The sequence below is a fragment of the Salmo trutta genome, chromosome 33 (assembly GCF_901001165.1).
Source record: "Salmo trutta chromosome 33, fSalTru1.1, whole genome shotgun sequence".
In the NCBI taxonomy this organism is placed as follows: Eukaryota; Metazoa; Chordata; class Actinopteri; order Salmoniformes; family Salmonidae; genus Salmo; species Salmo trutta.
In genome coordinates, this window is record NC_042989.1 from 16957409 (window position 1) to 17029497 (window position 72089).

General features: G+C 45.4%; 1 protein-coding gene and 1 long non-coding RNA gene across 3 annotated transcripts in view; both read left to right on the forward strand.

The window, feature by feature from the left end:
• Window positions 1–819, forward strand: part of LOC115172123 (uncharacterized) — an 833-nt gene extending 14 nt beyond the window's left edge. The window contains exons 1-3 of the long non-coding RNA XR_003871383.1: window positions 1–406; window positions 513–616; window positions 719–819. The exon at window positions 1–406 is cut by the window's left edge and continues 14 nt beyond it. This is a non-coding gene — a long non-coding RNA (uncharacterized LOC115172123). The remainder of the gene's footprint in view (window positions 407–512; window positions 617–718) is intronic.
• Window positions 820–26669: 25850 nt separating this feature from the next.
• On the forward strand, window positions 26670–55161 carry LOC115172513 (protein jagged-2). Of its 2 annotated transcripts, XM_029730037.1 has the most exons (25): window positions 26670–26992; window positions 27571–27891; window positions 34072–34132; window positions 40396–40650; window positions 40764–40824; window positions 43329–43459; window positions 43954–44073; window positions 44246–44359; window positions 44452–44565; window positions 45820–45933; window positions 46331–46377; window positions 46508–46681; window positions 46804–46954; window positions 47177–47341; window positions 47524–47637; window positions 47744–47971; window positions 48122–48238; window positions 48327–48354; window positions 49140–49225; window positions 49598–49711; window positions 50498–50613; window positions 50733–50990; window positions 51223–51354; window positions 52511–52670; window positions 52788–55161. In XM_029730037.1, exons 1-25 carry the CDS (start codon window positions 26924–26926, stop codon window positions 53291–53293), a joined length of 3756 nt encoding a protein of 1251 aa, XP_029585897.1. In that variant the 5' UTR covers window positions 26670–26923; the 3' UTR covers window positions 53294–55161. The 2 variants fall into 2 exon arrangements, with proteins under 2 accessions (XP_029585897.1, XP_029585898.1); XM_029730038.1 differs by lacking the exon at window positions 45820–45933 and having other exon boundaries at window positions 26671–26992.
• The last annotated feature ends 16928 nt before the right edge of the window (window positions 55162–72089 follow it).

The following is a 72089-nucleotide window of genomic DNA, read 5'->3' on the forward strand; positions in this document are numbered from 1 at the left end:
GTAACTACCCATTGGATACCACGAAATTGGGGAGAAAAAAAGGGGTAACATTTTAAGTTGTCGAACCAGATCAGATCGCCTTCGTGGACCACCTTCAGGCACTGACTAAGAAGGATGTGGAGGATGTGGAGGTAAAAATGATTGTCCGCTATTAATTTATTTTCTGTCTCTCCAAGAGATATGTAAGAAAAGTATTGGAATATGAAATATAATTGCATTAATTCCTGATATCAATTAAGGTGAGACTGAACATCATCAAGGCGAAGGAAAAACAGAAGGAGAGCTAGGGGACCAAGTGCTACTACATCTGGGAAAATTACTTGGTTTGGAAGAAGGACGAAAGGAAGCCGAGACCTGGGAAACCTCGCTGCTCTTTCACTCCTAGCTGGGGTCACCATCTGTTAAGGTAATATAAAAAATCTCAGATAATAACTATTTGCATTTGCACAGAAAATAAACTGAAGCTAGTTTTAGTTTCCCTAACACTGATATTTTGATCTTTGTCTTCCTAGGGTTACCTCGGTGGAAGCCAACAATCTTCTACAGTTGGAGCAGTTGGACAGTCAACCACTGAAAGCCCTGACGCCCTACACTTCAGTGAAGCCCAATAGACAAAGTATGTTAAAGCTTTGGTTGACATTTGAGAAAGCAAGAAATGATAGTTATGCTGAGGTTATAAAAATGTACCTCTTCAATTTATCTCTTCAAATGACTTTAGGACAATCGGCTGTCCAAACCCCCAAGGGGGAATCCCATCCACCAGAACCAGTGAGTTCAGATCAGTCTGATTCTCTGTGCTCTGAGTCGGAGGGGACCAGCTTGAGGTAGGCTATACCTTCCAAAAGTGTTGAAAAGTACATACCATTTATAACACTGCACTAATCCATCAACGTTTCATACAGAAAAGTGTAACCTGTGTGTTTGCTGGTTTAAGTCTCCGTCTCCTACCCTGTTCCCTTTAACTCTGCTCCTGTTCTCCAGGAGCTAGAGGTTCTGCCCAACACCTACACGTGGATCCACCTGATGTCCTCCATTACCAACCACCCTCCAACTTTTCATTACATCAGCTACAGCTACTGTTATTGTCAAGTTGTCATTATCTGCTAAGTATTCTTGTCCTATCATACAGTGCAATATTTGAGATACACAGATTAACTAAAAACACTAGCACTGCAAACACAGCAGTGCCTGGACTTTTCAGTCTCCCACTTCAAGTCACCCTATCCGAGACTGGCTGCCTGTTGAGAACAAGTGACAGGCAGAACCTCCCATCCACAGAGCAACCGCGTCCTCAATATTCCACACACCAGAACTCAGTATTTTAGTCTATGATTGCCATGTGAGTGTACAAAAAAATCTGTGAAAATAAATTAATGACACAACTGTAGCAAGAAATATCAAAGTTTATGTATTAAAATCTTAAATATTGCCAGATTGGTTTTCACAGCTGTTTCACAAGCTGTTCATTATTGTAAGTTGTAAGGTATCCTTTGATGGTATTTATTTGTTCCACATTATTCATTGTTGTTTCCTAGGACCTGCGATAGATACATATATATTCAACCACAAGGCTGTACTAACGAGCTACGCGAGATCTATTTTTTAATCATAATAGAGGACAACTGAAATGATATTATATCAGTGTAAATAAGGGAAGAGCAGGTTAAAATAAAAACATGACAGCCAGACAAGCCAGTGTAAGAATGAAACGGATTTGCATATGAATGGAGTGGAAATTTGCTGACTTCATGATCTGTAAGCAACCTTAATGTGCTTACGTTTTATTTGCCATTTCTGAAACGTAACAACGTTAGCTGGCTAGGCTAATTTACCAATCTAAAAATGTGTAGTTGACATGGGCTAATTGAGTGACTGTCAGTGACTGACAACAACTGAAAAACTGCTGATGCCCATCCAAATGTCGAAATTGCACTTTGTATATTCTACTATTCTAACTCTCCACAGTAGGTTCAGACCCTGACTAAGTTCCCCCTCAAAAACATTGACATTTTTATTTTTGAGGGGTTGAGGGCGCCCTACCGGCCGGGGGCCCTAAGCGACCGCATATGTCGCTTATGCCTGGAACCGGCCCTTGCCAAAGGGCTGTATTTTCATGTCATCTGACCATAACACCGGATACAATCCAAGTGCCAATGCAGTTAATCAAACTCCATGCATTTACATTTGTTGGATGACATGAACATAGGATATCAAGGATCTGGAAAGATTCTGTAATGAGGAAAGGTCTAATGCTCAGTGCCGTTATCCTCGCAAGGGGAAGGTGTTGGAGTATTGAAAACAGGGGTGCCAATCATTTTGACCCCTATCTTTTTGAGAAAAATAATAATTACTTGTTAAACAAAATCAAATTGAATTAGTGTAAAATAATATAATTTCCCAATTTGTTTAGCATACAATATAGCTCAGTATTTGTATTATTTATTTTTCACAGTCTTTTTATACAGGGATCCTGCTGTCTCAAAGGCTATTCTCCCCCTGGTCACGTGATCCTCTGGCCTGTACCTCTGGCCCTGCCTCCTGTGCCACAGATTGAGTTACAGGCCTGCTAAAGCGTCTGATCTATAATTCATCTACTCATGTCAGATATAACAGAGAAACAGGATTGGGTGGGGGGACCATATGCACGACTGCACTGGGGTCAATAAGTGTTCACTCAAGACACACACGCACACGTGGACAAACACGCAAACAGGCACGTACACACACACACACACACACACACACACACACACACACACACACACACACACACACACACACACACACACACACACACACACACACACACACACACACACACAAGAAAGGGCTACATAAGATGTGACTTTATCCATTGTGGTGCAGTCATCACAGCTTTTTCACCCTCTTGATCAAGAATATAGTCTAACCTGCCTTCAATGCAACAACATCGTAAAATACTTTTTTAACATAACATAATATCTGTCTGTGCCTCCCTGTTGCATCTCACAGGCATCTCAAGAGCTACCATGGTCATTCCATTGGATTAAGAACATGTCGTGGATGTTAAGAATTCATCTGAAGTAAAGGGGGCCCAGGCAGTGGTCAGAACCTGTCCCTCCTGTGAGACCTGAATTTAGCCATGAGTCTGTGTGTGATACATCACTCTATACCACAGCATGTGGAGGAGGGGGACAGGAGGTTTCAGAATGGCCCTGTCCACACACACAAAGCCTAGGGGTATGTGAGGGGTATGAGAGCAATAATAGCCCTGCTTAAAAATAAAAGGGGCAAAATGACAGTGGAGTATTCCATTACAAAGAGCTCCTTTGGACAAATACGAGGGCCAGAGCTTTGAAGAGCGCTCACAAAAGACGGCCACGCCCCCCCCTCTCCGATCGGGTTCCCATTATTCGCAGGCCACACGGTAGAGAGAGCAGGAGGGGTTTGAAGTGCCAGTCAGAAGCCACTCATGTGTGTGTCCTGGCTGTTTGACCCATACCTGCAGTATGCTGCATGAAACAAACACACTCACTCACCTATTCTTTAGGCAAATATGCAGTACAAGAACAAAATAGTTTTCTCCTTGTTTTCTTTCAAGCAACAAAATTGGGTTTAAAATTGGTGTGAGTGTGTGTGTGAGTGTGTGTGAAGGACAATGGAGGAGGGGGGATAATCTCCCCTGTCTCATACTAGTGCCCTTTCCAGTCATGTTGCTGTCCCATCTCTGTCTGTGTGTGGTGTACCACAGATAGCCTCTGTAATGTGTATCTGTAGGGTTAATGGCCATGGTGCTGGACCCCTATATAGGTCATTGGTAGCAACTCCCCTCTGCCCCTGAGCCCCAACCTCCCCACCTCTCATATCTGCATCCTAGGTGGGTACTGTAGCCAGGTCTTAGAGTGACCTTTAGGAGAGTGGTCCACCGCCCAGGGTGACTCATAATCTGTTTTAGATGATTCCAATTAATGTTTCAGCACCTTCAGTAAAACCCCGACTCCCTGGAGTATATAGGCTTCACTGACATCATGTAGGGTAGGTGGTTGGGTGTTACCCAGAACAATGGTTCTGTGGCAGTCCCTCATGCTCTGCAGCATGGCAGGTGCTTATCAGAGCCTCCAGCCCTCTGGACCACTCTTTTATTCAGAACCAGCCCCGGGAGGAGAACCAACCCTGCCCCGGCATCGGCCCCGGTCTGTTTAAACACCACATTGTTATGTCCGGCAGTGTTCTGTTAGATTGAGATCTGCAGTAGAAAGTGGAATTTCCTTAACCCACTTCAGCCTCTACCGCCACCTCCTAGTCCACCGAGTACATTTCTACCCCATCACTCAATGCAACACAAATGTCCCTGTATTAACAATGCTATTGATAGCACATGATAACGTTGGGCCTTGCCTTTTTGACCTTGTGGTTTCAGAACATGTTCCCATATGTTTTTAAGAATGAATGATGTACTGTACGTGCACATTTGTTGGGGTTACAGGGTCGAAGTGGGTTCATATGTTATCAGTAGAATTGACCTGAATCTAGAAACCCTCTCCCAGTGTAGAGAAACTCCTGGTTCATGTGACTAACGGATGTAATTTAGTCTAATTTAAACGCCTGAGGGGTATCAAATCCCCCCACACAAAGACATTAAAGACATGCTGTAGGAGAGCAGGAGTTTCTGATCCCCACTGCCCCCCTTGGGAGTTCCAGTTATTATACCCTCTATACCAAACTGCTGCTCTTGAACCTGACTGACTGGCGTGTGGAAGCTGGTGTGTTGTGTCATGTCGTCTAAACTGATATTAACATTGTCCTCTGTTGTTCATCTCTTAGGTCCTCTGGATTCAGCTATGCAGATAAGGATCAGAACATCTCCAATAATGCAGGTTAGAGGGAAAGGGAAACCAAAAACTCGAGTGGAAGAGAAAGTATGCTATTAGTGCTCTGTAGTCCTAAAAATAGAGTTATTCATTCTAGTTCTGTGGATGTAGTTCACCTGGCTCTTACAGTTTATCATCAGGCCTAGTCATGAAATGCTAACAATCATTAAACTTCATTTCACAGATCAATCAAGTTCAACGTCTGACACATTTTACAATGTAACTGTACAGTAGACTTTTTCATTGGATTACAGATGCCCACTATTCTGTATACTGTAGTTTGTGTCGTTATTCTTTTATTGCTTTATTACTCTGACTGCTACTGTTTTGCGCAACCCTGCTGTCAACGACAACACACCCACCTCTTCCCCCGCTGCATGTGCACTAGGATATTTTCTCAGGAGGTGGGCACCTGCTTTAGTTTCCGTAGCGATTGTTTCCAGGGCCTGTGCCTATGGTCTTGACATTTTTGTGCTGAGGTAACGTTTCCTTGCATTGATAGGGTGAATAGCTGCCTGTCCATTGTGCTCCATGTTAGCTCCACACGGAATTATAAGAGAGAGGCCTGGATCTCGACAGAAGGAGGGGGATTCTGGGGAATTCCTGTGGCATTCCGATTGTCTTCCCAGTTGAACCATTAGCAATCAGTGTAGGAACAGCTCAGTGCCATGGAGTCAAGGGCATATCACATCTCCAGTGATTGTACTCCACACTGCCATGTTTACATTACCAGTCGTAAGGCTTTCAATGCCTCTACAGTTGAAGTCGGAAGTTTACATACACCTTAGCCAAATACATTTAAACTCAGTTTTTCACAATTCCTGACATTTAATCCGAGTAAAAATTCCCTGTCTTAGGTCAGTTAGGATCCCCACATTATTTTAAGAATGTGAAATGTCAGAATAATAGTAGAGAGAATGATTTACTTCAGCTTTTATTTCTTTCATCACATTCCCAGTGGGTCAGAAGTTGACATACACTCAATTAGTATTTGGTAGCATTGCCTTTAAATTGTTTAACTTGGGTCAAACGTTTTGGGTAGCCTTCCACAAGCTTCCCACAATAAGTTGGGTGAATTTTGGCCCATTCCTCCTGACAGAGCTGGTGTAACTGAATCAGGTTTGTAGGCATCTTTGCTCGCACACGCTTTCTCAGTTCTGCCCACAAATTTTCTATGGGATTGAGGTCAGTGCTTTGGGATGACCACTCAAATGCCTTGACTTTGTTGTCCTTAAGCCATTTTGACACAACTTTGGAAGTATGCTTGGGGTCATTGTCCATTTGGAAGACCCATTTGCTACCAATCTTTAACTTCCTGACTGATGTCTTGAGATGTTGCTTCAATATATCCACATAATTTTCCTGCCTCATGATGCCATCTATTTTGTGAAGTGCACCAGTTCCTCCTGCAGCAAAGCACCCCCACAACATGATGCTGCCACCCCCGTGCTTCACGGTTGGGATGGTGTTCTTTGACTTGCAAGCCTCCCCCTTTTTCCTCCAAACATAATGATGGTCATTATGGCCAAACTGTTCTATTTTTGTTTCATCAGACCAGAGGACATTTCTCCAAAAAGTACCATCTTTGTCCCCATGTGCAGTTCCTTCCTGAGCGGCCGTGGTACCTTCAGGCGTTTGGAAATTGCTCCCAAGGATGAACCAGACTTGTGGAGGTCTACAATTTTTTTCTGAGGTCTTGGCTGATTTCTTTTTAGTTTCCAATGACGTCGAGCAAAGAGGCACTGAGTTTGAAGGTAGGCCGTGAAATACATCCACAGGTACACCTCCAATTGACTCAAATGATGTCAATTAGCCTATCAGAAGCTTCTCAAGCCATGACATCATTTTCTGGAATTTTACAAGTTGTTTAAAGGCACAGTCAACTTTAGTGTATATAAACTTCTGACCCACTGGAATTATGATACAGTGAATTATAAGTGAAATAATCTGTCTGTAAACAATTGTTCGAAAAATTACTTGTGTCATGCACAAAGTAGATGTCCTAACCGACTTGCCAAAACTATAGTTTGTTCACAAGAAATTTGTGGGGTGGTTGAAAAACGAGTTTTAATGACTCCAACCTAAGTGTATGTAAACTTCCGACTTCAACTGTATATGTTCACTGTTCAGAGGAAAAACTGATGTTCTATAGGAAGAGTCCCCAGAGAAACATTCTCAGAGCCTAGGACCCTATTTTGTGAGCCTCCAATAATGAGGCAACTTGTAAAAATAGTCCTGCACTTAATTTTCACATTCTTTCACTCTTAACAATTAACCCTTTCCCTTCTTCCCTCTCCTGAAAAAAAGTCAGGATGACGAGCGAGTGGACCTGCTTGATTGGGTTTCAGCACGTTTGAGGAAAATCTGAGACAAAGTGCCAAAAAGTGCTCCTCCAGATCTTATCGACAAAGGAAGAAAATACCAAAAAAGACAAATAAACAAATGTGGGCTCGGTGTTTCTAGTTACAGAGAACTGAGAGAGAGCAGAAGGGAACAGGGAGCTCCAGCCTAAGTGGTGTTAGAATGAGTTGAGTCTTGATGATGGAATGATGCTTCAGTGGGTGTCTCTGTTTACCTTGGTGCTGCTTGATTTGGCCTAGATGCTTTAGATCCTTCAGGTGCCTGGTTTTACCCATTGTCTGTGGAGCATGAGATCATCTTCCCTTTAAGTAATGTCATCAGATGGTGGTTATGGGTTTTTACATCTCTAATTTGGCCTGTGTTACTTGTCAGCACCAGTAGCTATTTCTACCACAGTAATGGTAGTAGTAGTAGTGAGTGTGTGTGTGTGTGTGTGCATGGGTGAGGTGTGTGTGTGTGTGTGGTCATGGGGATGGCGGTGGGAGGAGGCTGGGTGTTTCAGAGCACATAGGAACATTTTCCCACTGCTTTTGGAGCCACAATTCTGTTGTCTGGGTTAGGCAGCCTCGTTGCGCATTGTATTTGTGTCCTGTGTATCACTTCCTTAGTGAGATTGTGGATTGTATAGGGGAACAATGGTGTGTTTTGCCTTGAAAGGACACATATCACTCACTATGCTGTAAACCAGAAGTATACAGTCACTCAAAGACAAAAGTACTTTTCCCACTGTTATCATTTGAATACAACAATCATAATCATGAATCATAATTTATATGGTATGTAATAGATGTTTATATAGATTTTGATGGAACCAAACAAACTTACAGTCATCATTTGCAATAACTTACATTGAGATATAATCGATTAAGACGTGTTCAAGTCTTTGATTGCAGCCATCTTAGCTCACTCTGCCAGGTGTTTCATCTCCAAAAAATATGTGTGGAAAAAATATCAAGTTTCGGCAGATATAATTCCCCAACATCAGATTGTCATCCTGCCAATTAGTACTTCAAAAGGCTGTTTTTATCTCTTCTGTTCTCTGATAACAGTGTCATAGTCATAAATGATGTTGTCTGTAGAAAACCCAACCCTCTGAAGCAGCACCTACCTACACTAGGCTACACTACCTGCTCCCTCCTGCCAACACAAACATCTCTGCAAACAATAATGAGTTGTTAGGACGTTACAAAATGGTTGCCTAAGTCATCAGGACATTGTGTCGTGGTCCCCTGGAGGTTTTGTCTAGTTCTCAGTTGGTCCCGGGGACATCCCTGATGACATTTATAGGATGTTTTTGGGACATTGCATCGTGGTCCCCTGGAGGTTTTGTCTAGTTCTCAGTTGGTCCCGGGGACATCCCTGATGACATTTATAGGATGTTTTTGGGACATTGCATCGTGGTCCCCTGGAGGTTTTGTCTAGTTCTCAGTTGGTCCCGGGGACATCCCTGATGACATTTATAGGATGTTTTTGGGACATTGCATCGTGGTCCCCTGGAGGTTTTCTCTAGTTCCCAGTTTGTCCCAGGACACACACAGCCTAGTTTTATTAGACAGCTCCTTTTGTCAAGCCCACCACTGATAGCTCTTTATCCTTTGGCAATGCTAGGGTCACACAGAAACAAAGCTTTTAACATAGTGTTTTCAACTTCCATTTTTGACACATTTGATTGCATATGTTTATTCATACAGTAATTATTATTTAACATGTTCTCACCTGGGATTTGAACACACAACCTCTTGGGTCGCAGCATGCATATTTTCCTGCTACGCCACCATGTCTGTATCAATGACTCATTTCACATGTAGGCTCATTCCTAAATTTTGCACTTCAAAGTATATCTCAGCTCTGTTGAAAATACACTGTAGAAAAAATCTGATATTTATCGTAGTGATTCAGGAGAACATTCCCTTGAGACCATCACGCCATGTCCTAAGGACTAGTAAAATTAAAGTCCTGAGAATATCCTAAAAAGGTCCTGAGTGATGTCCTGGGAACATACAAGGAACTACACAAAGGTCCCCCAGAGAATGTTCCCTTGGGATCTTCACACAACGTCCTAAAGACTAGTGAAATTAAAGTCTTTAGAACGTCCTAAAAAAGGTCCTGACATGGTCATCAGTGATGTCCTGAGAACGTCCTAAGGAGGTCCTGACATAGTCTGCAGTGACGTCCTGGGTATGTACAGGGTACTAGACAAAGGTCCCCAGAGAACGTTCCCTTGGAACCGTCACGCAACGTTCTTATAACCTTCTCAGGACGCAGTGAGATAATGTTGCGCTGAAACCCTTAAGGAAACGAATGGAAACATCACTGAATGTCCTCAGGATGTCCCCTGTTTGCTGGGATGCCCACCTCCACAACTATGCAATCAAGCACACACTTGTTGCTCTTGCAGTGCCCCCCACCACCCCCAGCCCCAGCCCCAGCCCCCCTCTTAAACAGAATGTTATGTATTTCCCACCCACACTAAAAAACATTGGAATGGGCAAAACAGAGAGATAGTGATGGCAGTCCTCCCACCATCTCTTAACACATGGAAAATAATCAGATGTTTATCTCAAAAGCCCCTATGTAAGTAACAAGGGGAGCGGTAAAATGGTAATGATTCTTTTACGGTCTCAATTAAATGTAATTGAGATCATAAAATTGATTGATTCATTGTTTTGACGATTGATTTATCATTTAGAGTAGAATGAAATCATTAACCTCCACATCCACATTAAAGTGTGAATAGCGTTGCAATACTTATAGAGTGGGTATGACACCAAACCACCATCCAAATCCTTGGGAATGGATTATGCAATTAGGGACAAATATCAGGCCAGTGCCTACTCTGTCTCCCAGTATGTGAAAGAGTTCAGCTGGAAAGCTCGGCTCTGAGTGACATAAAGGAAGTGTCTGATAAACGAATATAAAACAAGGGATGGATAGAGGGGGCATCTGAACATTAAACAGTTTAATAGGTTCATTGTGGTGCATTCTTTGACTGTAGATACATCATACAGTTGGCTGCTGGCAACCTAATTGGGTAGGACTGTTCATAGTAATGGCTGGAACGGAATTAATGGAATGGTATCGAGCACATCAAACTAGTGGTTTCCATGTGTTTGATACCATTCCATTCACTCCATTCCAGCCATTATTATGAGTCGTCATTACCCAGACCAGGGCTGTGTCCTACTGATCCGGTTATCTGCCACCCCCTCATCTCCATGTTAACACAATACACCAGGAGGCTCCTGGATCCTTTAGACCTTAATCTGTCTGGATCACATGGTTGCATCTCTTTGTGGCTCCAGACCTTTGGATCCTCCCAACACCGTTTGGGGTGTTCCCTTTAAATTGAAGTGTCCATGTGCAGGGCAGTGTAGGGCTGAGGGCAGCAGGCCAGTAAAGCAGCTGGCCAGTAAAGCAGCAGGCCAGTAAAGCAGCAGGCCAGTAAAGCAGCAGTCCAGTGAAGTAGCAGGCCAGTAAAGCAGCTGGCCAGTAAAGCAGCAGGCCAGTGAAGCAGCAGTCCAGTGAAGTAGCAGTCCAGTGAAGTAGCAGTCCAGTGAAGTAGCAGGCCAGTGAAGCAGCAGGCCAGTGAAGCAGCAGGCCAGTGAATCAGCCGGCCAGTGAATCAGCCGGCCAGTGAATCAGCAGGCCAGTGAAGCAGCCGGCCAGTGAAGCAGCCGGACAGTGAAGCTGGGGTCTTATAGGTAGGGTCCTGCATTAATTTGTGGTGGTGGTGCTGGGGATATAGTTTAGGAGTGCTGTGTTTTCAAGGGAATGAACCAGGTGGAAGGGGTTATTAGCTGAGTGACCATCACCTCCAATACCTTGGAACAACTTAATAGTTTTTTAGCATAATGCTAGGAAGCGCTTAAAGCAGCTCTAACCTCATGCATCTTTCACTACCCTCTTGGTCTTTGTGCCCAGTATTGTCCTCTCCCCACTGAAATCCCATCATAGTGAGACTCTTTGGAGCACAGTCACAAAGGCTGGAGAAGCTAATCTGGTAACCCCTTCTTTTGCCCCGTGACCCCTCCCAACCACCAATTATCAATAGTGCTGCACCGCAAACCTGTCTTTCAAAGGGTCGAGGTTGTGTATGGGGATGTGTGTTTGCCAGTGTGTGTGTGTGCGCCCACGTATGTACTGGAGACGTAGCAAGAACTTCAGTCGTATCTTTAAAACCTTTTCACAGAGTACAGGAAAGCCCCTGAGCCTGTGTGCTGCGTGGGTTTTAATTTGAGGGGATCATTACCTTACCTTTACCTTCAGAGGGCCTCTGTAGTGGAGCAGCAGCTCCTGGGTAATCAAAGACTGGGGCCTAATTGACACTGTCTGTCTGTGGGGGGATGCTGCTGTATTGTTCCTGGCTGTGTTTTATGGCCACGTAGCCTCTGCTCAGTGCTTAATGAGATGTTTACATGGAGTAGGGTGTGGGAACAGGGCCCATATGCTCCAGTGTTAGATGACAGGGCCTGGCTTTGTGTTAAGGGGTTTGAGGAGTGAAATCAAAGCCCTCGATCCATACTGGTGACTCTCTTTAGAGCTGGTCAGGAAGTCACCTTTTCTTTACTCATCTAACTTTCATCATAACCCTGGAGCTTCCGTATACTCTTATTCTCCCCATCTTATAATTCACCTTGCTAAAGTACTGTACATCATGGGACGAAGGGCTTCTATTCAGTGTAATTGTTTTCTAGACAACAATACATTTTGAAAAGCCATTTTTATTTCATATTAAACAATGGTATTGAACTTTGTTGGGGGTTTCATTTATTTTGGGTTTAGCTGAGCCTAATTTAGGTCATTGTTTCATGTAGACTTATTGTGGTCTAAAAATGCTTTTAGTTCTCATTGTATGTCTCCGCAAGTTAAACTGGGATTTTGTAGCTTGTGGAACTGTCCCCTTTTGCTTGCCTTTGATTTCTTTGTATTTTTCCCCCCCCAATTCACTCAATCTTTTCCATCCTAAGCTGGTGGAACTCTGTTTCACTACAGTTCCCAAAATATCACCCCTGCTCCCGAGTGGCGCAGCAGTCTAAGGCACTGCATCTCAGTGCTAGAGGCATCACTACAGACCCTGGTTTGATTCCAGGCTGTATCACAACTGACCGTGATGGGGAATCCCGTAGGGTGGCGCACAATTGTCCCTGCGTTGTTAGGGTTTGGCCGAGGTTGGCCGTCATTGTAAATAAGAATTTGTTCTTAACTGACTTGCCTAGTTAAATAAAAATATATATAAAAAATGTATTACATGATGAAAGCTCCAAAAGAGGAAGCAAGTTTGATTGAGAGCAGTGCATATTGGAGTCCTGGAACTCTTTGTACTGTAAACGTCACACCACGTTTACAGTACATACCAGTCTAGACAAACATTAATACAGCAATCTCCATGTCAATAATCATCCTCAGTATACCCACTAGGCTTAGCCCAGATTCAAGTAGACTAGAGAAGGCAGATGGAGCCAGAGAGACAGGTGTATACACTGCTCTTATCAGTCTCAAACTATGTTGCAGGGCAATAAATGCTATAAAGCCATAATGGGCTATCTCACACACCTTTGTGCAGGTGCACCTGCTGCTGTTTACATACTGACCCTGTGAGACTGCTGGTGGTCTGCCCGCCACTGAACACCTGCTCTGTTTGTGTGGGTGTGTGTGTGCAGGGTTGTGATAGCCTCCTACTTATCAGACGTGTGGGGTGGAGTTGAGGTCAGGTAGTTTAGTTGGCGTGGATTAGGAGACGTTCTAGCACAGAGATGCAAACTGCATTAACTGTATGACTGTATTTACTTCACTTCCTCTGTTTAAGGAGTGTGTGATTCACAGTCTAGTCTCTTGTTGAAGTGGTGTGGTTGTTGGTGTGCGGATGGGGTGGTGTGGGGTGCTGTAGGTGTGTGCAGTATTGGGGTGGGCTCAGCTCTGTCAGTGGGCTGTCAGGTGATCAAACACTCAGGTCTTCCAAAGGCATTAGCACTCTTTAGCATAGGTGAGATAAAGGTCCCAGGGAGAGAAATAGAGACATGCTCCCTCTCTCCTCTCTTCTCCTTCTCCTCTCCTCTCTCTGACCTGTGGGGGGAATGGTCTGTCACTGTCAGGCTTCACTGTTTTTATGGATGGCTATTTTAGATTATCTGTCCACCACCTTATAGGAGAGACAAGGTTGGCAAGCCACAACAAGACTGACTAAAGTTTACTATTTTTTGAAGATAAGAGACCTCTGTTTGTATTCTTCAGGATCGGACTTGTAAATGTTCCTGTTGCACCAAGAAAGGTAGATCATAAGAGAATAGGTGTGACACAGGCAAGTTAACTTGTTAAGGATCAGATGCATGAACAAATCAACATGGCAATGAAAAAGGAAAAGAGTAAGGGAGAGAAAGAGAAGGGTGACTCCTCCTGTGCAGGTACATACACGCCAGGCGTGTGTAGCAGCATATTCTCAGATATCTGAATTAGGGATTTCCAACACTGACCAAGAAGAGAGCGGAGATGGCCAAATCCTTGAGCAATGCAATAAAAACATGTTTCACAGTGACATCACGAGTACTATTTCACTGTTACATTTGCTTGAACAAACAGATAGTTATGTCTGCATTGCACACCATGCCAGATCTTTAACACTGAGCATTACTGGGTCTATCTGTGCAGGCTTCAGCAGACAGATATGTTGTTTTGTCTTTGTTCTGCATTAGAGCAGGCCAGAAATGCAAGAGGGGAATTTATCTCACTCTGTATTTCTTCCCAGCAAACGGGGGAAGTCCTAAGGACATTCGGCAACATTCCCATTAGGTCCCTTAAAGGGTTCCGCGAGACGTTATCCATGGAACATTCAATGACGACAAGGGGGCGTTCCATAATGGTCAAGGGGACGTAAATGATGGTCCCAGGGGAACGTTCTCTTGGGTAACTTTGTGTAGTTCCCTGTAAGTTCCCAGGATGTCACCAAGGAAAGTGTCAGGACCTTTTTCGGATATTCTCAGGAATTTCATTTTACTAGTCCTCAGGACATTGCGTGATGGCCAAAGGGAACATTCTCTGGGGGACGGACCTTTGTCTTGTTCCTTGTAAGTTCCGAGGACGTCACCGAGGACTATGTCAGGACGTTCCCAGGACTTTAGTTTTACTAGTCATTAGGATGTTGTGTGATGGTCCTAAGGCAACGTCTCTGCAAACAACAATTTGCCATAAGGACATCCCCATAACGTCACAAAAAAGATGCCTAATGAAGTCATGATATTGTGTCATGGTCCCCTGGAGGTTTTGTCTACTTCCCTGTTTGTCCTGGGGACATCCCCGAGGACGTTTTTGGGACATTGTGTTATGGTCCCCTAGAGGTTTTTGTTATGTGATGGTCTAAGGTGTACCAAACCATTATGCAGTAGGTGAAGTAATTAAATGTTTTTTTGGTAAGTGGTTTGCTGTTTGGCTAAAATAGTATACAAATCTTTAATGAATGACAATATGATTAAATTCGACATAATCACTTAGTACTGACTTTTCAATATGACCCCCACCTGGGATTTGAACTCTCAACCTTTAGGGTATGCTGATCTTTCTGCTGTGCCACAAAGTCTGTGTGTTGTGAAATCAGTGTGTTGTGAAATCTGTGAATGTATTGTAATGTTTTTAAAATTGTATAAACTGCCTTAATTTTGCTGGACCACAGGAAGAGTAGCTGCTGCTTTGGCAGCAGCTAATGGAGATCCATAATAAATACAAATCACTTTGATAAATATACTTGTTTTTTCTTGAGTGTATTTATAACAGAGCTGAGATTCACTTTGAAGTATAGATATACAGGTGAAATCAGTCAATCGCACATACAGTACATGGTGCGTAACAGGAAGATCGGAATGTGGTGAACCAAAAGTTTGTGAGGACATCCCAGGTGAGAACATGTTTATTAATAATTACTGTATAAATAAACCTACACAATGTAATAATATACGTCAAAGAATGTCAAATATGTAAGTTAAAAGCTCTGTGTGTGTCCTCCTTGATGGGCTTGGCAATAGTAACAAGGTCTGAGATGTAATGAAACTAGGGTGCACGTGCCCAGGGTAGAATGTTTTTTTGGGGGGGTGACGTTTCTTTGCGTTTCTTTTTCTTTGATTGTCCCCAGGACAAACTGGTAACCTCTAGGGGACCATGAAACAACGTCCCATGAACCTAGGGGACAAATTGAGAACTAGACAAAACCTCCAGGGGACCATGACACAACGTCCTGACCACTTTAGGTGACCATTTCATGACGTTCCGGGGACATCCTAACGACAGATTTATGTTTGCAGACCCCTCAGACCCTCAGACGTTCAGCTCCACAAAACATGTTTTCAACATCTCTGTCAGAAGGGTTGGTTTAGAAGACACTCTCTCCCAGGTTTCTTTGGCAATTTAGAATCAGAATCACATTTATTCACCAAGTTCATCTACATTACTAGGAATTTGACCTTGTGAAATGGTGTTGACCACAATGAACAGGGGGAGACTTGTTTCTGTATATAATCAACAGCACTGTATGTGGATTTTCAGGATGAATGTAGTTGTGCATACCATAAAGTGTTACTTAACCCTTTACACTTGTGAAAATTGGCCTATATGGATAGGGCTACATTGAAATGTTTCTTACAGAAGAAATATGAAATGCATAGGCATGGTAACAATTGAAAGGGAACAGTTTGGAGATTATGGGGAAATTATTAGAACAGTTCACCTGACACAAGACTGAATCCAGACATTACACTGGTGATTTTATGTGCATTTTACATTTACTGTACTTTTCGCCGCATTTGTTGATAACAAAATCTGAAGATTCTTTGGATACATTCAGTAACATGATAAGAATATTCCTGAAAAATGTAGGGTAGACAAAACATTACAAGGGTTTGAGTGAGAGGACTAACTGGTGTCTCCAAGTCACCACACACATTTCCAGAGTGTGCACAGTTGCTAAGTCATTTCAATGCACTTTATGACCCAAAGAATAGTCTTCAACTGTCTCCTAGCTGTGCCGTTGAGGAACTAGAGCAAGCACACTTCTAGTTGTTTGCTTGGAACACAACTCCGCATCCCCACCATCACAGAATTACTGTTGTTGTTTACGCAATCCAAAAACGTCCCACTATAAATTGACGCTGTATATGACATGAGTTTTATGATATGGAAATGTTAAGTTCACATTTGGTGTTTGGCTTGCTTGTAAGGCATCAAAGCAATATTAGTTAAAATCCTCAACGTCTCATCTTTCAAAATACATTGAGTCCCCTTAATTTACAGCATTTCCCTCAATTAGACAACAACATTTTTGCAAAAGATGCCCAATTGGCAGGAGGGATGGGGGAAACTTCTTGCCGCGTGCTGTGTTCAAGTTCAGAACGTCTGTCAGTCAAAATCCCTACAGAGCTGTGAAGCGCAGAGCCAGAGCTCTGACGTCATTTACAGCATGTTACTCTACAGGCACTGCGTTACAATTTAGGTTCTTATCAGTGCCCAAATCTACCATTTTAACCCGTATACACGTACAAGTGTAAAGGGCTACAGCTGTAATTTACCATAACCCACACATCCTACACAAGGAATAAAGTTGTGTTACTTTTTAAATAAATATACCTCATTACTTCCCCCAGTTTATCAAGACAACTAGAGTTTCCCATGGTTCTTTATCATGTGTGATAAGAGCCATCATAAAGGGATGAACAGGGGACAGCAGATGAGAGGAGAGGGGTGTGGGAAGAGGAGAATAGAAGGCTGGGGGAGAGCAGAGGAGAGGGTGTGGGGAGAGGAGACACAGGGCAGCCGTCTGCACCTGCTTCCCTGGGAGGGAGGGAGGAAACATCTGCTGGAGTGTGTCAGAGGCCACCTGTTGGACTGTGTCCTGGTCTTGACCTGGGTAAACACTGCAGCCTTTAGCTACTGGAGCTCTCCAGTCCACACTGCTGTAGGCTGGCTGGCTGGTTGGCTAACTGCCCCGAGCCCAGGTTGAGGAACAGAGTAGGACAATGCTTCTTACTGTTACTGTAAGCCTGGTCCTGGTTCTATCCAGTTACGGCAGAACCATCCAAAACACAGTTGTCACTCAGCCTGCCTCATTCCTCTGCTCCTGTCAGATGTGAGGTCTAAGGAGAGCTGTTGAATATTAAGGAGATCCATACAGAGACCATGTGTCTTTGTCTATGTAACCCTTGAAAGGCCTCTGTCTATCAGGTTTCAGGTAAGACCCAAGTGCAGGCTGTGTTGAAGTAACAATGTTTATTGCAGCAACAGGGGCAGACAAACGACAGGTCAAGGCAGACAAGGGTCGATAATCCGGATAGTGGGGCCAAGGTACAGGACGGCAGGCAGGCCCAGGGTCAGGTCAAGCAGAGGTCGGTAATCCAAAGTAGGGGCAAAGGCACAGGAAAGCAGGTAGGCTCAGAGTCAGGACAGGCAAGGGTCAAAACCAGGAGGATGAGAAAAAGAGAGACTGAGGAAAAGCAGGAGCTGAGACAAAACACTGGTAGACTTGAACAAATTAGACGAACTGGCACAGACAGACAGAAAACACAAGGGATAAGTGGGGAAGATAGGCGACGCCTGGAGGGGGGTGGAGACAAGCACAAGTGAAAACAGATCAGGGCGTGACAGTACCCCCCCCCCCCCACACACACACACCTGGCGTCCTACCTGGATGCATACCTGGTCAAGCGGGGTGTTGGTGTTGGAATTCAGAGATGAGACCTGGGTCCAGGATGTCCCTAGCGGAGACCCAGCACCTCTCCTCTGGGCCATAACCCTCCCAGTCAACCAGGTACTGGAATCCCCTGCCCCGAGGTCGAAACTTCAGGAGACGTCTCACCCTGTACGCTGGTTGACCGTCGATGAGACGGGGGAGAAGGGTGGGCCTGGAAACAGGAGACAAAGGGCTGTGAGACATGGGTTTAGATCTAGACACATAAAAGGTAGGAAGTATCCGGAGGGTACGGGGCAACAGAGGGCGAACAGCAGAGGGGCTATTGATTTTGGAGTAGGGAGGAAAAATCTTGGCTTCTGGGTGTGTAGCCGTGGGGCTATAGCACCGTGCCAGCACATCCGGCTTAACCTCCTTGGGTACCAGTCGGTGTTGTGGAAGCAAAGTGGCACGGGCATTACTGAACCTGGTACTCCTGGTACTCCACGGGAATGGCAGAGAGATTCAGGGCAATTTCCAAGCCCCCAGGAAGACGTCCCGGGGGAGGCAGAGCTGATTTCAGGCAACGGGCGTGGCATAACGGGCTCCAGCCCACGATGGCACCAGTAGACCAGTCAATCGAGGGATTGTGTCGCTGGAGCCAAGATAATCCCAATACCACAGGAACCTGCGGAGACACAATTAGCAGGAATTGGATCGTCTCGCTGTGGTTCCCTGACACTCGTAGGTTGATGGGGGTGGTATGGTGTGTGAGCGCCCGTCCAGCGTTCTAACATCCATGGGAATGGAGAGGGGTTGAGTGGGGATGCCCAGCTCGGAAGCCAGGGTAACGTCCATAAGATTCATATGGCCCCCGAGTCGATGAGTATCTGGAGAGACTTGGACTGGTCGCCCCACAGCAGCGTGGTATGGAGAGGGGGGCGAGTAGGGGGAGAAGAAACATTATCTTTAAGACCCACCAGAGTACTCATTCCAACCAATGAGCTAGGTCTCTTGAAGAGACAGGTAGACACATAATGACCAGCAGTACCGCAATACAGACAATTCTGGGTGTTAAGTCCGCGTACGCATTTGGCTGGAGACAGCCTAGCCCTGCCGAGCTGCATCGGCTCAGGAAGGGACAAGTCGACAGTCTTCAGAGGCTCTTGGAGGAACTTGGGTAAGCTCGGATCCTCTCAGGGACGTTGGGTTGAGGTCGGGTAATTGTGGAGACCAGGTCATCTGATGCAGCACTCCATCACTTTCCTTCTTGGTCAAATAGCCCTTCCACAGCCTGGAGGTGTGTTGGGTCATTGTCCTGTTGAAAAACAAATGATAGTCCCACTATGCGCAAAACAGATGGGATGGCGTAACGCTGCAGAATGCTGTGGTAGCCATGCTGGTTACGTGTGCCTTTAATTCTAAATAAATCCCTGACAGTGTCACCAGCAAAGCCACCCTTTGCCTTGATGACAGCTTTGCACACTCTTGGCATTCTCTCAACCAGCTTCATGAGGTAGTCACCTGGAATGCATTTCAATTAACAGGTGTGCCTTGTTAAAAGTTAATTTGTGGAATTTCTTTCCCTCTTAATGCGTTTGAGCCAATCAGTTGTGTTGTGACAAGGTACGGTTGGAATACAGAAGATAGCCCTATTTGGTCAAATACCAAGTCCATATTATGGCAAGAATAACTCAAATAAGCAAAGAGAAATGACATCATTACTTTAAGACATGAAGGACAGTCCATCTGGAAAATTTCAAGAACTTTGAAAGTTTCTTCAAGTGCAGTCGCAAAACAACCATCAAGCGCTTTGATGAAACTGGCTCTCATGAGGATCGCCACAGGAAAGGAAGACCCAGAGTTACCTCCTGCAGAGAATAAGTTCATTAGAGTTAACTGTACCTCAGATTAAAGCCCAAATAAATGCTTCACAAAGTTCAAGTAACAGACACATCTCAACATCAACTGTTCAGAGGAGACTGCATGAATCAGGTCTTCATGGTCAAATTGCTGCAAAGAAACCCCTACTAAATGACACCAATAATAAGAAGAGACTTGCTTGGGCCAAGAAACATGATCAATGGACATTAGACTGGTGGTAACCTGTCTGATGAGTCCAAATTTGAGATTTTTGATTCCAACAGCCGTGTCTTTATGAGACACAGAGTAGGTGAACGGATGATCTCCGCATGTGTGGTTCCTACCGTGAAGCATGGAGGAGGAGGTGTGATGGTGTGGGAGTGCTTTGCTGGTGACACTGTCTGTGATTTATTTAGAATTCAAGGCACACTTAACCATTATGGCTACCACAGCATTCTGCAGCGATACGCCATCCCATCTGGTTTGCGCTTAGTGAGACTATCAATTGTTTTTCAACAGGACAATGACCCAAAACACACCTCCAGGCTGAGTAAGGGCTATTTGACCAAGAAGGAGAGTGATGGCGTGCTGCATCAGATGACCTGGGGCCGGATTTACAAAACCTTAACTGAAGCCTTAAGAAGAAAGTTAAGCAAAGTTACTATTCCTCAAAAAGGTTCTTGGAAATTTTCTTGCGTTATTTATTGTTTCTCTTCAACAAAAAGTTAAGAAGAAATTAGATTCTTGAAAATAACGTTTTTGGAAATGTTCTTAATTCCAACACAGCTAAACCCTTAAACTCAGGGCAGTGAGAGAAAACAATCTTAAAAGCAATTGATCATGTTTAATTCACTCACAAACTTCATCTGAAAGGTTTAGTAGTGATTAATTTAAACCCAAGAACATGTTTTGAAATAGTAATCTCAGTAAGAAATATGCTAACAGTGGCCTCCCAAGTGGTGCAGTGGTCTAAAGCACTGCAGAGCTAGCTGTGCCACTAGAGATTCTGGGTTTGACCCATGGGCTGGCGCACAATTGGCCCAGTGTCATCCGGGTTCGGGAAGGGTTTGGCCGGCAGGGATGTCCTTGTCCCATCGCATACTAGCAAACCCTGTGGCAGGCCGGGTGCAGTGCAAACTGCCACGGTCGCCAGGTGTACAGTGTTTCCTCTGACACATTGGTGTGGCTGGCTTCTGGGTTAAGTGGGCTTTGTGTCAAGAAACAGTGCAGCTTGGCTGGGTTGTGTTTCGGAGGACGCACAGCTCTTGACCTTTGCTTCTCCTGAGTCCATTCTTGGAGTTACAGCGATGAGACAAGACTGTAACTGTCACGCCCTGACCATAGAGAGCCCTTGTTTCTCTATGGTGTAATAGGTCAAGGCGTGACTAGGGGGTAGTCTAGTTTAATATTTCTATGTTGTGTTCTAGTTTATATTTTCTAGGTTGGTGTTTTGTATGATTCCCAATTAGAGGCAGCTGGTAATCGTTGTCTCTAATTGGAGATCATATTTAAGTAGCTATTTTTCCCACCTGTGTTTGTGCGATATTGTTTTGTGTTTGTGCCTGTGCACCACGTAGTCACGTTTAGTTGTTTGTTTATTTGATTTATTTGTTTTTGCGTTTGCTTGAAGTTTCACTTTGGAATAAAGATGTGGAACTCTACACACGCTGCGCCTTGGTCCCGTTGTTACGACAACCGTGACAGTAACTACCAATTTGATACCATGAACTTGGGGAGAAAAAGGGCTAAAAAAAGAAAGAAATATGCTAACATGATTGACATTGCTAGCTAGATAGCTAGCTAAAAAAGTTGCCTAGCAACAAACATCTTAAGAAGATATTTGAGAAGTTCGTAAGAAAATCATTAAATCGTAAGATATTGTTGAGGAATTGCACTTACGAACTATCTTGTGAACTTCTTACATTTTTGCATAACAAGTGTTTCATGAATCTGGGCCCTGGCCTCCACAGTCACCCAACCTCATCCCAATTGAGATGGTTTGGGATGAGTTGGACCGCAGAGTGAAGGAAAAGCATCCAACAAGTGCTCAGCATATGTGGGAACTCCTTCAAGACTGTTGGAAAAGCATTCCTCATGAAGCTGGTTGAGAGAATGCCAAGAGTGTGCAACGCTGTCATCAAGGCAAAGGGTGGAGAATCTCAAATATAAAATATTTGTTGATTTGTTTAACACTTTTTTGGTTACTACATGATTCCATGCGTATGTGTAATTTCATAGTTTTGATGTTGTAACTATTATTCTACAATGTAGAAAATAGTGAAAATATAGAAAAACCCTTGAATGAGTATGTGTGTCCAAACTTTTGGCTGGTACTGTAAGTGTTTAATTGACTGCTAATTATATAGCATGTATAGCCTTTCAGTTTGATTTAAGTAGATTCCCCTTTGTCCATGTACTCATTCCTGTTATTGACATTATTTCTGATATCTTTAGTAAAACCATAAACAAAACCATATTTTAATCATCTGTCAGCTGTGACATTTGAAGCCTACAAAAGACCAACAAACCTATTCTAAATAAAAGGTCAAAGGGCTACCCTCTCCTTGTATTCTTGTAAACATACCCATTGTGTTGCCTCCCACCCATCCTACCTGGTTTCTTTGAGCTATTTTCCATGTATTTTCTCATGACAACATGTCACTAACATAGTTATTATACAGTATATTCGCCTCAAACACATATCTTTGGGTCTAGTATGAATGGACAAAGTACAGCAGAGAACAATCATACAAAGAGCATATGACTTCCCAGAAGTGAGAGAGAAAGAGGGAGGAAGCTAAATAATCTTACTTTGACAGGTTTTATTCAAGTCACTGCACATCAAGAATGCATGCAGAGTATGTGAGAAGGTGGGTAAAAACATGACACCAATGCTCTTCCTGGTTATTCTTTGGCAAGCTTGAAAGATTTCATTAAGAGATAACTGAGAAATGTCCCTAAGGCACACAACAGAGTTCATGGTACTTGATGACAATTGAATGTGTGTGTGTTTGGGTGTGTGTGTGTGTGTGTGTGTGTGTGTGCGTGTGTGTGAGTGCGTGCTTGCGGGAATTTGGGCTTTTCCTCTTGACTTACATTCAGGCTAATTAGTATGTCCTAACAATAAGTTATATTAAGTAATTGTGGGTATAGAGCCATAGCCGCGGGAAGTAGTTTGGGGGCGGGGATGCTGCGTATTATATACAGTACCTTCGGAAAGTATTCAGACCCCTTGACTTTTTCCACATTTTTTTTACGTTAGAGCCTTATTCTAAAATGGATTAAATAAATACAATTCGTCACCAATCTACACACAATACACAATAATTACAAAGCGAAAACAGTTTTTTATACATTTTTGCAAATGTATTAAAAAACATAAATACTTTGTTTGCATTCAGTACCAGTCAAAAGTTTGGACACACCTACTCATTCCAGGTTATTATTATTGTTATTTTTTTTTACTATTTTCTACATTGCATAATAATAGTGAAGACATCAAAAGTATTAAATAATACATATGGAGTGATGTAGTAACTAAAAAAGTGTTAAACAAATTAAAATATATTTTATATTTGAGATTCGTCAAAGTAGCAACCATTTGCCTTCATGACAGCTTTGCACACTCTTGGCATTCTCTCAACCAGCTTCATGAGGTAGTCACCTGGAATGCATTTCAATTAACAGGTGTGCCTTGTTAAAAGTTAATTTGTGGAATTTCTTTCCTTCTTAATGCGTTTGAGCCAATCAGTTGTGTTGTGACAAGGTACGGTTGGTATACAGAAGATAGCCCTATTTGGTCAAATACCAAGTCCATATTATGGCAAGAACAGCTCAAATAAGCAAAGAGAAACGACAGTACATCGTTACTTTAAGACATGGTCAGTCAATGTGGAACATTTCAAGATCTTTGAAAGTTTCTTCAAGTGCAGTCTCAAAAACCATCAAGCACTATGATGAAACTAGCTCTCATGAGGACCGCCTCAGCAAAGGAAGACCCAGAGTTACCAGCTGCAGAGAATAAGTTCATTAGAGTTAATTGCGCCTCAGATTAAAGCCCAAATAAATGCTTCACAGAGTTCAAGTAACAGACACATCTCAACATCAACTGTTCAGAGGAGACTGCGTGAATCAGGCCTTCATGGTCAAATTGCTGCAAAGAAACCACTACGAAAGGACACCAATAATAAGAAGAGACTTGCTTGGGCCAAAAAACACGAGCAATGGACATTAGACTGGTGGACATATGTCCATTGGTCTGATGAGTCCAAATTTGAGATTTTTTTGTTCCAACAGCCGTGTCTTTATGAGACGCAGAGCACGTGAATAGATGATCTCTACATGTGTGCTTCTCACCGTGAAGCATGGAGGAGGAGGTGTGATGGTGTAGGGGTGCTTTGCTAGTGACACTGTCTATGATTTATTTAGAATTCAAGGCACACTTAACCATTATGGCTACCACAGCATTTTGCAGAGATACGCCATCCCATCTGGTTTGCGCTTAGTGAGACTATAATTTGTTTTTCAACAGGACAATAACTCAACACACCTCCAGGCTGTGGAAGGACTATTTGACCAAGAAGGAGAGTAATTTAGTGCTGCATCAGATGACCTGGCCTCCACAATCACCCGACCTCAACCCAGTTGAGATGGTTTGGGATGAGTTGGACCGCAGAGTGAAGGAAAAGCCGCCAACAAGTGCTCAGCATATGTGGGAACTCCTTCAAGACTGTTGGAAAAGCATTCCAAGTGAAGCTAGTTGAGAGAATGCCAAGAGTGTGCACAGCTGTCATCAAGGCAAAGGGTGGCTACTTTGAAGAATCTCAAATATAAAATCTATTTTGATTTGTTTAACACTTTTTTGTTGTGTTAACTCCATATGTGTTATTTCATAATTTTGAAACAATGTAGAAAATAGTAAAAAATAAAGAAAAACCCTTGAATGAGTATGTGTGTTCAAACTTTTGACTGGTACTGCAAGTATTCAGACTCTTTACTATGAGACTGTTTCCATTGATTATCCTTGAGTTGTTTCTACAACTTGATTGGAGTCCACCTGTGGTAAATTCAATTGATTGGACATTATTTGGAAAGGCTCACACCTGTCTATATAAGGTCCCACAGTTGACAGTGCATGTCAGAGCAAAAACCAAGCCATGAGGTCGAAGGAATTGCCTGCAGAGCTCCAAGACAGGATTATGTCGAGGCACAAGTCTGGGGAAGGTTACCAAAAATGCAGCATTGAAGATCCCCAAGAACACAGTGGCCTCCATCATTCTTAAATGGAAGAAGTTTGGAACCACCAAGACTCACCTAGAGCTGGCCGCCTGGCCAAACAGCGCAATCGGGGGAAAAGGGTCTTGGTCAGGGAGGTGACCAAGAACCCAATGGTCACTCTGATAGAGCTCTAGAGTTCCTTTGTGGTGATGGGAGAACCTTCAAGAAGGACAATCATCTCTGCAGCACTCCACCAATCAGGCCTTTATGGTAATGTGACCAGATGGAAACCACTCCTCAGTAAAAGGCGCATGACAGCCCACTGGTGTTTGCCAAAAGGCACCTAAAGACTCCCAGACCAACCTGACAGAGCTTGAGAGGATCTGCAGAGAAGAATGGGAGAAACTCCCCAAATACAGGTGTGCCAAGCTTGTAGCGCTATACCCAAGAAGACTTAAGGTTGTAATCGCTGTCAAAAGTGCTTCAACAAAGTACTGAGTAAAGGGTCTGAATACTTATGTGATATTTCAGTTTTTTATTTTGTATGAATTAGCAAAAGTGTCTAAAAATGTATTTTTAATTTGTCATTATGGGGTATTGTGTGTATATTGATGAGGAAAAAATACAATTGTATACATTTTATATATGTGAAATTGGTAACCTAACAAAATGTGGAAAAGGGGGGAGGGGGGGGGCTGAAAAAAACGAACTCAGTCCAGCTTTAAACTTACTCTTGAAAGTTGTCATAGTAAAATGTACATGGTGCAATTTCGAAATTGGTTAGTGCATCATCAGTTCCTGTTGTCATGTTAGTTATTGCATTTGTCCAGATCAACTTGCCCATGTCAGCTAAAGTTTTTATATTTAGGTTTTTTAGGCCATAGACATTGTTGTAAGTTTTTTTGTCACTCAAATATCACATTAATACACATTAGACATGTCAAAATATATAGAATTGCAAGACAATTTGCTTTAAAATGGCAAAATGTTCTTTGCACCCCATGACAAAATGTGTAGAATTGCAGGAACTACGCTTAAAACCTGTAACATTCTCTCCACCAACAAGAGGGGTGTGAACAGTTTGTGTCATGAACAGTGCTTGCCCTGATAGAAATAGATGTTGTGCGGGAAGAGAATGTTTTTTATTTATGTATTTCATATTCATTTTTCCCCCTGATTTTTCAGGGAGTGCTACAGCTCCCTCAGCACCCCTACTTCCCGCGGCTATGTATACAACATAAACAGTAGAGGGTGCTGATAGACACGTGTTTCTCTATTTATGTGTAAAATAAGCTGGCTACTCAGGTGTCCTGTACCTGCATCTTGGACCACTCTCCACATACTCTGGACAGCAATGTCTTGTAATTGTAAATATTGATAATTGATTCAAGCCACGTATTTAATGTCAGACTATTTTTGCAACAATCAACCACTGCACAGTAACTTTGACTTTATTCTGTAGCAACATAAGGCAAGCATTGTTTGTAAAAAGAAATAGTCAGGTATAAAAACTGTAGCCTAACCTTGAAAAGGAAAAATAAACAAATATATGTGAAGACAAACTATGTTTTCTGATCATAAATGTATCAAACTCGGGCATAATTTGTATGACACTCCGCCCCCCGCCTCTATGGTTGTCTCGTGGCGGTTCCTCAACAACTGTTTGAACCAAGACTTTGTGAATGGTTTGTTAAGCTGTCAATCAAAGAGTCATCACTGGGCTTTGCTTCAGCGTTCAAACCGATCGCTTGCCTTGCTGTTGAGTGATTCGAACGGTGGGGGAAAGTCGTGTGTCTGGATCAGCAGTACCCTGCCTCGGGTGTCCCTAGTACGCATTTTATGTTACTCTTCATTCGGAGATCTAGTAGGGAATAGATCACGCTTTCACATCGTGCATGCTAGGAGAAGACGATACATCGGCGGTCAACGGCAGTTTCCATGAAATAAGTACATTTTTCCTAATGTTAGACTACACTAATCAAACAGAGACATGTGGAATTGTATGGGGATTTCGAATTGCCTGTCAATAGTGTGTGTTCTTCTGACCGTGTGGACTGAGGTGAGAACTTTTTTATTTTAATATTGTCAGATTAAATTAATTGATCGGCAGTTGGGCGAGTGGCTCATGCAGACAACGAGGTCTTATTGATTTTGTAAATTCAATTTTTAGAATTCCATTCCTAATTAAATTACGTTTTCGACAGTTAAATCATGTGATCTTGGAATTTCTAGTTTGGAGCGTCCTTATGGGTGAATTCGTTTTGCATTATTTTTGCCCTGAGTCATTGCAATCAGCGTAATGTAATGTATCGACAGTGTTCATACCTGGGTTATAATTTATAATCTGCTTTCATGGGTAAAAATGTGATATTTAAAAAAAAACATTTCTAGTATAAAGCAACATTAATAATATCAAATAATTATACATTAAAAACACAAATTTCCCAAAACCTCTTCACTTACTAGAAATGGATCTAAAACCACTTTGTTCATAGCCTACTCAGCCTGAAACAACTAAAAAAAAAAAATTAAAAAAAATGTAATGTTCAAGTGTGCAACATGCTTTATCCTACTGTAGATTACTTAAATACTTTACGCGCTTCATGTATTTATTTTCTATTCAAATGTTATTTATAGGTGTCCCAGTCCTCGGGCTATTTTGAGCTGCAGCTGATTGCAGTACAGAACGCAAATGGTGAGTTGTCGGACGGGGACTGCTGCGACGGGGAAAGGAACACGCAGGATCTCCGCTGTAGCAGCGATGAGTGTGATACGTACTTCAGAGTGTGTCTAAAGGAATACCAAACGGATGTCACGACCACGGGCTTGTGCATCTATGGAAGTGGATCTACTAACGTTATCGGTGGAAATAGTTTTCAATTTAAGAGCGCCAAAAACAACCAAAACCGAAACAACGATGGTGGAAAGATCGTCATCCCATTCCAGTTCGCTTGGCCGGTAAGTTGGCGATACTTCATTATTACAGCTGTTGATCCACCGCATAAGGCGTGCTATTATTCATTGACTCATTAGTAGTCAAATATAGTCACTAGCCGAGTCCTAACCGGATGAGTCTGTGAGCGTGGCATCTTTATTGCCAGTGTCCACTTGGCGACTTTGGAGACCACCTCTATGTGTAAAACTTGTCTGTGCGTAATAAGGTGCTAAATGTTTTTATCATGTACAAAGTAATGGTAGAAATGGCCTTTACATCATGTCTAATGTCATTGTTAGAGCTCAGTTGGTATTCGGCCTAGTGCATTCCAGAAAAGCGCACATGATGTGCATAAACCTGTGTTTATTTTACGCAGCACGAATGTCAAGAACACATACACTTTTAACTCGTAGCAAATTACATGTATTAAATGTGGTTTAGCTTTGGTTCTGTAAGTCAGTGGCTACACGTGCCTTTCTCCTAAGGTCTGAACATCGAAATTGCTCGACACAGTACAATTGCGCGCATGGTGGTTGCAGTCATTCATTGGTGCATCATCACAGTAACCTAGTAGTAATCTGACAATCATATCCTTGGTTGGTTCTACACAACAGAGATGGGCCTGCAGTCCAGCAACATACATGGACACTCGCAATGCATCAAAGTGATGTTGAACAAATACCTTTCCTCATCAACAAAATGTCTTTGCTCATTTTGGAAATGTGAGGATTGTTGTATGTTTGGTTGGCTGTGTGACCTATCCATTCATCAGTCCTCATGGTCAGCTGTCAGCGAGAGGGAAAGATGGAAGTAGTAACCTGGGGCCCATGGCAGATACAATTACCACTAAGTTGTGTGTGACATAGGGAGTGGATATCAGTGTCACCACTACTCAAACAAACGAAAATCCCAGAAGATCCCTATCCATCTAGGCTTGGGGATGCCTTTACTTCTGGCCTCTCAGGTTCACTGGTCTGCCATTATTTGGTCATTGTCTCTCTATTCAGCGGGTCAGTATTATCCTCTATGTACACAGGACGAAAGGGAAGATTGTGGCGCTGAGAGAACCCTTTTAAGGTTTCTATTGTTGTGATTGGCCAGTCAAGGGCATATTAGTGGATGTGCTCATCAATGTTCTGACATTGGCCTCGAAATAGTTTTTAAAAGCCCAGAAGAAGGTAATGTTCTCTCCCATTAACTACTGTAACTGTAGCAGCATGTCATAACCATTCAAGTGTTGTGCACTTTTAATGTTGGTCCTAAAAGCACCAGGGTGTGCTGAGCTGACCAGGTAGTATTTCCTGTGTTGATGAGGAGGTGACTTTGGTTACTGCAGTGGGGGTGTTTTGAGACCACCAGTAGGGCACAGCAGCAACCTCATACTCCCCAACACTACAGGACAGCTGCAGTTGGTTTGAGGCTTTCTGTCAGATGCTAGGAGACGCTTTCCACATGTATTTTTACATGAAAAATAATTGCTTCCCAGTTTACTTTCAAAGCAAATGACAGACATTTGTGGTAAACAGCATGTACAGCAGGCCTATTCTGTTGACTGATAACCCTAATAGAGTTATCAAGGCATGCCTTGTAGACTATAATGGCATCACCGGTTGGTCAGAATATCTGGGCCACTAGCTCCTGATATGAATTAAAGAGAAAAAAGCTTTTGTTCTGTCACTCAATGATCATTTCTTCTTCGTGGTTAACCCCTCAGGCTGTTTGGGTCTTTAGTGACATCTTTCTCATGAAATGGAGTGAGGGAGGGATGGATGCTTGTAAAGAGAGAAGCTACCTCTTCTCTTCCCTCTGTGAGGATTCTGTCACAAGGGAGAGGTATTTTTAGGACCAACCCGGCTCTTCAGAGTCACTTAATTTGCTCCCTGCTCCTCCTTATTCGTCGATGTGTGGTATATTGAGAGGCAATCTGTCCTCCCATCACCCCTATGGGAGTAAATCAAATGGACCCCTCTATCCCTGGCCATATTTCTTCTTTCACTGTAAAAACTCTGTCAGCTTTGATCAGGCTGTGCTTGGGTGCTACAGAGGTAGAACTTTGGCTTAGACACATGGATTACCTTTTCCCTTCTGTCTGGTTAACTATCATGTCGTACAGTGGTGCATTACTCAGGTGCATAAGCATGACGTCTCTGGTTTCTTGGTGCTGATGCTTAGTATGTTATTACACAGCCAGTTACTTTCATTTCCACCTGCCTCCAGTACCCCTTCACATGGTGAAGGCCAGCCAGCCCACCAGGCCAGGAGGACTACAGCAAGGCCCCCATCCCTCCCTCCCCCCTCCATCCCTCCCTCCATCCATCCCTCCCTCCCTCCCTCCCTCCCTCCCTCCCTCCCTCTGCTGCTTTGTGTTCAGGGCTAATTAAATCCTAGGCTTTATGTATATCATTAACTGAGACCTCACTCTACACACCACAGCTCTCTCTCCCAATACTTGACATCAGCAGCTGCCCACTGTAATATCATTGTATGGCTTTTGAATGCACCTCTGTCTTATACCTTGGTGGTCAAATATTATGGCAATTTGTTTTCAGGTTGTATTTTTGATAGTTAAATGGTTAGGAACTCAGGAAGGGTGTTGTAACACTGCTCTCTCCTCTGGGGTGAAGGAGGTGAGGGTTCATCCACATCAGGGTTTCTCAACGATTACAACATCAGGAGCCTCTGTCTCAGTTAGTAGCCTTGTTACTCAACCCTTGTTGTTGTAGGGAAGTGAGGGAACCCCGGTACATTCTGGATTTATCTCCAATTTATCATCCAACAGTCGTCATCAGGCTGTGTGTGTGTGTGTGTGTGTGTGTGTGTGTGTGTGTGTGTGTGTGTGTGTGTGTGTGTGTGTGTGTGTGTGTGTGTGTGTGTGTGTGTGTGTGTGTGTGTGTGTGTGTGTGTGTGTGTGTGTGTGTGTGTGTGTGTGTGTGTGCTAATTGCGTGAGAGCCTCACAGTTTGCCAGTCCAGCGTACATTAATAAATGTTCAGTCTTATGATTGACATGCGAGCATAGGCCTACATGCAGTGATTCCCAGTGATTAGGGTCTAAAAGTCATGCCCTAGCTGAGTTTCCGCTGCTGTGCTGAATAACTTGGGTTTTCCCAACATGAAATATCAGTTTTCCGAGCCCTTGGGAGAAAAGCAGGCTTCCCCTTTGTCACAGAGTCTTTCAGGCCAAACAATCAGTTTATACCTCCACTTTTGTCTGCATGTATTGTGTTATTTATAAAAACAAGTGGAGAGATGGAGAGAGGGAAGATGGCAGCCGCACTGGGCAAAATGTCAGGAGTGGATTGGAGAGCGTTTACATAAGGCCTCTCTTGTGTTGCGCTCCGAAGTAGGCCTGTGACATATCTCGTGTTCAACGCCTCATTCTGGTGTTGGGTTTCCTGTTTGAAGTGAGAGGCTGTCGGCAGAGGACGCTGACTTATGGCTGCATTGGTGACCATTACATGGTCCTGGGGAAACAAACAACAGTACTGCTCTGTGGAGAGTGGCGGCAGTTCTACAACTACAGGTAGTGTGTGTCACAGAGAAAGAGAGTATGTCAGGCTTAGTCTCTATCAGGATATCATCGTGGGCACTCGCTACTATTTCATATACTGTATGTGGAGTTTGAGCGTGGTGCCATTCTCCAGAAGTTCTCAATGTTTGTTATCTTGGTGTCAGAATAATTTGAAATGTTCAATTTAAAAGATATGTGCGTTAATCACTTGAGGATAACAAAAATAAGTTGTATAAAAAAAAAATGTTTTCCTGTTAATAAATTGTGAAAGATAACCTAAGACCTACTGTACAATGTGGAAAGCTCTTTTCTAATGTGACTGAAGGAGACCCTGAGAAATAGAGTTTCAACAGCTTGGCTGAGAAAAATGAACTGGGTCATTTTGGTCTTTAATGGAAGCCCATGCTATAAAAGGCTTGATTAGATTAGTTTTGATTTGACTGCGGAATGAGTAGCCTGTGTATGAGTATCATGTGGAGGGTGTTGCTTAGGAGAGGCCTTCCTTAGAGCGGGGCTTTTCTGTTAATAAGGTGCTAAATTAGCCAGCCTCACTATACCCTACTGGGTCCTACATGATTTATTCATTTCAATATCCTAACAGGTGTGAGATGACAGGTGTTGCTGTTTTTCCCCCTCTCATCTCAATTCTACTAAAGTTGTTAATTGGGTGTTAAAATGATGTCAGCCTACTTTCTGAGAAACCCTATTGCTATTAGTGTTAAAATAGAATGTTGAGTTATTTTTATGTAGAAGACCCCTAGTTAAAGCAGTACCTATGTATTTGCAGTGTGTTAGGACACAGGCGATGGAAGGGGGACAGTCATTTATTCATTGAACAAGTGAAGGCAGTGAGGAGTGGGCTAATGAAAACACAAATCCCTCTGACTCCTATAAATTGGTTAGGAGGTGTCAAGTATCTAGTTCTACGTCTGCTGCCCCTGCCTGGTCCATCAGGTTACACTGCAGTCAGACAGACACTCCACAGCCCCAGCCTCTGCTCCAGTCTCTCCCAGCCTCTCCTCAAGGACATATACACACAGGGAGCCCATCAGTGAGTCAGAGCCCAGAGAGGATTCTGTCTGGAAGTCAGTCATTGTGACATTTCAGATTGATTAAAGAAAGATTGATTAAGATATTACACTGTTATTATTCTGACTTATTATCAAAGATGACACCTTTGGGTTCTCCAGTCTCATAAATCATAGCCAGTCATATTTGACTGACAGGGAAGGGGATCGGAGGCGGTAGTCTGATTTTGTCATTCACAGCCAAGCCTTGTTTCCCTGCGAGAGTTATTGGAGCCTGGCTGGGCCAGTGGAAGTGGGGAGACTAGGGAGGCAGGGGAGGACAGCAGAGGGGCACGGAGGCAGCCTCTCTTTGTGTCACACCCTCCACTGTGCTTTTCATGAAGAACACTCATTGTGTGATTTCATTTAGCTCTGATGGCAGTAGATGGAGTATAACAATGTATTGTAGACTGAGTATTACATCAGCGACTCTGGCGATGAGCGGTTCTAGGTGGCTCAGGTCTTGACCTTTGAGTACTCTGTGGCTGTGTGAAAGACACATGCCTGTGGTCAGAATGTGCCTCCTCATCCTCTCTCTATCCTGGTGACTGACTGAATCTTGAGAGATGGGCCATACTAGTTAGATGAATGCAGATTACAGTGACAGACAGGGTATGTGTAAAGAGACTAGAAGTGATGAAGGGGGACTGTGTCATAAGTCACTCCTGGGGGGGCGGGAGATGAAGGACTGGAACGAGACTCCTCTGCCTTCCACATACTCAGCAGTTTAGCATTCTTAGAAGTCATATTTGTGGAAGGTTTCGTCCAACAGCTTTGAGCATCCAAGAATCCAAATGACAGAAATGTTTGGCTCCTTTTTCGCCTGTTTGAATGTTCTCATTTTAAGTCAGAGGAGATTTTTGGTGAATTTAGGTCAGCTTTGTTTCGCTAGTTGTGGCTGTGCTCGGTGTTTTTGAGGTTGACGTCATAAAAGGTTTCTCTGGAAAATTACAGACCACAGTCTACCCCCCCCCCTCCCCCCCTCTGTCTAATCTGACCAGTGTATAATTTACCTCTCCAACCTGGACCTGGGACATGGGAACTCACATCTGCTGGACTGGCCCCAGTCACTTGACAGAAAGCCAACTCCTTTCTGTCTTTGCTGTGCTGATACCCAACTAACCCCCCAGGAGTTTCAGTTGGAGTAAGCCTGCTGCTGTTAGATTTTCTATTGTGTCAGTATGTGTACCTTTCAAGGAAATGATATCACTGTACAATAAGTACAGCAGCGAGTCTTGAGCTAACAGCCTAATCACCTGTGTTATATTGGAATGTGTTCAGTGCCAGTCGGTGGTTCAAAGTAGATGTTTATCCCCACAGTAGTTGCACTTGTTAACTAACCTCAGGCTGATATCCAGCTAATCAGTGACATCAGTGTGGGAACCAGAGTTATTTTCCCACCAGCAGCATCCAGATTTACTCACAAACTGTGTGTGTGCGTTATCATCATCATCATGTGTTCCTTATGTAATGCATTCCACATTCTGTAGGAATTTGCATGTGTCCGTGTCTGTCCGTGTATGTTTGTGTCTGTCTGTGCGTCTGTCTGTGCTTCTGTCTGTGTCAGTGTGTGGGGAGTATGAACTCTAATAACCCCCTGGTGATCCCCTGTGTGTCTCCCTTCCAGATTTCGTACACTCTGATCGTGGAAGCGTGGGACTGGGACAATGGTACACACATCAGCAGTGGTAAGTACAGTAGGCTTCAGCTTTCCAGGTATTTACTACCACATGAAAGGAGAGCCGGCCAGGCCTCAGTGTCTCCCATGAAAATAAGTCATTAGGTTAGGGGTGAGGGACGTATTTAGAAGTGACAAGGGTTCTACACTAACTTTTTCCACTGGTGGCACTGGCGCTACATACCTTTTCAGTTGGTGGCACCAGCACATGATTTGGTGGCACCAATTATTTATATATATTTTTTTACATAATAACTAATAATGACCTGGCCTGTGTTCCGTTATGTGCCTGGATTTCAAACAGAACCAGGCTAATAATGACTAATCATCTTTTAAACTAGCACACTGATGAAGTCTGTCCATGTGGTAGCTAAGTTAGTCTCGCCATTTCCGATGTTGAAGAGTTTTTGAGGGGTTAATGTATCATGTTTTAGAACCAAAAAGCGACCAAAAAGCGGGTTCACTTTGTAATGGGACACTTTGTATGGAAAACCAAGTTGAAGCCAACATGTTGTCTTGCTCATAATAACCGCACATGGTTTTACCAAAACAAGCACAACCAACAAACTAGCGCAAAACCCTTCAATTGAAACGGTGTGAAACAAACGAAAACTCTTAAATCTCTCAGAAAAATGGATCAGAAATGAAATCACGGAAGCAGTAGAATTTCTAAACCATAACTTCAATGACTTTTCAAGGACCAAAGAGCGTAGAGGTGAGATCAATGGCTTACGTAACCTGACAAAGCCTTTGTGTTTTTCCAGCCAGTAAACATGTGATACACACCAATCCAAGATGCTATAACACACTCCTGTTTTCAGTGCTGTGTAACTTAGCCTTGAGAGTCAGCTCTAGATATTCACAGGAACAATGCATCTTCACACAAAGCAGCTTCATAGCAGCACAAGAAGAAGAAAAGTCCCCAATGCAAAGCCCAGGCTCTAGATTGAAATGGATGGTCAATTTGAGCTGCCATAGACCAACCACCCCAAACAGACCCATACAACAACCAGCTCACCTCTCTGTCTGTGTTTGACCCCTCAACATGCATGTGCACGATGTCAGGTCAGTCTGTCAGCTGTAATCTGTCCACTCTCAACTCCGCTCACTTTTAGTGGTGGTAAGTGAGCGCATCAAACCTTTGTCTCTATAAGTCACAAGGATTTATAACACATGTTTAATCTGTTGATCTACACAGCCCTTGTCTGGGATGCTGTGCATTCCTATGCTGCAGGCTGGCCGTTCATATTGCCAGGCTAGTTCCCACCCAGCTGGCCTGAGGGACTGTTTGTGCTCCATGTCTCTATATAAAATCTGTGAGCACATCACCTCGTTAAGCCATTAATTATGGACCACAGCTCTTTTTTTCTTTCCACTGATGTCTGTCTGCTAATTACCGTCCCAGCAGCTGCTGTGCTACTGCACACCACTTCATTATCGCAGCCTGGACACTGACAGGCAGCCTTGACACTCTGACAGCCCTACTGCTGCTAAATTAGCCTGGACACAATGACAGGGAGCCTGTTATAGGGCGCCTCTGGACTAGAGGTCTTCAAGGGTCCAAAAAGCTTTCCCCACTGCCCCGATATAAATAAATAAACGGAGACCCGTTCCCAATAGAACAAGGACAGTCGACCTGTTCTGAAAAGCCCTGTGGAAAAACAGACCCAAACAGACCCATGTTCAGCTGGTTCGGCGAGAGAAAGAAACCCCCAACTGGGCGCTGCCAGCGACATCAATAAACAAGTGATATTGGCCAAATGATCCACAATTACTGAGGTGTCCTTAAAAAGTGCCTATAACAAATGACAAAACAAACGTTTCATTGTGCTTCAATATATAGCATATTAAAAACGGTATCGCTTATTGTTTTTTAATTTCCTAAAAAAGGAATTGTCTACCTCATGGATCAGCTGTCAGAGATTTGAACACTAAATGCATCAGGGCATTGCATGACTATAGGCCTAGGCGTATGATATGAATATTTCAAAAATACATCTAAAGGAAGAGAAGCCTAGCCCTAGAGAGACCGAGAGAAAGATGGAGGTATAACGGGGCTATGTTCCTGACACCAACATGCAGTTCTTTATCCTTTTCACATAGGCTACTATTATACAGATAGGCATACAACAGGAGGCTGATTCATACATTTTCTATCAGAATATAAAGATAAGCATTATGTTGTTAGATTAAAGGTGTAACTCTGGTACACCTAAAACATTCTTCCTCACCAAGTTAAACTGTCGGGAGATGGTTGGAGCGCCGGTGCACACTGCCTTCATAGGGCTGCAGTAGCTAAGCCTAACAATAGCCATGCCACACCAAACCTTCACACAAGTTTCTGAACTTTATTAGGGTAATATCAAAAGTAAGTCAAGTCATTGTTTGCAGAGAAAATACGAACAGGTTGTTGTATTGCTCCCGAGTGGCGCAGCGGTCTAAGGCACTGTGATCGGGAGTCCCATAGGGTGGCGCAGCGGTCTAAGGCACTGTGATCGGGAGTCCAATAGGGTGGCGCAGCGGTCTAAGGCACTGTGATCGGGAGTCCAATAGGGTGGCGCAGCGGTCTAAGGCACTGTGATCGGGAGTCCAATAGGGTGGCGCAGCGGTCTAAGGCACTGTGATCGGGAGTCCAATAGGGCGGCGCAGCGGTCTAAGGCACTGTGATCGGGAGTCCCATAGGGCGGCGCAGCGGTCTAAGGCACTGTGATCGGGAGTCCCATAGGGTGGCGCAGCGGTCTAAGGCACTGTGATTGGGAGTCCCATAGGGCGGCGCACAATTGGCCCAGCGTCGTCCAGGTTTGGCCGGGGTAGGCAGTCAATGTAAATAAGAATTTGTTCTTAACTGACTTGCCTAGTTAAGTGAAGGTTAAAAAAATTGCTGCATTAAATTACGTTAAATAAGTAAAGTTAGAAAATTGCATCAAACCTGAATAGTGAGTTACACACAGTCCATTTGACCGCACCAACATTCTTCTCATCTTTGTCCACCCACGGAGGACATTCCACTTGTCGGCTTCTTTTCACTATACACTTTCTCCTTTAACTTTCATTTTACTTCAATGAAAAAGGCCTCTATCTTCGCAATCAACAGTAGCCAAAGGCCAAGGTTCCTTTCACTCGCTCTCTCTCTCCTCAGCAGCAGGCGCACGTGAGGTGAGAGGCCGGAACCAGTTTCAGGAACCAGTTTCAGCTATCCATTTTATTGAGTTGCAATTGGCTGACACATAACGAGCTCACAACGTTCTCACCACCTCATACATTAAGTTAACAGAGGACGGGTCCAATTGGGGCTAGTCGGTAAATCAATTTTAATTGCACATACCTGAGACGCGTAGCAATTATATCAGACCCACCCAGGTCCCTGGTTGGATCTTGGAATTTCAGGTCTGTTGGACCCGTAAAGACCTCTACTCTGGACTGCTGCTGAGTTAGCTTGGACACACTGATAGAACAGGTAGCCTGGACCCCATGCTGCTGAGTTAGCTTGGACACACTGATAGAACAGGTAGCCTGGACCCCATGCTGCTGAGTTAGCTTGGACACACTGATAGAACAGGCAGCCTGGACCCCATGCTGCTGAGTTAGCTTGGACACACTGATAGAACAGGCAGCCTGGACCCCATGCTGCTGAGTTAGCTTGGACACACTGATAGAACAGGCAGCCTGGACCCCATGCTGCTGAGTTAGCTTGGACACACTGATAGAACAGGCAGCCTGGACCCCATGCTGCTGAGTTAGCTTGGACACACTGATAGAACAGGCAGCCTGGACTGCTGCTGATGTAGTCCACAGCGTGGCTGTGAGCTGTATTAGTTTGAGAGCACTGTATTGGTTTGTAACAACTTCTATTTTTTAGGCCTGGGCAGTGAGCAGTGGGTTGGATAGGGCTAGTGGGTTGAGTAGGGCAGTGGGTTGGATAAGGAATTGTGGGCAGTGGGCTGGATAGGGCAGAGGGGGGCAATGGGTTGGATAGGGCATTGGGGGCAGTGGGCTGGATAGGGCAGTGGGTTGGATAGGGCATTGGGGGCAGTGGGCTAGAGAGGGCAGTGGGTTGGATAGGGCAATGGGTTGGATAGGGCAGTGGGTTGGATAGGGCATTGGGTTGGATAGGGCATTGGGGGCAGTGGGCTGGATAGGGCAGTAGGTTGGATAGGGCATTGGGGGCAGTGGGTTGGATAGGGCATTGGGGGCAGTGTGTTGGATAGGGCAGTGTGTTGGATAGGGCAGTGGGTTGGATAGGGCATTGGGGGCAGTGAGCTAGAGAGGGCAGTGGGTTGGATAGGGCAATGGGTTGGATAGGGCAGTGGGCTGGATAGGGCAGTGAGTTGGATAGGGCATTGGGGGCAGTGGGTTGGATAGGGCAGTGGGCTGGATAGGGCATTGGGGCAGTAGGCTGGATAGGGCAGTGGGTTGGATAGGGCATTGGGGGCAGTGGGCTGGATAGGGCAATGGGTTGGATAGGGCATTGGGGGCAGTAGGCTGGATAGGGCATTGAGTTGGATAGGGCATTGGGGGCAGTAGGCTGGATAGGGCAGTGAGTTGGATAGGGCATTGGGGGCAGTAGGCTGGATAGGGCAGTGAGTTGGATAGGGCATTGGGGGCAGTAGGCTGGATAGGGCAGTGAGTTGGATAGGGCATTGGGGGCAGTAGGCTGGATAGGGCAGTGAGTTGGATAGGGCATTGGGGGCAGTAGGCTGGATAGGGCAGTGAGTTGGATAGGGCTCAGGAAAAAGAGTCTATGTTAGGGCTGTTTATCTCCAGGAAGCCCCAGCAACTGGCTCTGTGTTTAAACACTAAACAGACAGGCTGCCTGTTGTTTCTTTATTAGGTGGTGGCATGGCTATTACTGTTCGTGTTTCTTAACACACAGTTTAACACCATCAGAGAACGATGGAGGGGATGGATAAATTGAATATGATCAGTGGGCTGCAATCAGGACTACCGGTAAATGAAGTTTAGAAAAGGTTGTCTTGAGGAGTATCTTGTTAATCGGTTAATGAGTGAGCTAATGTTACTTGACTACTAATGATGTGTCCATATCTAAGTTTAGCATGCTGAAAACAGCCTGACAACAGATATTGGCTTAAGACAACCATGCCACTAGTCACGCACGACTAAATGATCTTGGCTGTTTGAAAACAGACAATTATGTCGCTCTTGACTTGGTCAACTGCTCGGTGTTGAAGCCCCCTCATTGTTTGTGTAAGCCCGTGTTGTAGTCACCACACACACACCCCTTCTGCCTGCTCTCCCTAGTAACAGCGGCCTCTCTCTGAGTGTCTCCTTCTCCACTGAGAGAGCCCATGATTGGTCTGTATTTTTATATCTAATTGCTGGAAATGAGCAGAGTGAGTGCTTGAGTTTTCAGGTGGGAGAGAGTGTCTGATAATCTGTGCCAGTGTGTTAACTCTCAGTAAAATTGAGAAAATCAGGACAGCAAGTGACAATTTAAATAATTGTCAGTGTTTTTTAACTTCTTTATCATGCGTTAACTTTGGAAGTAAGCATGGCTGCCTGGACTGTGTAGTAAGTAAGATAGAAAGAGATAATACAATAGTAATATCTGCATAACTGACGGTAGGCTATACAGAATCTATCTAATGAAGTGGACTATAATTCCTTAGAGTCCTGACTACCTGTCCAATATCAGCACACTCTCCATCTAGGGGCGAGTACCTGTTGTTTGCCCCCTCTTCAGTGCCCAGTCCTGGGCTGTGGATGTGGCTGTAGCAGCCAAGCCAGTTGGGTCATGGTGTTTCTGTTTCTTGAGAAAAAGCTAAAGGCCCTTTCCTATGTCGCCCTTCCTCGTCTGTTCCCGTCTCGTATTATTTCCGTCCTGGCTCCGAAGGAGTCAGAGCTGGATTTCCTGAGAAAGGGGAGAGAGGGAGGGAGACGGACAAAACGCATTTCACAAGCAGGAAAACTTTAAAAAGCATTTGGTTATCAAGCTCCCGCAGCTCTGGCCCTACACCCTCTATTTGTGTTTATTTTCCTTTATTCTTTCATGCTCTTGGAAACAGTGGTGTTTGACCTCGGGTCACCCTCTCTGATCTCCAGCAGCAGATAAACAACAGTGTTCTCTCTGATTAGTTTCTCTCCTGCGTCTAGACACTACCAGGACTTGTACTGAGGCATACAGGTTCTAACATTGCTAACATTGAGTAAGGGGCTAGCCGGAATTCCCCTTTTGACTATTAAGCTGTATGCATGTTGTCAAGCGTCCATTAAAGAATGATGATCAAATCTCTTGGTTTTTGTTTGTTGATGCAGGTGAGGATCTGTTGATTGAGCGAAGTGTCCGTAAAGAAAGGATCAACCCTGGAGATGACAGACAGACTATCCAATACAACGGTCTTACAGCCAGCTTTGAGTACAGCATCCGCGTGCGCTGTGACGAGAACTACTATGGCAGCAAGTGCAACAAGCTGTGCCGGCCACGCGATGACTGGCATGGCCACTACGTGTGTGACCAGTTTGGGAATAGGGGATGTATGGAGGGCTGGATAGGGACTTACTGTACAACCGGTGAGTAGGGGAGCAGCCTGATACAATCCATGTGCAAGACATTTCTGAGTCAAAATACACACAGTGAAACTAATGCTTAGTTATCCCTCTAATGATATGCCAATGTTTCACAGCTATCTGCAAGCAGGGCTGCAACCTGCTGCAAGGATTCTGCAGTGCCCCAGGAGAATGCACGTGAGTCTGGGTTAGCTTCATTCTTTGTACCACTGTGTCCATTGACACCCCTTTGACAGAGATTTGTGTCTGGATGTATGGGCTGGATAATGGGCAGGATCTCTTTTTGAGTTCAATGAGGATGATAATGATGACACAGGATTGATCGCATACCAGAGCTTGACCCCCACATTCCCCCCTCCCCTCCATGTCCCACCTCTCTATGGAACGTACAGTGTGTTACACCCCCCCCCCCCCCCCAGTCTGATCCAGGAGCTATTGTTCTCCTTCCTGTCCCAGACCTGGTGTGTAGCTGTAGCGGCAGCCTGTTTTTCACACAGCGTTTCCTCCCCTCCTCCATCGGTGTGTCATGGCCCCTCTGCCCATGTCTGCAGCCCCAATCCCCTCTTCCTATCCTGGGCCTGTTTTGGCTGGCACACCCCTCATGGGAGTGTGGACTCAATCCAGCAGCCTTAGTCACGTACATGTTAGTCTGCACGGCTGAACCAACCAAATATTCCATTTCAAATCCTCTTGTAAGACCACCTTCTTGTGTATCTCTCTGATGTGAGTACTGTACCACACCTATGGATCTGTTCAGTAGGGATAGCTGTGAGTAAGAGACCGGTTTGATTTAGTTCTCATCTCATAAAAGAAAGCATTTCTCATTGAAAATGGCAGGAGGAGTGGAACAAAGATTTTAACTGTGGCTGAGCTACGAGCCCTTCATTGATGGGGCTGTGGTAAGGTGGTTGTTTGGTAATGGTAATGCCACCCTAGCCTTGTGGCCACCATGGTCTCTCCCTGCTCCCACTGTGACCATGGCCTCTCATTGCTGCTACTGCTACTGTTGCTTATTTTGGGAGAGAAAAAACTCCAGGCCACTGTTGAACGTCTAAAACTATGTAGAAATGATAATGGTCCTATACGTTTTCAATAACTGCCCTTTTTTTGTCCCGCAAATTGCTTTTGACGAACAAATCGGTCCAGAAAAATGATGTGCGGCCCTCCACTGAACTTTGAAATCCCAATATGGCCCTTGAGCCGAAATGATTACCCACCCCTGTTATATAGCTACTGTATACACTAAACCTCAGCACACTAACATACAGTTTGGTATACAGTAGCACACCACTGCACACTGCAGTACTTTTACACATGTACAGTAGTAGACTACAACACAAAGTAGTACTGCACCACGTGTTGTGTGACTGCAGTGCCGTATACTACAGAACATGTTAGCACACAGCACCCAGCAGTACATTCACTCCCTCCAGTACAGCATTTCAACTAGTAGTGTAGGGTTTGGTTGGTGTCCATTTGCAGGAGAGTGGTCTTAAAATAGCCCAGGGAGAGAAGTGACAGGACAGGTGGGACAAGGTTACCGCTGGCCTTGGAATAACAGAGTGCTGCCATAAACCAACAGATTAGCTAACCCTTCACCGTCTGCCTCCGCTAGCTGTCTACCTCAGGAGGCTCCGTCCCCGTACCCGCCCTGTCCCCGTCCCCGCCCCGTACCCGCCCTGTCCCCGTCCCCGCCCCGCCCCATACCCGCCCCATCCCTCGTACCCGCCCCATCCCCGTACCCGCCCCATCCCCGTCCTGTCCCCACCGCCGTCCCCGCCCCGTACTGTCCCCATCCTGTCCCAGCCGCCGTCCCCGTCCTGTCCCCGTCCCCGCCCCGTACCCGCCCTGTCCCCGTCCCCGCCCCGCCCCATACCCGCCCCATCCCTCGTACCCGCCCCATCCCCGTACCCGCCCCATCCCCGTCCTGTCCCCACCGCCGTCCCCGCCCCGTACTGTCCCCGTCCTGTCCCAGCCGCCGTCCCCGTCCTGTCCCCGTCCCCGCCCCGTACCCGCCCCATCCCCGTACCCGCCCCATCCCCGTACCCGCCCCATCCCCGTACCCGCCCCATCCCCGTACCCGCCCCATCCCCGTACCCGCCCCATCCCCGTCCTGTCCCCACCGCCGTCTCCGCCCCGTACCCTCCCCGTCCCCGCCCCGTACCCGCCCCATCCCCGTACCCGCCCCATCCCCGTACCCTCCCCGTCCTGTCCCCATCGCCGTCCCCGCCGCCGTCCCCGTCCTGTCCCCGTCCCCGCCGCCGTCCCCGCCCCATCCCCGTCCCCGCCCCGTCCCCGTCCCTGGCCCTCTGTCTAAGATTAGGAGCCTCAGAAGGGAAGGGGTGTCACTGGCCACCTTGATGAAGACACTGTGTCTGGCTCCTGATGGAGATTACCTTGAGATTTACATGAACACGTACTCCTAGGTTTGCCATGTGGTTGATGTATTGTCGAAGGCCTTGTCCTATGGGTCTTGGTTCAATTATGAACCATCTATTAATGGGACTGATGAATGATGTATTTTTCAAGATGTAGCAAGGCCCAGTGTCACAGTGCCTGTCCTGATGACATGCCCGCGTCTTTGACTCCCATGTTTTGCACAGAATATGCACATCATATTTAGACCATACAATCGGTCGTCCATTCCTAATGTCTAATGGTGTCTCTAATCTGTCTTGTAGGTGTACGTACGGGTGGCAGGGTCCATTCTGTGACAACTGCCTGCCATACCCAGGCTGTGTCCACGGGACCTGCGTCAAGCCCTGGCAGTGCACCTGTGAGAAGAACTGGGGAGGCCTGCTGTGTGAAAAAGGTGAGACGACAGAGCAGACCAGACCTGTCCCACCGTACTTTTAACACATCCTCTACAGTGACCCCTGACCTCACTGTAGTGTCACAGAGCACAAGGTCACCTCTGAGAGCCCCTCAGCAGCAGGTGGTCAACAGAGGTCAGTTTAGATTGACTGCTAGAAACAGGATATCACTTACAGAGTTACAAGATGGAGAGGAGGATGGAGAGACTACATTTTTTGTATGGTTTGATACATTTTTCATTAGCGCAAATCAAGTCTGACATTTTAAAGTGGAAATTGCAAACTTTAGAAGCCCTTTAAAACCTTGAATACACAACATATTCCTGCAACAACAAGATGAAGATATGGCATCTGTATGCCTTCATGTCCGACCCTATGAATTCTTGTTATAACATTATATTCAAACATATCGTTTACCATCTTAAACCTTTGGATGTGTTCATATGAGAACATTAAAGTGTAAATGTAATCCTTCCTGTATCATTCTCTCCAGATCTGAACTACTGTGGGACGAACAAGCCGTGTAAGAATGGAGGAACGTGTATGAACACGGAGCCAGATGAGTACAACTGTGCCTGTCCTGACGGCTACTCAGGAAAAAACTGTGAGATAGGTGAGTCAGTCATTACTCCTCAAACAACTGGTCGAAGATCACAAATTCAATTATGTCAGTGCCAATTTCCTAGGGTTGATAGTTTGATAGTATATTTAGTTATATTTGTGCTATCCATGTCGTCTGTCACTTTGACACATCTCTCTTCACCTGCCTGTCCACTTATCTCCAGCGGAACACGCCTGTGTGTCTAACCCGTGTGCCAACGGGGGCACCTGCCACGAGGTACCGTCTGGGTTTGAGTGTCACTGTCCTGCAGGCTGGGCAGGGCCCACCTGCGCTAAAGGTGAGCGAGTCACGATCTTGCCCCTCCCAAAGTGTGTGTGCCCCCATGTTTTTACAAAGCTGAGCCTTAACGTCATTGTGTGTGTGTTCCAGACACGGACGAGTGTGCATCCAACCCCTGTGCTCAGGGTGGGACCTGCATCGACATGGAGAATGGATTTGAGTGCCTCTGCCTTCCACAGTGGGCTGGGAAGACCTGCCAGATAGGTAAGCCTGGAATGGAGAGTTGATGGGGGGGGGGGGGGGTGAACTGGAGCAAAGCATGTCCAAATGTGGAGAACATTATGTCCTGGGGAGCATCATTTGAGACAGTTTGCATGCTAAATTCTATTACGTGTTTGATTTGAAGTGATTGTGATATGTTGTGATGTGTTTTTGAATCTTGACTTGAAATGTTATTGATAATGCGTTGTTCCATCGAATGCCAGGAATCTGTGCTCGTCTAGTATCTGGTTGTTTGTGTCTCTCACCCTGTTGAGCCTGTACTATGGCGTGGATACTAATTTCAAATTGGTGTATGCATGTCCATGTAGAAAGCTGGACATTATGTGTAACCCGAGCCAGGTGACTTGAGTAAAGCTATAAATAACACCTAGCCTGGCAACAGCTAGCCTTGGGGACTGATATAGCCTGACAGGGGGTTATCTTTGGCTACAGACTGGGGTAAAAGGGGTATGTACTCTAGTCTCCACCAAGAGCAGAGCCTCACCCCACCACTGTTTAGCTCCGTGGAGAGGAAACGCTTTATAACCTGTAAACACGCTGAGGGAGGAACACAAGCTCCGGGTCTTGTGTTACGCTGTCCGTTATTTTCAGCGCGCAGGCGGTTCCCCTTTCAGCGAGCGAGTGGTACCTGAGAGAGGGGTGTCGGGTGTCCGCAGCCCAACAGGTGCTCCTCACTTCTGAGGGAAAGCAGTTGTGTTCTGGTCAGTCCAGGGAGAGGGTGTTAGTGACCATTGCTTTGTGAACTGACCACTGGGAGAGCTCTGGATGTCAGAAAAGGTCCATTCAGAAATAGTATAGGGAACTAAAATAAATGGTCAGGGATGGAGGCAGAGCCAGCAAAATGGATGGCAAAAAATGCAATCAAATGTAACCGAGTTGAGAAAGTTCTCTAAAGGCAGGTGTAGCCTTGCACTGTAGAGATCTGCTGGGTGGTGGGGCTTGGATGCTGGCTCTTAGGTCTATCTCTTTCCTGTCTCTCTGTCTCTCTGTCTCTCTCTCTCTCTGTCTCTCTGTCTCTCTGTCTCTCTCTCTCTCTGTCTCTCTGTCTCTCTGTCTCTCTGTCTCTCTGTCTCTCTGTCTCTCTGTCTCTCTGTCTCTATCTCTCTCTGTGTCTCTCTCGCTCTCTCTGTGTCTCTCTCTCTCTCTCTCTGTGTCTCTCTCTCTCTCTCTGTGTCTCTCTCTCTGTGTCTCTCTCTCTATCTCTGTCTCATCTCTCTCTCTGTCTCCACTCCGCAGACGCTAATGAGTGTATGGGGAAGCCTTGCCTCAATGCTTACTCTTGCAAAAACTTGATTGGTGGATATCACTGTGCCTGCTTTCGAGGATGGGCCGGCCAGAACTGTGACATCAGTCAGTATCAATCAATCATGTGCCTCTGTCCCCTTTGCCTGTAGCTAGCTCTGTCACCTACTTGGGCCACTGGCCTACTGTCCTGTTTCTATCTCAGGCTTTCTGCTTTATTATGGCCTACAATGCTTATCTAGATCCATGGATCGTGTTTTTAGATGGCTATGAGAAGCACATCCTGTAGATATCTTTGAAGGTTTTTGTCAACCTCACTGGCTTCCACTGCATGCACTTTAACCAACAGCATCATGTCTTCCTGCATCTTGATAGTTTCTTTGAAGCATTAACCAAGTTGCACATTCTATGTTTTGTTTGTGTGTCACATGCATGCTACCCCTGCATGTTCCCCTGTCCTATCTGTTGTACTGTATTTGTAAGTTCTCTCTTTTCACCTCTGCAGATGTCAACAGCTGCCATGGACAGTGTCAGAATGGAGCGACTTGCAAGGTAGGAAACTGTATTTAATAAGGCAATCTAGCCACCATGTTTGATGCCCTCCAATCATAGTATATCTATGGTTAACATCATGGGTATCAAAGCCACTGAGTGACATGGGTTTTTCTTACGCTTCGTACAGGAGGGGCAAAGAGGCTACGTGTGCGCCTGCTCACCGGGGTTTGTGGGCCGGCATTGTGACATCCAGAGGAACAGCTGTGCCAGCGGCCCATGTAGGAACGGGGGCAGGTGTCACACCCTGCTGGACAGCTTCATGTGTGAGTGCCCACATGGGTACACTGGCACCACCTGTGAGGTGAGCTATAGTCCTTCCCAGATCTTCGACAAGTCAGATCTTCTCTTTTATACACAACCATTATCTATTTATACATCTGTCTATCCATTCATCCACCCTTTCTTCCGTCGGTCCATCCATAGGTGCAGACCAACCTGTGCAGCCCTAACCCATGCCAGAACAAGGCCCAGTGTCACAGTATGATGGATGACTTCTACTGTGCCTGTCATGACGACTATGAGGGCAAAACCTGCTCTGAGCTCAAGGATCACTGTAAGACAAATCCCTGTGAAGGTACAAACCAATCTATAAACCTATTGTTGTCATCTCAACTCCAATCACTCAACCCCTTGTAAAAGTGCTAACCAGGCAGTTCTCTTGTCTAGCCTAAACTGAAACCTGCTCTTAAGCTGCTCAGTCCTCCGGTCAACCTCTAGACCGACCCTCATTTCAAGCCAATCCTCTCCGGCCTATCTCACCAACAGTCTCTTGTCGTTCCTTCTGTTTTGATCCCAGTGATTGACAGTTGTACTGTCGCCGTGGCCACCAATGGCACACAGGAAGGGGTGTGGCACATCTCGTCCAATGTGTGCGGCCCACACGGGCGCTGCATCAGCCAGCCTGCTGGGAACTTCACCTGCTCCTGTGAACCGGGCTTCACTGGAACATACTGTCACGAGAGTGAGCAGACGCACACACCATCATCATCACACTTCATCGTCATAATCATCACCATCATCATACCATAAGACTGAACATCCTGGTCCTTCCTGTTACACACCACTGACTTACTGTATGAGTATCATCATCATCGTCTTTCTCATCCTCCACATTCTCTTTCATATGTCTCTCCTCCCTCACAGACATAAACGACTGTGTGCCGCCTCCCTGTAAGAATGGAGGAACCTGCATTGACGGGATCAGCTCTTTCAAGTGCTTTTGCCCTGACGGCTGGGAGGGCATGCTGTGTGACATGGGTAAGTTTGAGTGTGTGTGTGTGTGTGTTTTGTGTCCCTGGGTGGTTTTAATGTACCTCTCCATGGTGTGTGTTTCTCTAACTGATCCGTGGTGGTGGTGTTCCAGATGTGAATGAGTGCAGCAGGAACCCCTGTAAGAACGGAGGTCGCTGTGTGAACCTGCTCAACGACTTCTACTGTCAATGCCAGGACAACTGGAAAGGCAAGACCTGCCACTCACGTGAGAGCCAGTGTGATTCCAGTACCTGCAGTAATGGGGGGACGTGCTTCGACCACGGGGACACCTTCCGCTGTACCTGTCTCTCAGGGTGGGGGGGCAGCACCTGTAACACAGGTGAGAAACCATTATTGCACGGTTCTGCCTATGTCGTTCAAGGAAAAGTCCAATGGACTGCTCTGGTCCATATGCTCCATAAGATTCCTATTGCTTATACGTTTTGTGAATATAGGTTCTAAACTCATCATGCTTTATTTATCTTGCCAGCCAAGAACAGCACGTGTGACTCTAACCCGTGTGAGAATGGAGGGACCTGTGTTGGAGGGGGTGATGCCTACACCTGCATCTGCAAGGATGGCTGGGAGGGGCCCACATGTGCTCACAGTAAGGCACCATATACTGAACTATATCCAGGTTATAATCATAAACTAACACACTGATTTTAATTCTGTGTTATCCCCTTTCTTCACAGATGCAAATGACTGCAATCCTCAACCCTGGTAAATTGAATTTATTAAATAAACTGAAATACTTGTAAAAGTATTTTAAACCTCTTGGCTCCTGTACTGATTCTATTACAAGTGATGAGACCTGTTTATGAGTCCCAGCCTTCTTCCCATTCCCTGTCCAGTAGCACACACACCCATAGAAGATCATATTCCCTCAGTGTTCTGGTTTTAAAACAGGAACACATGACTCCCACACACCGCTCAGCTCAGAAATCTAATTTAATGCTCAGAGATTTCCCATTAAAGTTTGTTCTGTGAAGGTGTGTGTGTGTGTGAAAGGGGAAGTGTGTGTATCCCTGACTCCTCTACAGAACACTGCAGGGCCTGACAGCTGGGTATTCCATGGCCCCGTGGATCAGAGGGGCTGAGTGGACAAAGGCTCCCGCCACCACAATGACTGACAGGGGGATTAGCACAGGGGGGCAGTGGGGTGGAAAGAGACGCCCCTCTCCCTATTCTTCACCGCTGACCCCTGAGCATGGGGCAGTGTAGGCAGGAGAGGGGGGCTGGGTCGCAGGGGGTATAGGGCGAGCACAGTATGGGGTCAGTTTGGGATTTACATATGAAGTCTGAAAATTGATAAGGGATCAGCTTTAGAGACCACAGTCTCTAGTCCCTTGCCTTGGGATTCTGCTGCTGGGATCTAGACCTGAGAATGTGAATGTATTCTCTTTGTAGTCTGAGCCTTCAGGCTTGTGTATGCTGCTGCACCTGTGCCAGTGTTTCCTATGGGATAGGCTGACGTATTGATGTGTGGCTCTGTTTCCTCCCTGCAGCTATAACGGTGGTGTCTGTGTGGATGGCGTGAACTGGTTCCGCTGTGAGTGTGCCCCGGGATTCGCCGGACCAGACTGCCGGATCAGTGAGTCCCTGGGAACCAGAGGGGTGTGGGGGGTCAGATTGGAGGGGTCAGGGGTGAAAGGGGACGGGGGGGGAGTTTGAGCTGATTGTTTGTGAGGGACAGATTAGGAAGCCTTTAGGAAGCCTGTCTTAACCTCCGACCTCTCTTGTGAGGAGAGGTCAGCTGTATTCTGCATACAGGTCAGTTCAGTCTTACATTCTCAGGGACAATCCTCTTTCCTTTCCCCCTTTTCAGAGAAGGTCTATTTTTCACGTGGGGAAGCCAGACATGAGAACCAATAATCCTATCCCCTGTTGTGATGATATTCTAGCTAGGTGCCTTGCAGTAGACTAGAGATATGTGTATAGTAATGTCCTCTTGTTTCCCCATCAGACATAGATGAGTGCCAGTCATCGCCCTGTGCCTATGGTTCTACCTGTGTGGATGAGATCAACAGCTTCCTCTGTGTGTGTCCCTTGGGCCGGGCTGGGCCTCACTGCCAAGAGTGTGAGTACACTGCAGCTATACACTCTTAGGAAAAAAAACGTGCTGTCTTGAACCGAAAAGGGTTCTTCGGCTGTCCCCGTAGGAGAACCCTTTGAAGAACCCTTTTTGGTTCCAGGTAGAACTCTTTTGTGTTCCATGTAGAACGCTTTCCACAGAGGGTTCTACCAGGAACCAAAAAGGGTTCTACCTGGAACCAAAAAGGGTTCTACCTGGAACCGAAAAGGGTTTTTACCTGGAACCGAAAAGGGTTTTTACCTGGAACCGAAAGGGTTTTTACCTGGAACCGAAAAGGGTTTTTACCTGGAACCGAAAAGGGTTTTTACCTGGAACCAAACCGAAAAGGGTTTTTACCTGGAACCAAACCGAAAAGGGTTTTTACCTGGAACCAAACCGAAAAGGGTTTTTACCTGGAACCAAACCGAAAAGGGTTTTTACCTGGAACCAAACCGAAAAGGGTTTTTACCTGGAACCAAACCGAAAAGGGTTTTTACCTGGAACCAAACCAAAAAGGGTTTTTACCTGGAACCAAACCAAAAAGGGTTTTTACCTGGAACCAAACCAAAAAGGGTTTTTACCTGGAACCAAAAAGGGTTCCCCTATGGGGATAGCCGATGAACCCTTTTGGATCCCTTTTTTCTAAGAGTGTAGAGAGAACACCTTTATTACTGTATCCATGTAGTGGGGGAACGTTCTTCCTTTGACCTCATGCGTGCTAGGAAGAGTTTCTAAGGACTGAGCCTGATATTGCCTTAGTCCTAAACCTGCTCCTCTCTCTCCTCTCTGCAGTCATAGGGATCGGGAAGGCCTGTCGTTACTCCGGCCTGCAGTTCCCTCACGGCAGTCGATGGGAGGAGGAGTGCAATACCTGCCAGTGTGTCAACGGCATTGTGCGCTGTTCTAAGGTGAGACTTTTATTACACATAGTGACGGTGTGTGTGTGTGTGTGTGTGTGTGTGTGTGTGTGTGTGTGTGTGTGTGTGTGTGTATGAGCTGCCTCCATGAACTCTGTTTGTGTGTACAGGTACGGTGTGGCCGACGGCCCTGCTTGCTGCAGAGAGGTGGTGCCGGTCCAGACAGTAGTTCCCCGTGTCCTAGAGGACAGGAATGTGTGGAACACCAATTCCTCACCTGCTTCGCCAAGCCCTGCCACCAGTGGGGCGTGTGTTCCACCCCCGACCCCCCTCCACCCCTCCACACCCAGTGTGAACCCAACAGTGGTTACCTGGACAACAGCTGTGCCCGCATCACACTCATCTTTAACAGAGACAAAGTTCCACAGGTGGGGTACACGTCATCATCACCTGACTGATATTTAATGAGAGATTTCATTTAAAAAAGACATCTCAGTTGCAGATGTTTTTTACTAGACTTGAATCTCCGACAACACCTTCCCCGAACCTTTACCTGAGAATTCAAGTGAATGGAATTAGCTAGGAGCTGGCAGCCACTTCAGCCGAAAATGCTAATGGTTATCTCTTATCATTCTTTGTGTGTGTGTTTGCTAATCAAAGGGCACCACTGTGGAGAACATCTGCTCGGAGCTGAGGTACCTTCCCATCGCCCAGACCCTGGCTCAGGATTGCACGCTCCTCATTCTCTGTGACCTGTCCTACTCCAACAGTGACGCCGTGGAGGTTGCCATGGTGAGTGCCTGACATCCCCCACCACCCCTATCCCACCTCAGCCCCCCACCTTCAGACTCTGAGCTGTTGCCATCTGCCAATGATCCCCTCTTACCTCCTCACCTCCCACTGTCGCCTGCAAGAATAGTCTCTCTCCCATCTCTTTTTCAGTTAGCCCTGAGGACCACGCCCCTTTAGGTTCTTTCTGTCTCTCACTTGATTAAATCACACACTTAATTGGTCATTGTAAATAGGCTCCAGGGTAGACTTGTAAAAGTGGAGCCTTTTGAAGAGCATCGTTCTTTGCCTGAACATCTGGATGCCGTTTAGCTTTACTTTGGTCCACCTGACTGTTACTATGCAGTCGCTCCTCCCTCGCTTCTCATAGACCATGTATATGAAATACCTCTCTCTCTCTCGCTCTTTCTCCCTGTCTCTCTCCCTCCCTCTCTCACTTTCTCCCTCTCTCTGGGACTGGCGTGGCCACCCAGGCTCTGCTCTCGTCAGACACAGGGGAAATCAGACGCTACAGGGCACTAAGCCCTTAATGGAGGGGATTAGGCCTTTTCTTGTGATGTAGTCATGTTTGGGGACGTACAGGAAAAGGAGTGGTGCGTCTGACGTCCTGGTAGCTTTGTACCGAGTTCAATACTGAAACTCCTTAGCCCCTATCAGGCTTACAGTCAAATGTTAGTTGTGCTTTCTTAGACCATTATGAAGTAGTCTTGATCTCAAAGTGAACTGAACACGAAGTCACATCATTTCAACCTAATATGTATTGTGGATCTGGGTTTGGCAGAGTAGTCCCATCCAGCGGGCTCTATGTGAGTTCTCAGTAAGAGGCCTGTAGTCCACTCTGAAGCTCATAGGCTGTTAAATTTCAGAAAGTGGTGAGGGTGTGTGTGTGCGAATGAATGAACTTCTGCTTACCCAGAAAAAGGAGTATTGCTGACTGGCTGGCTACTGACTGACTAGCTAGCCAGGGATCACCAGGGAGCCACATCTCTGCTTGTTCTCCATTGTTCCTCCTAATTGAAGTGCACAGCATCCAGCTAATCTCCCTCTGCTCCCCCTGGACTCTCTGGTCCACTTATTAGGCAATTAACTAGACCCGCTGGGTGTGGGGTGCTCTACTGTGTTGACTTACCATCTCTCCTCCTTTCTCCCTCTCTTCCAGTCGTATGATCAGGATGGTCAGGAGCAGAATGGAGACCGTGGTCAGATCCAGGAGGCTGCCAGTGCCATCGTCGGTGCCCTGTCCAAACGCCACAACAGCACTGTCATGCTGGCCGTGGTGGAGGTCAAAGTGGAGACGCAGGTCATGCCCCAGTCTGTGGGTAAGTGACCGGACTAGACTTGGTTTCACTGTCTGCATGTTCTTATACTGTGCTTTGATTAGGTAGCATTACAATACATGATAGTAAAGTATAATTTTATGGACTTTCTGTCTCTAGACCACCTGGTGCCAGTGCTGTGCGTGGTGTTCAGTGTGCTGTGGATCTTCTGTATCGTGGTGTGTGTGTGGTGGACCCGTAAGAGGAAGAAAGAGCGTGAGAGGGAGTCTGCAGCGGAGGACAGCACCGTCAACAACCAGCTGGAGCCGCTGAGGGTCAGCCTGCCACAGCACAAAGACAACCGAGGCAAAGACATTCAGCACGAATGTAAGAAACTCATGAGCCCTCCAGACCGGACGTGTGACGGGGCTGAGGGAGAAGAGGAGGAGGACGAAGAGGAGGAGGAGCTGAGGAGGGGAGGGATGGAGCTTGACAAGTTCTCCACGCAAAAGTGCTCCTTGGCAGGGGTGCAGGACAAAGAGATGGGCAAAGGGGGAGTGATCTGTACGACGCGTAGTGCCCCTACCAAACCTCCCCACCGGACAGCGTACAGCCCGAAAGACAACCGGTGTAAAAACCTCAACACTGCCAACGTCAGTGAAGACGTCAAAGACCATTATGTATGAGCAAAGCCTAGAGGTGGGACCTCTCAAACTAAAGACAATGTCTCCATCTAATAGAAAAACACAAGCACCAATAGTGAAGATTTCAGACACGTTTTACATTTAATTTTACATTCTTTGTCTGCAACATGGAGGCTTCTTATCTACTAAAAGCATTGCAAATGAACATTTCAGCAACAAAAAGAGACCTGAATTTCAGTTTAAATCACACTGTTGAAAATAGGAAAAAGGAAACCTTTTTTTTGTTTACAAACTGTCGCTCCCTTTAAAGGAGAGCTCTTCTTTTCACAGCATGTCACTGAGCAGTTTGTGTTTTATGTGACTTTGGCATGAGCACTGCCATTGGAGGACTATGGAGAGCCGTTGAATGGCAGCTGTCATACTACTACATTACTACTAGTGCATTTAGTCCATATCTGCCTTAACCCGCACTGTGGGCCTTTTCTTTGTTCTCTTGGTATAATGTCATTTGTATAAGTAAAATGATGTAAAATGTTATATATATATATATATATAAGACCCTTTTGAAAGCTATAAGCAGTATATAACACCTGACATCAGCATTAGTTTATAAACATAAACATATTTTCCATGACATGTCAATGCTTCTAAAGATTTTATGTACAGTATATCCCTTTAACATGCATTTTACTCTACCACTTCCTGCAAGCCTAGATGCTTTATTATTTGCTTTGGTAGAAAGTGCCTTCAGCTCTTTTATTATTTCATCTCATTCAAAACATTTATCCAGAACTTAATAATTAATATAAAGGGAAAATATGTCCTTTCACAACTCTTCAAATCACCATAAAGGTATTTCTTTGAACAATGTATATATGTAAATATAAAAATGGCTGTGTATATTTGAATTTAGTAACTTAAGTGACCCTTTTTATTATAGTTATTCTAAAGAGTAAGAGTTTTTTTTAATGATGTCATTCCGTTTTATTAGTGTCCGTTGACACAGGGCTGGTTTTATACAGATTTATGGACAATATCAAGGGTCCCACTTACAGAAACAAATTAGCATTGACAGAAACAAATTATTATAAGTGCTTGTTTGTTTTGCTTTATGATTTTATTTTGTTACAACACAAAATTGTGAGTAAGCAGAGCTGTTAGTTCTAGTTCTAGGCTTGTCCTCGTCTGCTGCTTTAGTAGGAGCTATCTGTTGGGAGTTTCTCTAATGAATGCTGGCTCACCATGTCCCATTCACTATGCTACTGTATTAGAATGTCCTATTATATTGCAGGGGTGTACCAGTGCATGGAGGGGTTAGGTTGATCTGATACAGAAACAGTGCTAGCAGGCTTTCATTATCGGGATTTAGGTCGGAATCAGGAGTAACTACAATTCAATTCAAGGCTATTATCAGATCAATCCTATGGTTTAATTGTTGTCTGGGATGGAGCCTGATGCTTTTCAGCAGCACTCAGTTACCAAGCCCTGCAGTGGTGCATTGGATTTCTGCTTTCAGTACTGGTCTAATGAAGGGAACAAGTTTTATTGTTGTTGTTGATGTTGTGGTTGTTGTCCAGTGTTTGTATTATATCCTGTTTCTGCACTAAGACAGGAAGAGAACCCATTGAGCATTACCTCAGCGGTGGTAGTGAAAAGGATTTTTGTTGTTCTTTACAGTTTAATATTGTTATTCTCTGACAAGAACTGTCTTTCAAATGTTTTGATGATAAAGGAATTCAAATCATTACCAATATCCAGTCAGCATAATCCCACTAGCCCCAGAGCATGGGCTGAATGTGCAGAACATTGTAATTATTTTGTACAAAAGAGCAGTTGCATCTTGGTTTGTTAGTGGAATTTGTGTTTGTTCTTAGAACAATCCATTTATTTATTAAAGTATTTTATACCAATATCTTTGTTTTGTCCTCTTTATAGCATTGGAATTTGACCGTACGTTTCAGTTTTCCCGCTCATTACCGTTAACCGTAGCTCTGGAAATCAAATAAAATCTGTTGAATTTGATTTGATGTGTTTACACTTTATCGATGGAGCTGAATCTGCTGTTCCTATAAGATTCATCTTTCTCTAGCTGATTGTCTGTAGATAGACAACCAGACACCAATTCAGAACCACTAATAAGGTAGGTCCCTTGCATGCAAAAACTAGATTTTCCTGTGTTTTACAGTGGCAAGAACAAGTATGTGAACCCTTTGGAAATACCTGGATTTCTGCATAAATTTGTCATAACATTTGGTCTGATCTTCATCTAGGTCACAACAATAGACAAACACAGTCTGCTTAAAGTAATAACACGCAAACAATGATACGTTTTCATGTCTTTATTGAACACACCGTGTGAACATTCACAGTGAAAGGTGGAAAAAGTATATGAACCCTTGAATTTAATAACTGGTTGGCAGCAATAACCTCAACCAAACATGTTCTGTAGTTGTGGATCAGACCTGCACAACGGTCAGGAGGAATTTTGGACCATTCCTCTTTACAAAACTGTCTCAGTTCAGCAATATTCTGGGGATGTCTGGTGTGAACTTCTCTCTTGAGGTCATGCCACAGCATCTCAATCGGGTTGAGGTCAGGACTCCAGAAGGTGTATTTTCTTGTGTTGAAGCCATTCTATTGTTGACTTACTTTTGTGTTTTGGGTCGTTGTCCTGTTGCAGCACCCAACTTCTGTTGAGCTTCAATTGGCGGACAGATAGCCTAACATTCTCCTTCACAATGTCTTGATAAACTTGGGACTTCATTTTTCCGTCAATGATAGCAAGCTGTCCAGGCCCTGAGGCAGCAAAGCACCATGATGCTCCCTCTACCATACTTTACAGTTGGGATGAGGTTTATGACGTTGGTGTGCTGTGCCTTTTTTCCTCCACACATAGTGTTGTGTGTTCCTTCCAAACAACTCAACTGTAGTTTCATCTGGCCACAGAATATTTTGCTAGTAGCGCTTTGGAACATCCAGGTGCACTTTTGCAAACTTCAGACGTGCAGCAATGTTTTATTTTGGACAGCAATTGCTTCTTCTGTGGTGTCCTCCCATGAACACCATTCTTGTTTAGTGTTTTTGTCACGGTTGTTGGGATAGACGGACCAAGGCGCAGCGTGGTTGGAGTTCCACATCTTTATTTTAGTGAAACTTAAACAAACAATGACCGTGAAGTACCGTAATACTACACGCACTCACTCAAAACAATATCCCACAAAACACAGGTGGGGAAAAAGGCTACCTAAATATGATCCCCAATTGGAGGCAACGATTACCAGCTGCCTCTAATTGGGAACCATACAACTCACCAACATAGAAATACAATGACTAGAACACCCCCCTAGTCACGCTGTGACCTAAACACCATAGAGAACCAAGGGCTCACTATGGTCAGGGCGTGACAGTTTTACGTACCATAGACTCGTCAACAGAGATGTTAGCATGTTCCAGAGATTTCTGTAAGTCTTTAGCTGACACAAGGATTCTTCTTAACCTCATTGAGCATTCTGCACTGTGCTCTTGCATTCATCTTTGCAGGATGGCCACTCCTAGGGAGAGTAGCAACAGTGCTGAACCTTTATAGACAATTTGCCTTACCGTGGATTGATGAACATCAAGGCTTTTAGAGATGCTTTTGTAACCCTTTCCAGCTTTATGCAAGTCAACAATTCCTAATCTTAAGTCTTCTGAGATCTCTTTTGTTCGAGGCATGGTTCACATAAGGCAATGCTTCTTGTGAATACAAACTCAAATTTTGTGAGTGTTTTTTTAAAGAGCAAGGCAGCTCTAACCAACATCTCCAATCTCGTCTCATTGATTGGACTCCAGGTTAGCTGACTCCTGACTCCAATTAGCTTTTGGAGAAGTCATTAAACGTTGAGGTTCACATAAACTCAGCATAAACTCAGGACCCTGTCTTTCAAAGATAATTTGTAAAAATTAAATAACTTCACAGATCTTCATTATGAAGTGTTTAAACACTGTTTCCCATGCTTGTTCAATGAACCATAAATAATTAATGAACATGCACCTGTGGAATGGTCGTTAAGACACTAACAGCTTACAGACGGTAGGCAATAATGGTCACCGTTATGAAAACGTAGGACACTAAAGAGGCCTTTCTACTGACTCTGAAAAACACCAAAAGAAATATGCCCAGGGTCCCTGCTCATCTGCGTGAACGTGTCTTAGGCATGCTGCAAGGAGGCATGAGGACTGCAGGTGTGGCCAGGGAAATAAATTGCAATGTCTGTACTGTGAGATGCCTAAGACAGCGCTACAGGGAGACAGGACGGACAGCTGATCGTCCTCGCAGTGGCAGACCACGTGTAACAACACCTGCACAGGATCGGTACATCCGAACATCACACCTGCGAGACAGGTACAGGATGGCAACAACAACTGCCAGAGTTACACCAAGAAGGCACAATCCCTCCATCAGTACTCAGGCTGTCCGCAATAGGCTGAGAGAGGCTGGACTGAGGGCTTGTAGGCCTGTTGTAAGACAGGTCCTCACCAGCCATCACCGGCAACAACGTCGCCTATGGGCACAAATCCACCATCGCTGGCCCAGACAGGACTGGCAAAAAGTGCTCTTCACTGACGAGTCGCGGTTTTGTCTCACCAGGGGTGATGGTCGGATTCGCGTTTATTGTCGAAGGAATGAGTGTTACACCGAGGCCTGTACTCTGGAGCGGGATCGATTTCGAGGTGGAGGGTCCGTCATGGTCTGGGCGGTGTGTCACAGCATCATCGGACTGAGCTTGTTGTCATTGCAAGAAATCTCAACGCTGTATGTTACAGGGAAGACATCCTCCTCCCTCATGTGGTACCCTTCCTGCAGGCTCATCCTGACATGACCCTCCAGCATGACAATGCCACCAGCCATACTGCTCGTTCTGTGTGTGATTTCCTGCAAGACAGGAATGTCAGTGTTCTGCCATGGCCAGCGAAGAGCCCGAATCTCAGTCCCATTGAGCACGTCTGGGATCTGTTGGATCGGAGGGTGAGGGCTAGGGCCATTCCCCCCAGAAATGTCCGGGAACTTGCAGGTGCCTTGGTGGACGAGTGGGGTAACATCTCACAGCAAGAACTGGCAAATCTGGTACAGTCCATGAGGAGGAGATGCACTGCAGTACTTAATGCAGCTGGTGGCCACACCAGATACTGACTGTTACGCCCCCTTTGTTCAGGGACACATTATTCCATTTCTGTTAGTCACGTGTGTGGAACTTCTTCATTTTATGTCTCAGTTGTTGAATCTTATCTTCATATAAATATTTACACATGTTAAGTTTGCTGAAAATAAACCCAGTTGACTTTTTCCTACCTACACTGTGAATGTTTAAATTATGTATTCAATATAGACAAGAAAAATACAATAATTTGTGTGTTATTAGTTTAAGCACACTATGTTTGTCTCTTGTGACTTACATGAAGATCAGATCACATTTGATGACCAATTTATGCAGAAATCCAGATAATTCCAAAGGGTTCACATACTTTTTTTTGCCACTGTAGATACATTTTCACAGTATGAGGTTGGAATAATACTGTGAAATTGTGAAAATGATGACAATTGTCAAGGATACTCTATAAATGCAGGAGGGGTGAAGTCAGGTGCAGGAGACCAAAGGTACGTGAAAACACATTTAATAGAAACCAGTCCAAAAATGCCGTACACAAGGCAGGGAACAAGGAATCCACAATAGGCAAAAACACCCGAACCGAGTCGGGACACAGCCCAGGAAACCCGTATTTGCAAAATGAATATAATGCAGAGAAAAACCAATCCCCAACCCTACGACAGTAGACACAAATAATCCTGCACAACCCTCAACCTAAAAAGACAGACTAAATACCCCCACTAACGAACTAACTCAAAACAGGTGCTAACACAAAACAGACATCACCAAATGAAAATGAAAAGGAGATCGGTGGCAGCTAGTAGGCCGGCGACGACGACCGCCGAGCGCAGCCCGAACGGGGAGAGGCGCCACCTTCTGTAGACGTTGTGACAACAATGCCCTTTTAGTGTAAGCTGTTTGAAAAGACAGCCTGAAGTTTCAGCCTGTTTTAGTGGGATGGAGTTTTGGCATTTCATGGTGACAACACCATGCCGTAAATTAGTTGATAGACCAATAAGCAAGAGTTCCAAACCTCACACCAGCTAATTTTCAGTTTTCCACTCCCCACTCTGACAACTCCCAGACAGTTCTAGCAAATTCTTGCTTGAGAAATTTCCCTTTGGTAGGAAGCTATTTTAGTTTATTTTTGGCCATTTTTGATTGAAAAAAATCACAGTAAAGTACTTAATTACTTTACATTTAAGTACCGTAAAATGTTTTGATATTGAGATCAAAACGTCTGCATTGGATCTTTTATGTAATGATTTGCATTAGAATCATCCACTATATGATGGCAGTAATGTAGCTGCGTAGACGCCGTAACGCTCCATGGTTTGAAATGTCTGGAACCAGGATCAGATATCAGTTAAGTCACGTGTGTACAGTACAGGATCACTGACCTACTTGGTAGTGCAATAAAAGAGAGAGCGAGGAGAGGGGGGAGGAGAGGAGGAGCTCATGGCACCCAGTACATCTCACTGTACAGTATGTGTTCCTACCATTCAGTATGTGCTATGTAAGCCAACACCAGATTCCACGAGTCACTGGCTATAGTCAAAGGTATCTGTCTAAGACAGGTTAGCCACCTCCACTCCACATATATCTAGTATCACACTGTTTTAGCTGTGATTACAACAATGCTGTCTGTTACTAGGAGCAGGGTGTGATACTACATTCACTGAACAAAAATAAAAATGCAACAATTTTATTATGCCCTAATGTAATAAATTAATTTGGGCCTAATCTATAGATTTCACATGACTGGGAATACAGATATGCATTTGTTGGTCACAGACACCTTAAACAAGGTAAGGGTGTGGATCAGAAAACCAGTCAGTATCTGGTGTGACCACCATTCGCCTCATGCAGCGCGACACGTCTCCTTCACATAGAGTTGATCAGGCTGTTGATCGTGACCTGTGGAATGTTGTCCCACTCCTCTTCAATGGCTGTGTGAAGAATTGGTGGGAACTGGAATATGCTGTTGTACACGTCGATCCAGAGTATCCCAACCAAGCTCAATGGGTGACATGTCTGGGGAGTATGCAGACCATGGACGAACTGGGACATTTTCAGCTTCCAGGAATTGTGTACAGATCCGTGTGACATGGGGCCGTGCATTAACATGCTGAAACACGAGGTGATGGCGGCGGATGAATGGCATGACAATGGGCCTCAGGATCTCGTCACGGTATCTCTGTGCATTCAAATTTCCATCGATAAAATGCAATTGTGTTCGTTGTCCGTAGCTTATGCCTGCCCATACCATAACCCCACCTCCACCATGGGGCACTCTGTTCACAACGTTGACATCAGCAAACCGCTCGCCCACACAACACTGCCATCTACCCAGTACAGTTGAAACCGGGATTAATCCGTGAAGAGTACATTTCTCCAGTGTGCCAATGGCCATCGAAGGTGAGTCTTTGCCCACTGAAGTCGTTTACGACCTCGAACTTCTGTCAGGTCAATACCCTGGTGAGGATGACGAGCATGCAGATGAGCTTCCCTGGGACAGTTTCTGACAGTTTGTGCAGAAATTCTTCAGTTGTGCAAACCCACAGTGTTATCAGCTGTCCGGTTGGCTGGTCTCAGACGATCCCGCAGGTGAAGAAGCCAGATGTGGAGATCCTGGGCTGGTGTGGTTAAAAGTGCTCTGCGGTTGTGAGGCCGGATGGACGTTCTGCCAAATTCTTTAAAATGACTTTGTGTTTACCTAAAATGGTAGAGAAATTAACATTTAATCTGCTGGGGAGGAAGATGCATCTGGTGGAAAATGGATAGCCCATTCCAGGATCTCCTATGAGCCCACAAGTGAGGGGTGTCCACATGAGGTAAACACAGTAGTGGTAGTAGGGGTGGTGGTGCTGGTGGTGGAGGTGGTGGTGGTGGGTCAGTGGACCAGGGTTGTGTCCAAAATGGCATCCCCGTCCCTATGAATAGGGTACCACTTCGTACACAAACCCCGGTCAGTAATAGAATGATCCAGGGTAATGTAGTGTCCACATCAGGTAAATACATGGCACTGGGTAAGTAATAGACTAACCCAGGGTAGCATAGTGAGGGCTATCCCAGTGCCAGGGCATCCCATGCAACACCAGGGTACCCAAGGTATTTCCTGACCTGCTGCTGCTTTTAACCACAATGACCCAGATACACAGGCCTGAACCCACCCAGGCCTTAACGACTTTACCCGACGATACTCCTCATAGAAATCACTTAATGGACAGATTAAGTACGTTTTTATTGAAGGGATTTCTCAATGGTGTCACCAGATTCAGCATGAAGTAGCATAGATTAATAATGGTATGAATTCTAAGTGGAGGGAGTGTCCTGGATAGCGTGTGTGGAGAGAGAGAAATATTTAAGTCCCGAGGATAGTGGGAAAGGGAAAGAGGCTGGGTTCAATGAGATTCCTCCTCGTCTCAGAGGGAGCTGCTGCCACACCTTGGTCTGTGCTGGCGGCAGGCCCACAACTCCTCCCGTGATGGCCCAGAGAGGGTTAGAGCTGAATCCACATGTTCAAACAGAGATGAAAGGCGTTGTTAGGATGGTGTCAATGCCAATACAACCGCCTGCCAAGCAAGCCTTACTTAGTGCAATCCCAGATGTTCCTGACACTGAATATTCTCCTGTGAAATGCAGAGAGGGGGCTTCTGCCCGACCCTTCACATCAAAGTCTGGGGAGGAGGACTATAACAATGAGCATTTACAGTCCTCCTGCAGCTCCAGGCTGTTCATGCTGAGAAAAAAATGTATATGTGATTTAGTACAATAATAGGGTAGGGTCATACATAGGAATAGCTGATGTTGATTCCTATTTCCTGTGAGTATGCATTTTTAGGCAGAAGGAAAAGTAACGAGAGCCAAGACATTCTTTACAGTAAGGCGACCCCCGCATCCCCTTCCTAATAACTTCATTATCTATGTCAGGGGATGTCCGTCAGTCAGTCCCCCTCCTATTACAAAAACATCTGTATTAACAACACAACATCTGCCTTATGGAGCAGTCAGTCGCTCCTGTCTAACAAAGCCCAGTCTGAGAGCAGTGCTAGGGTTTAGAGTTTCTGCAATGGAAAACATGCAGCTCTCACTGACTACTGTAAGTCATCAACTTTTTAAGTTTACTTATGTAGGTATAAGCAGTTTGAAAGTTTAATCAAAAAATACATTTTTTGTAAAACCTTTACAAAGCCATATCAGGAAAAAATCCACCTGGTTTTGGTTCAGCAGAGCTCAGCACCTTATAAAATCATAATCTATTTGTTTATGACACAGCCTCTCGTACATGCACATTATCCCCAAGGCTACATAATTACAGACAAGCCCAAACCAATAGACCAGGGATGTGCAACAGCAGCCCTTCTGAACTCATCATGATGGGCTGCAGTGGGTCCTGGGTCTGCATACCCACATCCATACCCACACATGCAGCCAGCCCTAGCCTTTTGGGGGCCCCTGCATTAAGAGCAAAACATTTTAGTGGCCCCCATCTTGACTGTGAATAGAGAAAAAAAAATTGTAGTGAATCTCCTGCAATTCTACACATTTTACGGTTTTAAAGCAAGTGTGATGCAATTCTACACATTTTGCCATGGGGTTAAAGTTTATCAATTGTATAACTAAGTTCATGTAATTCTACTCATTTTGTCATGGGGTTGAGAGAAACATTTGCAGAGTTACTCTGTCCAGTGTCTGTGTTCTTTTGCCTATCTTAATCTTTTCTTTTTAATGGCCAGTCTGAAATGGCTTTTTCTGCCTAGAAGGCCAGCATCCCGGAGTCGCCTCTTCACTGTTGACGTTGAGACTGGTGTTTTGCGGGTACTATTTAATGAAGCTGCCAGTTGAGGACTTGTGAGGCGTCTGTTTCTCAAACTAGACACTCTAATGTACTTGTCCTCTTGCTCAGTTGTGCACCGGGGCCTCCCACTCCTCTTTCAATTCTGGTAAGAGCCAGTTTGCGCTGTTCTGTGAAGGGAGTAGTACACAGCGTTGTTTGAGATCTTCAGTTTCTTGGCAAGTTCTCACATGGAATAGCTTTCATTTCTCAGAACAAGAATAGACTGACGAGTTTCAGAAGAAAGTCCTTTGTTTCTGGCCATTTTGAGCCTGTAATTGAACCCACAAATGCTGATGCTCCAGATACTCAACTAGTCTAAAGAAAGCCAGTTTTATTGCTTCTTTAATCATCACAGCAGTTTTCAGCTGTGCTAACATAATTGCAAAAGGGTTTTCTAATGATCAATTAGCCTTTTAAAATGATAAACTTGGATTAGCTAACACAACGTGCCATTGGAACACAGGAGTGATGGTTGCTGATAATGGGCCTCTGTACGCATCTGTAGATATTCCATAAAATTCAGCCGTTTCCAGCTACAATAGTCATTTACAACATTAACAATGTCTACACTGTATTTCTGATCAATTTGATGTTATTTTAATGGACCATTTTTTTGCTTTTCTTTCAAAAACAAGGACATATCTAAGTGACCCCAAACTTTTGAACGGTAGTGTATGTTATTTCATAGTTTTGATGTCTTCACTATTATTCTACAATGTAGAAAATAGTAATAATAATAACCGTTGAATGAGTAGGTGTGTACAAACTTTTGACTGGTACTGTATATATATTTCTATAATTCCAAAAATGGATGTAGCAACTACAGACTGTCCCTTTAAGTCTATTAAAAGTGTGCGAGTTTGAACATGTGTCCATTAGGCCTATGGATTGTTTTTTATCAGCATGAATTAGATTGAGCAATAAAAGCCCCACTTTTTTTCCGTAGGCTGGGATCCTTAGTATGCAGCTGTTAAAGAGTGCATTTTTCACTGGATGTCCACTGGTTTCAAAAACAATGATTGATAGGCAGCTAAAACTTCTTGAATTCAACCATTATTGGGTTCAAATACACATTTAGATTTGTGAACAGCTATCCACAACAACCACAATCCGTAAGGCGCAAATAGCTCAATGAGAGAGCAGCAGTGTGATTCACATCATTGCGCTATGTAGATATCAATAATAAGTGATATCCGTATAGCCGTAGACTACAGCACTGCTATCATCCTTACATCCAAGCGTTTGTTTATAATCTTTGGATGCCGACAGCTGTCGCACCATTGGAAGACATAGCTTGGACTGTAGCCTACAAAAGCCTATTCCTGCTCTTATCCCGCGATCCATCAAACCCATTTGGTGTCTCATCATAGTAGTCTCTGATTTATGGTCAGACTTGCTCAGGCGCCTTTTTTCAATGCTGATTTGAATGTCATTGATAAAACAGAAGTGTTAAATTTTTTTCGCCAACATTCATTCTGAATTTAAAAGTAATCCTCGAAGTAATCATCTAGTTTATCAAAAGTATCTGTAATCTGGTTACAATATTTTTGCTGGTAACATAAGGGATTACAGTTACCGTTTTTTTGCAATCCCTTAATCCCCGACCCCTGGAAACAGGAGACAAAGGGCTGTGAGATAGAGGTATGAAAAGTGTAATGTATACGGAGGGCCGATAAAACTGGGGTAAATTTTACGGGACTCCACCCGGAGGGGTAGATCCTGAGTGGACAGCCATACCCTCTGCCCGAGACGATAGCGAGGAGCAGGGGTCCGGTGGCGGTCCGCCTTTCGCCGATACCTGGAGGTGGTCTTGAGAAGAGCGGACCGGGCTCTGTTCCAGATATGGTGACAGAGGCGGACGAACATCTGGGCCGAGGGTATGCTGACCTCTTGCTCTTGTTCAGGGAATTGTGGGGGCTGATATCCCATGGAACACTCAAAAGGCGAGAGACCAGTGGCTGAGCAGGGAAGGGTGTTGCGGGCGTATTCCACCCACACGAGTTGCTGGCTCCAGGGGGTGGGGTTGGCGGGGATGCGGCAATGAGGAGCCGTCTCCTGGTCCTGATTGGCTTGCTCCAACTGTCCGTTAGACTGGGGGGAAACCCGGAGGACATGCTGGCCGATGACCCAATGAGGGTGCAGAACGCCTTCCAGAACCGGGTCGAGAACTGAGCACCGCAATCGGAGACCATGTCCACCGGAAGTCCATGGATCCGGAAGACATGATGCACCATGAGCTGGGCCATCTTCTTGACTGAGGGTAACTTGGGAAGGGGAATGAAATGGGCGGCTTTGGAAAACCTATCTACCACCGTAAGGATAGTGGTGTTAACATCTGATGGAAGGAGACCAGTGACGAAGTCCAGGGATATATGTGACATGGGGCGGTGAGAAACAGGGAGTGGTTGAAGGAGGCCAGCCGGAGCTTGCCACGGGGTCTTATTCTGAGCACACACAGTGCAGGCGGCGACGAACGTGGAGACGTCAGAAACCATGGTGGGCCACCAAAAATGTTGTCGTACAAAGGTCAGGGTTCGACAGGAGCCAGGAAGGCAGGCCAGTCTGGACGAATGAGCCCATTCCAGGACCAGGGAATGGTCAGGTCAAAGAAATGGTTAGCTGCCGGATAAAGGGGGGGTAGAAATGAGCAAACCCCAGGAAACGTTCCATCTGCACTCTGGATGTAGGTTGAGGCCAGTCCACCACCGCTCTCACCTTGTCAGAGTCCATCTGAATTTTTTCAGCAGCAATGACGTACCCTAGGAAGGAGATGTTGGTGTGATGGAATTCACACTTTTCTGTTTTAACAAAAAGCTGGTTCTCCAGGAGACGTCGAAGGAGCTGTCGGACGTGAAGTATGTGTTCTTGAGCTGACCGGGAAAAAACAAGTATGTCGTCAAGGTAGACAAACACGAACTGGTTCAGCATGTCATGGAGCACATCATTGACCAGGGCCTGGAACACTGCGGGAGCGTTGGTCAGTCCAAATGGCATAACAAGGTACTCGTAGTGTCCTCTAGCCGTGTTTAAAGCTGTTTTCCATTTGTCTCCTTCCCGTATCCGAACCAGATGGTAGGCCTTCTGAAGGTCCAACTTTGAGAAGATTGTCGCCCCCTGGAGAGGCTCGAAAGCAGAGGAGATGAGTGGTAGAGGGAAAGTCCTTTAACCGTGATGTCATTAAGGCCCCGGTAGTCAATACACGGGCGCAGGGTTTTGTCCTTCTTCTCCACAAAGAAGAACCCTGCGCCGGGAATACAGGGAATACATCCGCCCCAGAGGCGGTGTAGTTCCCGGGAGAAGTTCGATAGCACAGTCGTGGGGTTGATGCGGAGGGAGAGATGTAGCGCGGGCCTTGTTGAAAACCTCCCAGAGATCCTGGTACTCCAAGAGAATGGTGGAGAGATCCGAGGCTTCTCCCAAGCCCAGAGGAAGACATCCAGGGGCAGGCTGCGCCGACTTCAGACAATACGCATGGTAGAACGGGCTCCAACCCATGATAGAACCAGTAGCCCAGTCATTCAGAGGATTGTGCCTCTGGAGCCATGAAAACCCCAAAACCACGGGTGCATGAGGGGATTCAATGAGCAGGAACTGCATAGACGCACTGTGATTACCTGACACTCTCAGGTTAATGGGAAACATATTGTGGGTGACCAAATGAGCGCCCATCCTGTGCTCTGACATCCATGGGAATAGAGACGGGTTGTGTGGGGATTCCCAGCTCCGACACCAGGGAATCTCCAACACCAGGGTAGCGTCCATGACGCAGTTGCAGTAGCTTACGAGCCGCCTCTCAACCCGGACAACAGAGAATCTAACACCTTTTTAACCTCCGCCACAAACTCCTCCAGACTGAGGCATACGGTGGATTGTTGCTCCCACACCGCCATAGCCCAGGCGAGAGCCCTTCCAGACATCAGCGTTATCAAGTACGATGTCCTGGAGCGATCCAAGGGAAACAAAGAGGGCTGCAGCTCAAAGGTGAGAGAACACTGGGAGAGAAATGCCGAGAAGGATCCTGGATCTCCAGCGTAGCGCTCCGGAGGAGGTAAGCGGGGTTCTCGGGAAGCCGGGGTAGATTGGGGAGAAGCTCCGCTGGTAGCGGGGTAACTGACAGTCTGGGTGGTTACTGTTGTGGCTTGCTGCTTAGTAGATAACCTGCGGAACTGCTCCAGCAACGGAAGTGAAAGCGTGATCATGGCATTCCGCCAAGGTCTGGAGTCTTTCCATAAGATCTTGAAGTACTTCCTCGTATCTACCAATGGCGATTCCTTGGACGATGACATCTATGCGGAGCTGGTCCGAGTCTGCTGGTTCAGTCGGTGCCAGTTCGCACTATCGCGACTCAGGATATGACCCAGATGCAGACACATGAGGTAGATGGTTCAGTTCTCAGTTAATGTATTATAACATGGAGGGACAGGCAAAGGGCAGGTCGAGGACAGGCAGAGGTTCGTAACCAGGTCAGCGTCCAACAGGTAAAGGATGGCAGGCAGGTTCAAGGTCAGGGCAGGCCGAGGTCGGTAATCCAAAACAGCGTCAATAAGGGACAGAATGGCAGGCAGGCTCAGGGTCAGGGCAGGCCGAGGTCGGTAATCCTAAACAGGGTCAGGGCAGGCAGGCTCAGAATGGCAGGCAGGCTCAGGGTCAGGGCAGGCCGAGGTCGGTAATCCTAAACAGGGTCAGGGCAGGCAGGCTCAGAATGGCAGGCAGGCTCAGAATGGCAGGCAGGCTCAGGGTCAGGGCAGGCCGAGGTCGGTAATCCTAAACAGGCTCAGGGCAGGCCGAATGGTCAGAACCGGAAGGACACGAAAACAGAAACTAGAGATACTGGAAAATGGGAAAACACGCTGGTAAGACTTGACAAGACAAGACGAACTGGCAGCAGACCAACAGATATAAGTAAACGGGATAATGGGGGAAAATGGGAGACACCTGGTGGGGGGTGGAGACAAGCACAAGACAGGTGAAACAGATCAGGGTGTGACAGATGTGATGCAAAGTGATGCAAGTGTATGCACATTCATTTTGTAAATTATATACGTGTAGATGTTTTACAGTGTTTTGTCAGTACAATGGTAGAATAAATGTATCCGTTAGAATTTTAGTAAACAATATTGTATCCATTCACTTAAAAGCCCAGCAATGTGTGATGGCCCTTAAACTGCTCTAGTCCAGACATCATAGCAAGCTTCTAGTCAGTGCCAGTTCAGTGGATGCTGCACAGACAGACACCCGGTCGCACGAACGTGTTGACTTCCTGACCTCTCTCTCTCTCTCTCTCTCTCTCTCTCTCTCTCTCTCTCTCTCTCTCTCTCTCTCTCTCTCTCTCTCTCTCTCTCTCTCTCTCTCTCTCTCTCTCTCTCTCTCTCTCTCTCTCTCTCTCTCTCTCTCTCTCTCTCTCTCTCTCTCTCTCTCTCTCTCTCACACACACACACACACACAGACTGAATGGCCTTACGTCATGCCATTTGCACTCACGGTGGCCGAGTGGACAGTGCCTGAGGGGTTGGCCCAGGACATGGTGACCGTGGTGCGATCACCGGATTGACTGAGCTCTGTGTCAACAGTTGGCCGGAGGTGCAACAATAAGGCTTAATGCGTGATTAAGTCCCAAATCGCCTGTCATAATGGGACAGCATGTCAAGCGTGAGAGTGGTGTGGCTCTTTCACAAACCCTGTCAGTGTCAAAACCTGCACTGTGCTCTGCTGCTCATCCTGTGTCTGGGCTTCTCTCTCTGTGTCTCTCTTTGTCTCACTGGTCTGTCTCCCTCTGATTCAAAACATTACTTTCACTCTGCAGTAAAGGTATGAAATCCATATTGCTGCTGTCAGAGTACTGAGGTGCATTTTTGTACATGTGGTGACAGAAGAAATTAAATGAAATCAAAACCTACAACCACAGGCAGCAGGTAAAATGTGAAAATGTACACCCTCAAAGGAAGACGATATTAGAAAGGATGATACAAATCATACATTTTTTTCAGAGTCATTCATTAGAATCCACCCACATGTTGAGCTTCTGGGTTGGTGTTTTTATCAAACGTGTTCTCATCTGCCCATTTCTACAACCCAGAGAAGTCAGAGATTTCCTGCATGAGAAAAACTAACAACATGACAGCCCAAAAATATACTAAATCAAAGAGTAGACGTAGTCATAAGACGCATATAGGAAGAGCTTTACTGAAAAATGACAGTACAGTATATTCAAAGCCATTATGACCTGTTTTAGATGGCTCAGAAGGAGACTTATGCTCATATAGTTCCATTTAGATGATAGGCATTTGGGGGGTTTCCATTAAAGGGCCACTCTGTGATATTTAAATGCATTTTCAATAGTTTTATAAAGGAGTGGGCCTTTTTAGAAGGAACAATGTATTATGATTATTACATCAAACACAGTATATGCCTACTGCGGTATCAGGACATGACATTATTGGTTTGATCACAGTAGCAGTCTAGCTCCAGACAGGTTCATGTATAAACACGGATCAACCTGACACATGAACATGACCAGCATTAAAGAGGTTTCCTTTGATGTCCGAAACAAGAAAGGGCCTGTGTTTTTCCACCGTGTGAAACCAAATAACTATTTTGGGAGTCAACTTTCTGCTGACGTCTGACTCTTAGGCCTTTGAACCAAACACCTCTTTCTCTCTCCATAGGCCTTTCTCCAATATTCCCCAGCTTGGCACTGGATTGCTAACTTCCTCTGAAAGGGTGGACCTTCTCTTCGGAATAGCAAGCTGAGACAAAGGAAACATGTTAAGTGACTCCTGTGAACTCACCCCTGCATAGAGTGGAGTAGGCTACAGAGGAACACTTTGAGACAGGTCACGGCCCTCTTCACCCTTCCCCTTCATGTCACCTCTCTCTCAGACAGCATCATGCCTTTAAGGAGGAGACATGTCATCATAGCCAGTGGCACACCACAGTTTCACAGCCCATCAGATGACTGGCCTGTGATTATGTTCTGGTGTCAGTTAGTTCAATGATTAACACAGAGCTGTAGCCATAATGTGATGGATCATCTGGTCTGTTCAAAGTTTAACCAGCCATCTAACCTGAAGAACTTCACAGAGGTTACTGAAGGAATTTGCAGAGGATCTAGCTCCAGTGGTCACTCACTAACATCTGCCCTTTTCCTAAGGACCCCATTCCTGGAGAGAAAAGTGATTGGTGACCAATCTCTATGACATCCTGTCTGGGCAAAGTCAGGAAAGGCTCACTGTCAAGAAGCACATACCAGTTGCTCTTGAAGAATGCAAAAAACAGTATGCATACTTGCCTAAACACAACACAACAAATGCGCTGGTCATAGCCTAACACACCTGGCTTATAGAAACAGACTCAAAGAAACCCACAACGATCCAGATTCTGTTGGCAGACGTGTTGACCATGTTTAACTCCTCCAGCATCTGGCTTGTCTGTGTCTGTGTCCAAGGCTTTTAACCTGGCTTCACAACTCCACAACAGGGGGAACACAGAGGGTGACTGCAAATGGAATGTACAGCTCATGGACAGCGGTAACGTCTAGGGTCCCACAGGGTGGGGTCATCTTGTCTCTTCCTGCTCCACAAGTCCACTCAGAGAGTCATCTTTGAGGATACACTGGAAACTGGCTACACCAACGATATTGGGCTGTCCAGTGCTTTAAGGCTAGCATTCCACTACAGTCACAGAGAGAGCAAGCAGCAGTAAGATCGGTCACTGGCATGATGCACCAACCTGATCACCCTCTCTCTATATGATATCCTACTACACAGAAGAGGGAACTGCACTGGTAGAGTCTTCCGCAACCAGAGACAACTGTCCAGCATCAATGCAAAGATAAATATACTGTCATCAGACTGTTTAATAACCAAATTAGACTTTTAAACTGTAATTTCTTGTTAGCTAGGAAATGTTTTATTGAATGTAGTATCTTGTGTTTTTTAAGGATTGTCTATGTATCTGTGCATTCTGGAAAATTCAGTCTTGTTGATTGCAATCACAAATGAACTAAATCAAATAAACTAAAAACTAAAAAAATCACTGTGTCACTCTACCGGATAATCTGCTGGAGAGGAAAATACATCTGGTAGAAAATGGACAGCCCATTTCAGGACCTCCTAGGATCCCACGAGTGAGGCGTATCCACATGAGGTAAACACAGTAGTGGTATTTGTACTGTAGTGGTGGTGGTAATTGTGGTGGTGGTAGAGGTGGTGGTGGTGGTGTTGGAGGTGGTGGTAGTAGTGGTGGTAGGGCTGGTGGTGGATGTAGTGGTGGTGGTAGAGGTGGTGGAGGTGGTGGTGGTAGAGGTGGTGATGGTGGTGGTAGAGGTGGTGATGGTGGTGGTGGTGGTAGAGGTGGTGGTAGAGGTGGTGATGGTGGTAGTGGTGGTGATGGTGGTAGAGGTGGTGGTGGTGGTAGTGGTGGTGGTAGAGGTGGTGGTGGTAGAGGTGGTGGGTGGGTGGTGATAGAGGTGGTAGGGGTGGTGGGGGTAGAGGTGGTAGTGGTGGTGATGGTAGTGGTGGTGATGGTGGTGGTAGAGGTGGTGGTGGTGGTGGTGGTGGTAGAGGTGGTGATGGTGGTGGAGGTGGTGGTGGTGGTAGTGGTGGTGGTAGAGGTGGTGGTGGTAGAGGTGGTGGGTGGGTGGTGGTAGAGGTGGTAGAGGTGGTGGTGGTAGAGGTGGTGGTGGTGGGTCAGTGGACCAGGGTTGAGTCCCTATGAAAAGAATGATCCAGGGTAATGTAGTGTCCACATCAGGTAAATACATGGGACTGGGTCAGTGATAGACTAACCCAGGGTAGCGTAGTGAGGGCTATCGCAGTGCCAGGGCATCCCATACAGCACCGGAGTACCCAAGGTATTCCCTGACCTGCTG

Excerpts from the sequence above, each read along its gene's own strand:
- LOC115172513 (XM_029730037.1), top strand. The coding sequence starts at position 26,924 with ATGTGGAATTGTATGGGGATTTCGAATTGCCTGTCAATAGTGTGTGTT. Across the intron at positions 47,342-47,523 it reads TGGAACATACTGTCACGAGA|ACATAAACGACTGTGTGCCG; the intron begins GTGAGCAGACGC and ends CCTCCCTCACAG. Across the intron at positions 48,355-49,139 it reads GACTGCAATCCTCAACCCTG|CTATAACGGTGGTGTCTGTG; the intron begins GTAAATTGAATT and ends TCCTCCCTGCAG.